Source organism: Populus trichocarpa, chromosome 4 (assembly GCF_000002775.5).
Source record: "Populus trichocarpa isolate Nisqually-1 chromosome 4, P.trichocarpa_v4.1, whole genome shotgun sequence".
Lineage (NCBI taxonomy): Eukaryota > Viridiplantae > Streptophyta > Magnoliopsida > Malpighiales > Salicaceae > Populus > Populus trichocarpa.
The window spans coordinates 22,773,393-22,828,794 of NC_037288.2; the positions used below are offsets into that span (position 1 = coordinate 22,773,393).

Here is a 55,402-nt window from a genome sequence, read left to right on the forward strand (position 1 = left end):
AAAAAATAATAATTTGTGGGGGACCTCCTGCTGGTTTGACTTTATGAAAGCATTTATGTATACCTTTTCCATTGAAAAACAACTCCTGCCTCCTTCCAGTGATCCCCACCCACCAGGCCATGAAACATGACGGCTATTAAAAGATATCACGCCGACGACTTTTGAAAGAACTGACATCATGGAGGCTATTAAGAGATATGATGCTGACGGCCTTTAAGAGAAACAGGCTTCTTTATACTCACTTTCTTAAGAAAACATGGAAGAAAAAAAGAGCAGACATTTATGAAGAAAAAGAAGCCATATCACAATATCAAATTATAGCTATTAAATTTACCTGGAGCAGGGTCTTATGACCATGTTTTAAACCTATACTAAACTCATAAACAAGGTAATATCTCTAGCATCATTTTCCAGTTATCCGATGACCGGCCTAAAATGAAAGACTAGAAACAAATGATGGCAAAACAGGAATCAGTGACCAAAATTGATAATTCATCCTGTGCTCTATATCTTTAAATCTTCAATGCAACACATCCATCTACTCACCCTGAAGCATGGTGAAGAACATTACCAGAACACACTCGGCTTAAACCTAACATATAAAATGAAGCTAACATTATCAGGCACAACTACACACTTCAGCATGCAGTGACGAGAAACTGAGATTCACGGATGGCATGAAGAAACTAGTTTTCATTTTCTTCTACTTTTTTCAGAGAACATTGTTTCTCTAGAAATAATGGTAACAACACATAATCCAAGCTTCTTCCAAATTTGTGACCAGATACAACTGACCTGTGTTCTTGGTATTACAGTTTGACTCCTTTATTATCCTTCACCATGAAGGCGGTTTTGTACTGTTATCATTTATCACCCTTGCTTTCCTTTTTCAAGAAAATAATTCATCACATTTTATATTCATCAAGAATGACTACTATACCATAAAGTAAATAATTATCATTACCCACAGAGATTGCTATCTTCTACGCAAAGCAGACGGTATGATGCTCTTGAATCTTTTCTTGAGAAAAGGAAGAAGAGCAGAACCGACAAGGGGCCAGGTTGTTACGATAGCAATGTAAGCAAGGAGCCAGATCGAATTTCTATTCAGTCGTAAAAGCTGATCCATTCGTCTTCTAACAGGAACATCCAAATCATTGAGATTCTGATCCAATGGCTGGTTGAGGTCAACTTTAGAATGGGTTTTCTCTGTCAAAAGATCACTTCTTTCTTCGTGCAAAATGGCATCTTCATCCTTCCTGATGTGGTCCACATCTTCATTGCATTCATCTTCAGCTATGAAATCTTCTTGACTGTTGCCAACAGCAGTCACCATGCCATCCTCCGAGACATTCACATAAGGTCCTTGATCAATTGAAGACTCCGGTGGAATGGACAAGCTAGGCCCTTCCACCTGAAAGACAACCAAACAAAGAAATTTCAACTTCCTGGAAACTGACAGTTAAACTAGAATAAGTTGTCCCCTTGCTATGCTTGCGTTGGAAGATTTAAATTCAGATATTCCCACCGCAAGACAAATATAACTGGTAACAGTTAATCGAATGACTGGACACTGGAAACAGCTGGTCTTTTAATCTCTTTGAGTTCCAAAAACATAATCTCTTTCCCAGGAATTTTAACCCACTCAAAAAAAAAAAAAAAAAGGTTTAAATTATTGCGAAAACATTTGGCTTTCACAGCCAAATAATGGAAATTTCTCCTCCATCTCATGTTTGAAAGGTGAATTTTAACAAGCAGAAGTAACATCAGGAAAATATATACTTCATACTTCCATGGGATCTGGCAATGTGCTCCACTGTGGTGCTAGAGTATGTGGTATGTCCTTGTCCATTTCTTTGTGTGTTAAAATGTGTGCATACTAATTTCTATCAACTGACTCCAAAAATCATTAGCGAACTATTTTGCACCTTCTTTCTTCTGTTGCTTAATGGGCTAGACTGCAAGACATCAAAGAATTCATCTACAGCTCTCACCCACCTGCAAGGAAATGAAGAAAACAATTCAATCCAAGTTTATCAAGAGACAAAATGAGAATCATACAGTAACTGCTGCTAAAGATGATGGACAACATTGTTGATTATCATCCAAGAAAAAGAATGTTAGCATGTGAGCTCCTAGATAATATCTAATGCAAACCCTTAATAGATGGTAAAAAATAATCACTCTTGACCTCCGCATAGGACTACAACAGACTCTGACATGCTCTTTTTTTTGCAGATGTCTATGCATGTTTGATAATGAAGAGTTGTCAAACATGCCAAAAGAGGAAGACAGTAGTTACCACATGCTATCTGCAGATATCCCCTCATAATAAGCAAGGTGTCCGCCATGCTGTGTGACAGCAAGGATAATATTTTCATTTGCCCTGTAAGGAATCAAACAGTTTAATGTTGCATAGATTGAAAACATTGTTGAACGCATGATATCATGAGCTTCAAAGTATAGTGGCGACAGCTAGACTTATTCCGGTTATGAAAATTTAGAATTCATACATTTGGTATGCTATTCACATACTGTTGATCATATCTAAATCTTTAACCATGCTTCATGTTGTGGCATTTTCAAACGTATTGTGTTAAGCATCATCTACCTGGTTCTTTCAGACTATGAGGGAATTTAAAATCCATCAATATCACCCTGATTCCTTATCAATTTCAACAGCAAGTGTTCTAATCACTCCATGGTTGATTGCTGCCCTATGTGACAACTCTAGGTGTGAAATAAAATGTTCACTAGGACACTCAGCTAACTGAGTAGAAGTCGGCAGCATTCAAAATCCCTTCATGTTATAACTAAAGCATTTTAGCTGTGGTGCAACATAAATTTTTGGAATATGGTATTTAAACAATTCTATATCTGAGCATGCACTAGTTAGTCAAAATAATTTTTGCTCCATGATAAATGTTTTGCCTCCATTTAATTGGAAAATGTGACTAGAACTTTTATACAGTGTCTGTGTGCCTACGAACAACCCCATTTATAGTTAGTAGAGGCCAAATTGGAGCGGTTTTAGGAAAGCCAACCAGTCAGGGCCTGCTGCAACAGAGATAGCGGAATAAAGAAATCCATGTTGAGCATTCAAGAATGTCATAAATAAAGAACAAATCACACACTCAAATGATCAGAGAGTGGGGAAAAGTAAAGAAGCTGATTCCCTACCTGCATTCATCCCATGGGATGGCCTCCCTTGTACAAACTGGATCATCCATGGCACTGATGCACAGAAGAGGCACTGATACATTTCCCACAAAATTCACACAACTAGAACGCCTGTAATATGCATCAACAGTCTGAGGAAAAGAACAGTGGTTTTAGTCAATCAAGAAAGGATGAGTCATTTTGGTGAAAATGAGGATCAATCAGCTTTCACCTCAAATTTTCCAAGAATGCGGGTTGCATAGTTGTCGAAGTCTCGAACAGAACGTGACTGTCACACAAAGGAAAAAAAACAGATTCTTTAAAAGCAAGGCATTTGCTTCACCAATACAATCCTCTGATTACGTTTTCATCTTTACATGTCAACATATCAATGGATTGTTAAGGAGTATGTACCAACCAAATGTATTTTGCTAAAAATAAGTAGAAGCATAATTTGCTTGTGATATATCTAAACCATCAATTTGGAAAGTGTTATATAGATATAGGCTCTTTCCACTTTCCAATGCAATCTCACTTCAAAAGAAATAATGCCAATAAGCAACTATTTTATGCAGTTTCATAATGTGATTTAATTGACACCATGATGATGAGCATGTTGAATGTGAAGAGCTACAATACAACATCTCATTAATCAGCATCCCTCTAAAGATGAATGCAGGGTAATCCAATATATCCCATAAATTAAACTAGGGGGAAATGCAGCACCTATGGCTTGGTTATATTGGATTTATAAGACAAAAATTGTTCATTTGCCCTTAAGTATCTTGTGCTTTGCTCCATTAGCAGTGTACTGACTGCTGAACTCCAATAGCAATATTAAAGTGGCATTTGGTACAAGGTTAAAAAATGAGAGGGAATTTGTACAAGAACACTAATTATATGAGGAATTGTTAAAGTGTAAAGTTAATATTCAAAGGTTGTTTGGTGTGTTAACAAATTATAGGGTAAATTGTTAGTAAGGAGAGAGAGAGAGAGAGTTTATATATATTTTTCTAATTCTCCTACATGTCTTAACTATTAAGTTTAGTAAATAGCATCTCATGTGTTGGCATGGATCTAAAACATAATGAGCTGAACAAAAAAAATTTGTAAGTCTGTGTTTACACTTATTGTATAGATTACTTTACATCTTATGCATGCACAAATATATACATACCTCTACAAGTAAAAAAGAAAAACTAGAAAACTATTACTTTACAAATATATAATTGCATCCCTTATGGTTTAAAATGGGCTTGCTTCTAAAAGCATATCGAATGATATTTTTACTACTCCAACAACCAACTTCATATATTCACTTAAGTAGAGGAGTTTAAGAAAGAAATAAAATGAAGGCACTCCCTCCATCCCACAAAGGATGTCCCAATTGACTATTCACACGTATTAAAAAATGAAAATAAATGTTGTGCCAGACCATCTATTTTTATTGCATTAACTACATTATCCTTCCAAATTAAATGCAGTTAAAGAAAAAGCATATGAATTTAATTTTTAAAGAGTCAAAGTATTTAAGTAACATAACCGATCCTTCAACATATTGAAAATAGACAATGCATTTTGGTAAGGAAATAAAGAGGTAAATAGCTCAATCTGTCCTTATATAATTGGACAAGTCTCCAATATATCCCTACATTTTTAATTGTGTCTACCACGTCATTGTATAATATTCAATTCTCCAATATGTCATTCGGTCAAGTTTTTCCACCCAAATTGACAAAATTACATTTTTTTCATTCTAAAGTTGTCCTTGAGTTATATAAGAATATAATAGAAAAGTTTCTTAAGATTGATCAAAATGTTTTAAGAAATAAAAAGTTTGAAAATTATTCAACCATTAAAATTTAAAAAACTAAAGATTTCAATCTTTTCTCAAACAACTAAAATTATATTCCTGTACAGCTCAAGGGTATTTTCAGAATGAAAAATATAATTATGTCAATTTGAATAGAAAAACTTGAGATAAAAATATATTGGAGAATTGGATATTATACAATGACATAATTGACACAATTAGAAACACAGGGATATATTGGAGACTTAATCAATTATATAAGGATATAATGAGTCATTTAACTGAAAATAAGGACGCTTTTTGAGGAACTGAGGGATTACCTTCTTTACACCATCCCAATCTGTAAGACGTGACAAGATAGACTCATGCCTGCATAACAATACAGTTAGATCTTTGGAAAACAAAAACCCTGGAAGTTCAAAAAATTAAAAACACAAGCTGAAATCATAATTTTGAAGTGATCAAGTGGAGTTCACACAGGATAACTAAGCAAAAGAAGGTTCAATTTCAGAAAAATTAGCAAAGCAGTGATGGAGACATACAGTTGTGCATAACCTTGTAGGCCAACTGTTAGCACTTTGTCATACAATTTCTGCACAAGTCTACGATTGATATATCTATCACATATCTGTAAAGCAACAATAGAGGGACTTTAAATAATTTTCAACAGTTAGTTCCATAAGTGGATTATTTAACAAAAACAAGGATTTTAATAATTTATTGACTTATAACTCAATAAGAAAGCAATTTACATAACTTCTGATTTAGTTGAACCTGTCCAGATTAGTACTAACTAAAGATCTTGACATGATCCCACCATCTTTTCTACAAATTTTCTTACACAATTCTCTTCTACTTTGCCTCCAAAGTATTTTGACTTTTATGAAGGAATTTCATAACCAGAGTTGATCTTTCCATTCAGAATAACATCCACTGGAGAATTATGCGTCTTTTCTTTTATGTATTGTATCAATAAAATAAAATCATGAAATTATAGATTCAAACAAGCTTGGAACAAGAACTTCCAAGTGAAAGACAACCAAGCATATAAAGGGAGAGATGATCAAAGAAATAGCTGGTCGCATCACATGGAATTCATATGGATGAACATTCAATAAGAACTATATGTAAAAACTATACAAATTCATATAAAAAACCACATAAATTTAATATAAACAACCAAGTTCGTTGGTCGAGCAAGCCCAAGGAAACCCAGTGCAATGAGACACTTCCTATTAGAACAAACTAATATCCATCAAATATCTACCGAGAGACTATCCTTAACGTTCATGATTTTGCAGTTCAATCTCTATTGCACAACCCATTTTCCATTTTACTGCGACAACTGCAAACTTTTTTTCTTTCTTTTTCTTTTTTTAATAGAACTATCATACTTCCTTTACAAAAAGAAACTGAGAAATTCCTTTACTGCGAACAAATTTTACAATCTTCCGAAGCACATGAGGCATGGGGAGCCATTGGCATGACAAGTTATTCCTTTTAGTACTCCACAATCAATGAAGATACCCAAGTTGTTCCTTTTATTCCCTCTCCTTTAATTTCTTCTCTTTTCTAGTTTATCCACTTGAAGGCAAGTGGTTCAGTTCAATGGGACAAATCCCATGCCATGCTGCAAAGCAAAAGTGAGTCATCAGACAGCAGCAACTTCACGTGAAATGCTGGTTGTTAGAACCTATCTGGTTACTTCCCAACATTGCTCTAGCAAAAGCAGCAACAGGTGTGGTCTCTTTTCTCTTCCACTGCCACCCTATATAGTCTTCTTCTCATTAATGACATACTCTTAAAATTCTACCTGTAAATTTTTTCTTTAACTAAAACCGCAAGTAAAGAAGAGCTAGATCTACATTCTCACTATACTAGTACTTCTAAAGGAACCCATTTATGAGGAAGTAATGGTTGTGCAATTTTCTCAGGAAAACAAAGCAAAAGAAAATGAAGATGTTTTCTCTCTCTGCGGAAGACATTTTAGTTTCTACCATTCACTTCAACATGTTGCTGAATATGGTTGTTGGAGCCCCACTACATCACCATCTACCTTTAACATTTTCTGGTCACATTACTGTCTTCATTGCTGGAACGAATAAAAATATATAAATTGCAATATCTTGCATCTTAAAAAATCAAGATGTGCCAATGAAACAAGGTACCTAATTTGGCATGGTAATAGATAAATACAAAAACTACAAAGATATACCTACTCCCATAACATGTAAATATAGATGAAGCACTCACCAAAAGGTCCCAAGGAGAGCAGACAGCCGCAGCTCCAACAAGAAGACAATTAACCCCATCTTCTCCAAGATATTTCACCTGGAACAATTAACGTTAACAACACATCACTTGGATTCAAAGTTCCAACTCTAAACAAAGCAATTTCTTGTATACACCCTTGTTCAATGTGCATCAAAAAGAATCCTACTAACTGTGTGATTTAGCTTAACAAATCCACCATAAATAAGTATGGTTAGAGTTTATCCTCCAAATTAGACAAATCAAACTCATTCAGAATTTGATACAGTCATAATCCATTTACCAATATCTACCAGGAAGCATTGGCATTATAAAACATGAAGCAAAATGGCCATGCGGCAGGTTAAAGATGAAATGTATAAAAATCTCATCAGGAAGGTAGTTTATTGAGATGATAATTTGATGTCTTTCAAGATAAAAAAATACACATACTACTTTGCAAGTAGGGAAAAAATAAAAGGAGAAGCATACCAAAATATTTGCCCCAATACTAGTTCCAACAGCATATAAAGGAGCTTCAGGATATTGACAATGAATATGATCAATGACCTTTCGTACATCCTCTGTCCACCCAGCATTGTAGAAGCAATCAGACTGACCATATATATTTATAACAAATGACCTTGTTAGTCAACGATTTATTGCAATAAGTACAGACCACGAGAGATGTCTGAACAAGCTTTGATGCAGCTCAAAACACACATGAAAGTTTGACATTTAAGAAAACATATTCAAAAGCAACCTAAAAAAGAAAAGCAGTCACAGTTATGCAAAGTTAAATATTCTCTGAATAACAAGATCCTCATTAAGCACATTATCTATTAACAAAATAACATATATAAAATCCCCTCTCAACAAAGAAAAGAGAAACCCATGGGTATACAAGTCTGTGAATGAGCAATTTCACATTCAGAATTGTCATAAAAAAAAGAAAAGAAAAGAGCTTCCTGCATCTTAGCAGTATATTTCTTTTATTCACTTGGATGAATCGAAAGAGAGGTTTCTTCTAAATTGCCTTCTTCTGTTCCAGTATTTTAACTTGTGACAACTAGCTTAAGAGAAAACTATTTAACAAAGTGAAGCCATTTGCATTTTCTTGAAAAGCTTTTGCTACTTCTTCTATTTGGCTTTTGATGATCTGTCCATGTGGGCATGTACCACAGCATGTCTGATGCTTTTTCATAAACTTGTGGTTATTTAACTCAGTTTCTGTTTCACTGAAACAAGGTTTTGTGAAGGAAAACCCTAGAGAGAGTCCCACCTCTAAAACAATTTTAAATCAAAACAATTTTCCTGTAACCTATAAGCTCTTGGTTGTAACCCAAAATCTATCATATGTAGGGACAGTAAAGTTGTAAAAAAAAGAGAGTGAGAGAGGAGGAAAGTTGAAGCCTAGGATCCAGTACTTTAACAACAACTAAAAGATATTCCAAGAATTTAACTGTGGAAAAAGAAAACCAAAAGAACAAACTTCACAAGATTTTCAATTTGGTTTAACTGATCTGTCAAATCCTTCAAAAATTCTAACATTTTTTTCTTCCTCACTAAATTTCAAAGTCAAGATACAATTAACCAGCCTGTACCGCTCTTCCGTATTTGTTGTTTTCTTCTTCAAAAACCTTGTTTGGATGATATCATACTAAATGCAATGACTTCTTAATGAATGCAAGCCCTTACGTATAATATTCATAAAGGGGAACAGAGAGAGAGAGAGAGAGAGAGAGAATGGTGATCCATGAAGAATGAAAAGGAAAAGTTGCTTTATGAGAAATCAAAAGCTTGCATATAATATTTGACACTCACAGTTATTGATATGCCTCCAAGTCCACGATGATTGCTCACAACAACATTCCAGCCATGCTTTGCCATCCTATCTACGAGATGCTTTACATACTGTTGCACCGTAAAATTACATTAGAAATTTAAAAAGGAGAAAGGAAAAAAACCCTACTGACCACAAGAAAAAAACAAACTCCTCAAAAGAGACACAACAATTAATGCAGCATGTCTATCACCAATATAACTGAAAAGGGCAGCATCAAAAAGGAATTTCATAAGTTACTTCTATTCAGCCAACTGAGGTCTTGCTTAGGGGATGAACGCAAGAAGTAAAGGAATCTCCAGCAGAAGGTACCAACTACATGAAAATGAAAAAAACTTCAATTTCAAAATGATAAAAAGGACTTACAGCAGAACCCGAGTCACTTGTTAAACCAGGAATCACGATCAAAATAGGAGTTTTATCATTTTCTCGAGTTGCATCATTTGTGCAGGAAGCACCTTTAACTGAAAAATTAAGAAGCAAAAATTAGATTTAAACAATACCAAACAACAAGTAAAGCAGCAAAAATATAAAACACACATGTTAAATTCAAGACATAAATCATTCCCCCCAAAAAAAAAAATGATACACACGACTCAAACCAAAGTTCAAAGTCACCGTTATCACAACTCGACCCAAAGTTAGCATCTTTTCAGAAAACAATATATTGGGAAACTCCAAGCAAGAGTGATCATAATGTGCAGTGGATAAAAGATGCACTCGACCTAGCAGTAATCCTAGCTTACTTCAGGTTACATAAGTTCGCCTCTACCATTCAACGAGAAAAAAAAAAATCAAACACCAAAGCCATTGCGAATTATTGCATCAAAAATTGAAAATTTAACCTAATCTAGTCAAAGATAGTTCATGTTTTCTTCAAGATTCAGATAGTTTCACATAAAATTTGTATTATACTAACCATCAGAAGACATTAGCCAGTCCAGAGCAATGGTACCGCCATCAGTAGCAAAAAACATGTGTCTGCAGAGTACAAAAAAATAAACGTATAAAATTAGGGTCTGCAGAAAAAAACAAAAGCAAGAGAGAAAAAAGAAAGAAAAAATAACCTTTTGTAGGTGACATGAGGAGATTTTGCAACAAGACTCAAGAAAGCTGTTTGGAGATGAGGACTTGATAGCCATGGAGTAGGCAAAAACCTTCCGTGGAGGATGCTGCACTTGGAAGCGACGGATTTGTAGAGTTGAGAGCTGGGATTATAGGTGAGCGACACAGGGTCGCCTCTGAAGGCGGTGAGTAAATCGGCGAGAAAGTGTATCTCAAGAAAATTGTAGAAAAAGACTAGAAATGCTAGGAAGAGGAGGAGGACGATGAATAGGAGGAGGAGGAGGAGTAGGAGATGATTCTGAGAGATTGAAAAAAGAGACAGAGATTTGACGAAGAGCTCGTCGTAGTCGTATGATGATGCTCTGTAATCTTCTTCCATTTCAAAGATTTTCGAGGTTGTGGAGGTTGGAGAAGAGTAGGTGGTTAAGACTTTGTAAGATGGAGTTAGTTATAAAGTTCGTCCCTGTAGTTTAATGAAACTAAATAATTAGTCTTGTAGTCTTAGAAATTATATATTTTATCTATTTATATTTTTTTTTCCTCTCCTCTCCTCTCCTCTCCTAAAAAACAAATATACGATTCCTACCCATACTTGTAATATATTAGAGATAGATGCATGAAAAAGAGAAAATTACATCTAAACCCAAAAAAAATTCCCTTCTTTTTAGTTTTTTTTCCTAATTTAACTTGATTTTATAAAATTATAAATAATAAATAATATTTGGAATTATGAATAAGTGAGATAATGTAGAATAAAATAACTATGAAAATCTTAATATAATGTGAGTTACAATAGTTAAGCGTAATGTTTTTTTTTTTAATTTTTCTGTCACTTGAATATTTTTATACTCAATTTAATATTTTTATATTAAATTAATTTAGAATTGAGTTTGATGTTTTATTTTGATTTATTTTATTTGAGTTTCTTGTAGTGTTAAAAATAAATTTTGATGTTGAGTTAATATTTAATTTTATTAATTCAAATTAATTAAAATTTTAGGAATTTAATTTTAAATTAAAATAAATATTTAACTTCTTTTGTTTCCAAGAAATTTTTTTTTCATAGCTTTCTGACTCAATCTTGATTGGAATCAGTATATTTATTATTATTTATTAATATAATTTTTAATTTATTTTATTAAATATATGAATAAACTTTTCAATTGGTATTCAAAGAAGAATTGATGGTGAAAAAATTGTTCATTTGATTTTTTTTTTCTCAGTACAATTTTTTTTAATTAATTTTATTCAATTTTCTCTGTTTAATTAGTCATTCGGCTTTCTCATCCTCTCTTGTCAATGCATATAAGTTTAAAGATTACTGTTTTCTTCTCTGGAAACCATCACTCACTAAACAAACAATCCTTCACCACTCCCGCTTCCCCAACACTTTGAACACAGCAGCATCAATTCCATTTTCTTCCATGAGAGATGATGATGTCTCTCTACAGCACCAAACTCCCACACCAACTCAACCAAGCCAGGACCTTCATAGCTGCCAGGATCAAATGGGCCTGTGACCCTTACCTAGACACAGCTGTTTCCAAAGAAAAAGACTTGAAACAAGTCATTTCTATCAAGAACCAACTAATTTCCTCTCCCTCCAAATCCCTCCCTCTTTCCTCTCTTTCCCTTCTAAAACCCTACTTCAACATCTCCACTACAGCCCTCAATTTCTTCCATAAGTACTCCACAGTTTTCTCTCAATTCCAGCCCTCCCCTTCCCTGCCCTTCCACATCAAACTCACCCCTCAAGCTATCTCACTTCACAAGGAGGAGCAACTCATTCTAAAGTCACAACCTTTACGTGATGACACCATAAAAAGGTTAGCTAAACTCTTAATGCTTTCCGGGGCAAAAAGATTGCCTTTGCATATTGTTGATAGGTTCAAGTATGATTTGGGTTTGCCTCATGATTATATTACTGCCCTTTTATCAGATTATCCTGAATATTTCAATGTCTGCGAGGATAAAGATTGTTTAACTAATAAAGACACGTTCTTTTTAGAGCTGGTTTCTTGGAAAGATGAGTTAGCTGTGTCTGAAATGGAGAAAAGAGTGTCACTTGAGGATTTGAGGAATGTTAAGAGAGGGGAGAGAATTGGGTTTCCTTTAAATTTCCCAAATGGGTTTGATTTAAAGAAGAAAGTGAGAGATTGGGTTTTCGAATGGCAAGGTTTGCCATACATATCGCCCTATGAAAATGCTTTTCATTTGAATCCCAATGGGGATCAAGCTGAGAAGTGGACTGTCACGGTTTTACATGAGTTGTTGTGGTTGTTAGTGTCAAAGAAGACGGAGAAAGAGAATGTGCTTCAATTGGGGGATTATTTGGGGTTTGGGAACAGGTTTAATAAGGCTTTGGTGCATCATCCAGGGATTTTTTATGTTTCCAATAAGATTAGGACACAGACTGTGGTGCTTAGAGAGGCTTATAGGAAGGGCTTCTTAATGCATAAGCATCTTCTAATGGGAATGAGGTTTAGGTATATTCGTCTTATGAGTAAAGCTAAGAAGAAGAGAAGAAAATCAGTTGGTGGTGTTTCACATTCTCAATTGCAAAGGCAGGTTTCATCTACCAAAAAAGGGATAGAAAGAAAAGCTAAATATAAAAGCAGGGAGGAAGAAGAAGAGAGATCAAATGACTCTTTAGAATCTGAATTTGAGGATGTGGGGTCTTCAGACTCCAACCTTGAGGATGCGAATAGTGATGGGACGATGAAGATGAAGATGTGAATTGGTGCAATGAGAATTGGTGTCTCACAAACAAGGAAGCAAGAGCTCGCCATCAAGATATTGAAATGATTCCTTGAAAGTGCCTTGTCGATTGCTACATTTGTTGGAGAAAATTCTAGGAAACAAGAATCTGGCAAGGGCATTGTCCAATAAGGCAAAACCTTTGGACCTGATAACAATAGGAAGATTATTGGTGATATCAGTGGTTGGAATCTGGTCGGTTGCTTACAGCTTATTGGGGGTTGGTTCCCTTCTTGTGTTTCTAATTGTTTTGATTTTGCTCATATATGCAACAGCACTACCTTGTAAATATTTTTCTGTTTTATTTCTCTGCCTACATAGACTATCTTTCCCTTTCAAATGCATATCAATAAAGGTACCAAAAGGAGGGTATCCACCTCCCGTACACTGGAAGTATAAAAAAAGAAGTCAAAAACTACCGATCTACTTACAACTTAGCTCTTCTCCTGGTACTGCATTTATTCCAACCCATAAGACGTTGAAGGAAAGATCTTTTAATCTAGAAATTGGAGTATCATCTCCTATATATGTGTTATCAGTATATTCTAATTTGATTGACTGACATTTTACATGCATACTCAGTTTGACATCATAATGAGTCAACCCAGTTTACAGTAGTGCGTTTTACAGGCATAATGCTCAGTTTAGTCGAATACCAAGTCATTTCATCTTTTATTGGTGGCTGTTTCTTTGCTCCAAATATGACATGGATTGAATGTTTGATGTGTCAGAGGCTTCTTCTCTTTGCGGTATTGTAGATCACTTGGGGTATGGTATTTATCCTCCAACTTCTTGTTAGTGATGTACAAGAAGCTAAAAACAGGAAACTAGAGCCAGAGGGGAAAACATTTCACTGTGAAATAAGACAAAAAACTTACTTTAACATGCTTGATTGCAACCCAAACTTAGCCTCTTTTTGTTTCACTGTTTGTTGACTTTTTCATTTGTGATTTCTTTTTCAATGAAAGGAGAGTCTGCTGCATCCTGCCTCAGCCTTTGCTAATTATTCATATGCATTTTCTATGAATGGAGTTTTAGCACTCCACATCTTGAAGTCATGATGTATGCCTTTGATGGGAGGCCGAGAACTGAAACATGACTTTGGTTACGGTTTTCCTCCCTGAAAAAATCTAACAGGTATTTGCTGAGAATTCCCTCTTTTCATTCCCAATAATTTTAGGTTTCACAGATAAGTGATCTTGCCATTTATTTTATCTTACTGTGGGAAGCTTGCTGCTACTAAGCATTACAGTAAGGACTGCTAATTGTTGCTTCAGGGTAGAGATATTTGAGGTTATCGAGTAGACATGTTGCCATGCCAGTTACCCTGAATTTCTCTGTTCATATGGCTGGCAATCATATTCTTAATAAAGGATTTAATTTCTTATCCCAACTGAAGCTGTTATCTTAACAGATAAGGTTCAGTTCTGTAGTATTTTTTGTGATGGCTAAACTTTTAAGAGTAGCAGCATTGAAGAAATAGAGAGAGCTGAGCCTTGCTAGTTCTCTCATCTGGTTCATTTCCTTTCTCAGAAGAATCTTCCTCCATTTGTATGGTCCATGCCTCTTTTACTGGATCCATTTCTTTTTCCAAGGGTCTGGACTCTGGTCATCATCACGGTATGTCCTCTGGCCTCGGGTGTCAAGTTCAGTAGGCTTCCCATAAGTAAAGTTCAATCTACTCGACACTTATAATTTTTTTAAATATTTTTTATTTAAAAATGTATTAAAATAAAATTATTTTATATTTTAAAAATTATTTTTAAAATCAACCTACGATATAAAAATATATATAAAAAATTATTAATAAAAAAATTATTCATAATTTTTGGAAAGGTAATTTTCACTGTATTTCCAAATATACTCCTTCACTTCCCCAAAAGGAAGGGTGACTTGTGTTCACGCCTTCCAAATTGGGTCTTTCCATTCCTTATTTTACTGTACATCAATCCTGCCCAACAAGCTGAAGTTCAAGCTCTTACACCCTCCCTCCTAAGAAAAGTTACTTAGTTTGGCTCTGATTGATTGCTTACCGGAAAGTAAATTATTTTTTAAAAGTAATTTTTCTTGGAAAATAAATTTTTATAAAGTAAATTATTTTGTGATGTTCGGTAATATCATAGAAAATAAGTTGGAAACACTTTTTAATATTTGGTTATGTCATGAAAAATAATCTGAAAAATAACTTATTAATGTTTTATTTTTTTTCAAGTTTATTAAAATAATAATAACAAATCTTACAAATTAAATGGTTGAATGAAAATGAATTGAAAAAAAAATCTAATTTTATAAATTATCTCAAATAAAATAAATAACAATCAAATTAATGGAGATCAAATCTAGTAGATAAAAAAAATTGAAAGATGATGAAATTAAAATAATAATAATTACAATTTCATAAATTATTTCAAATAAAATAAATAACAATAAAAAAAAATGAGGACTAAATTTAATAGATACAAAATGAAAAGTATATTAATAGCCTTGATTGATATACTGGGGGACATGTGCTTAAGAAAGTAGCAAGTTAACCAACGAGCTTGTCCGGAGTTCCTTCTGGAAAATAAGCTGAGAAGCCAAAGAAACTGTGACTTGCAGGCTGCTGGTTACATGATCTACCCAGACATTCTCCACTTATGTCGTGATGGCTCAATTATAGAGCTTTTACATGTGCATATGCTTGATTTTTTTTTTATTAATATGAATATTCAAATCAGTTTATGTACAGCTTAATTAATTTTTAAAATTAATAACTATATAAATTTTTAATCATCGTGAACTCAAACGGCTGACTTCTAACCCCCGATAGATTCTGAAAACGTGAAATCTTATGGTTGTTTGGACCATTATAATAGACCGTCAAGATGGTCGAGTGAAACAGGGGGGCTTTCCACGTGGCATCATCTTTTGGGTGCTACAGAAAGAGCAGAAAACCTTGATGTCGTTCTCTCTGTGCTGGACCTGGGACTTTCGGACAAGTAATAATAATCATATCAGGAGGCCTGGGATTTACGCGTCAACTTCTACAAGTGCCTTGTAATATTTGCGGTTATCAGATAAGTGAGATGACATTGTGCTTTCTTTCAGTTTCCTGACATAATTTCTTTCTAGATTCTGAGCATCACCGAAATTTAGCAGCATTGATTTTAGGCACATTGGGGTAGAGAATTGGGAAACTGAGTGAAGTGGGGCCATTGATACGTTCACTAAGCTATAGCTTAGGTTGCATTGAGTTAGTGTCCGAAAGAGAAGTTCCAGATATAAATGTGTCTGATTAAAAAATAAAAAAAATATTAAAAAATGTTTTCATTATAAATTGTACGGAGAGAATTTATATCTTATCAAAACAAGAAAGAAAGATGGAAAACATGCTTTTTTCTATTTTCATTATTTTTATATTTTTTATCTCGAGAAAATAACCAATAACATGGGACTTGACGAGTCAACCTAATAAACTCAGTCAAAACCTGAGTTAGACAAATTTTTTTTTCAAAACAATGTTATTTTAGATTAATTTATGTTAAAATGGGTTAATTCAACTAGCTCACGATCCAGGTCGAAATGAGATTTGATAACCATGACAAACTGTACTACAAAGAATTTATATCTTATCAAAACAAGAGGATTGAGAATATGTTTTTCTATTCTTATTATCTTTGTATTTTTTATCTCGAGATAATAACCGAAAACAGGAAAACTAGACGAGTTAATCTAATAGATTCAATCAAGAAATGAGATAAATAACTTTTTTTTAAATAATATTATTTTAAATTAATTTATATTAACTCAAGTTAATCCAACCTCACCATACATGTTGGAATAAGGTTTGATAACCATGACAACAAGAAGGATATTTTAGTTTTGTCTGATGGGCAGAAGTCGCTTTTAAGCATCATTTTTTTCCCCATGTTGAAAATGCAAATGATATTTCCAAGTCAGTCGATCATCAGAAAGTGATATCATCATCAACCACTGCATTTATGATGTAGGGTTCGCACTCAGAAATGAGTCCCCAAGTCATGGTCCTGCCGGCCGTCAGCAGCACCCTTTATTATTTGGCCCACATGACAACTAACATTAATATTGGGTTGCGATTTTCATTTCTGTAAACAGGATATGTCCTCCACCTCTTGTATCATGTCTGCCTCCATGGAGGTTTACTTCGGGTGGTGAGAGGATAAGTGCTCCACCTCTTGTATTATGTCTGCCTCCATGGAGGTTTACTTCGGGTGGTGAGAGGACAGTTCATTCACTCTCAGGTGTTAAATCCATTTCATCTCAACATGAATTTTGATTATAGTTATTAAACTCGAACTTGTATGGTGAATCAATTTGATTGCATGTTGATTCGGGATCTCACCCCAAATTATATTTATTTTCGAGTTGTTTTAAATATTGACTTGGAAAATCAATTTTTGAGTGATGTGAAAGATTAATTTAATAATTTAATTTATTAAATTAAATTGTCATCATACTATCGTCCCTCTCTCTCATTCTTTATTTATTTCAGATAAATATATCACTTGGACGAATACGCATCATGGTTCAATTGTTGTAATGATTAGAAATGCCATGTTCTAAAATATAAAATATTAGAAAGATAAATTGTTTCATATAAACATGGCATTTCTAATCATTACAACAATTGAACCATGATGCGTATTCGTCCAAGTGATATATTTATCTGAAATAAATAAAGAATGAGAGAGAGGGACGATAGTATGATGACAATTAATTTAATTTAATAAATTAAAATCGTGAATCCTCAATTCAATTTAAATGATGAAGTGGTTGAGGTGGTGGGATCGAGACGTGGATGAGATTCATCAAAATATATATATATATGGTAAATTATTTTGAACGCCTTATGATATAATATAATTTGTAACACTGCATATCTTATTTTAAAAAAAAAAATATTACACATTTGTTTTTCCTTCCCCACCTCTCGCACTCACAGTCACCCTTAAAATCATTATTTATTTTTATTTCTCACCAAAACACATATCCTTTTCATCCACCACTCTCACTCATTCTTTTTTCTATGCCTCTCATTTTTTTTTAATTTTAATATATTACCTCTTGTTTAAATCTCTACCACACTCTGTTTATCTTATCAATTACGTTTTTAATTTAAATGGATTGACTTCAAATTAATTAATTTTTTTCATCATTTAAATTAAAGATGTTGATGGTTTTAATTTTAGAAAACAAAAAAATTTATGACGGTGATAATTAATATCAGTATAAATTATTTAAAGATTATGATTACTGTTATTAATTCTTAATAATTTTTTATTTAGAAAAACTAATAATTTCATATTAATCTAAATTTTATTTTTATTTTTTTTATTGTCACATTTATTTTTCAAAACAATAAGAGGTGGACGACATGTCCTCTTAAAAAAAAAAAGTGAGGTGCGCGAGTCAATCTCTAGACCCTCGCATGCCTGGCTTCCTATGATGGGCCGGGAGCTAGGCTTGGCTGTTGCCGAGTTTTTCTTTTTTCTCTTTTTTTTTCTTGTTTTTGTTTTTTGACACTCCAGAAAGAATTTGAATTTTATTTTTTCAATTATTCTGTATCTAAAATGAAAATACCAATACTAATAATAATTTTTTTTCATGAAAAATTGATTGAAATGGTGTTTTATTATTAAAATGTTCAAATAGATTTTGAAAATGATTTTATTACATTTATGATTTGTTTAGCTTCCAATCATGCAAAATATGGACAAACATTTTTGATGTATTTTGTTAATTTACTTTAACAATAAAAAAAATATTTTAAAAAAATAAAAAAATAATTCAAATTAAAAATATTATGTTGGCTACGATAAACAAGAGACATGTTAATATAGAAATTTATCTTTATGAAAAAAAACATTCAAAATGGTTGTATTTTTTGGTTTAATGACAATACTAAAGAATTTTCAAAGATCTAAAATTTTCTTATATTTAAAAATAAAATTTAGCCCCCCTATAACATAAACATACAAACTAGTTCAAACTACCTATCAATGCTAATATATAAATTCAACTCAATCTTTAAAAAAGAAAGAGATTAAAAAATTACTATAATTTCTAAAAAATAGGTTAATCTCATATTTCCTTTAAATGCTTATTTATACATCATATAAAATCTTAAATAATAAAAAAATATGTTTTTTAAATTATCTCTAAGTTATTACACTTTATTTTGACCATAAAAACTCTAAAAATACTTCAAAATAGGTTATAAAGACTACTTTATATAAAAGGACTCGTAAAGTCTTTATTGTTCTTTTACAAATTGCTAATATTATTAAAAGCAAACTTCTTTAAACTATAATTAAAGGATTCGACAAAGTTCATAATATTCATTCCTATATTTTTAAATTGGACCTTAGTTATTTTTTTACAGGTAATTAACCTTAGTTATTGTCTTATGTTAGCTTTGGCTTATTTTTAGGGTAACAAATTTATACCTTTCGACAAACTCTACTAATAAAACCTTAATTTCTATTTTCGAACATCAATCTTCAACTCAATATTCTTTATTTTAATAAATTTTTAATTCAAAAATATTTTTAAGAAACATCACATAATAAATACATTCTCCAAAGAAAGCCAAGATACATGGAAGCTAGCACACATAGTTGATCATGAGCTGCGAGCTGCTTATTTCCATATCTTCTCGTAATGTTAATGTTTTTGTTTTTGTTTTAATTTTTTTTTTGAGCTGCTAAATAACTGTTTATTTTATTTTTTTCGTTTAAATTCTAAAATTAATCAAAACTAAAATATTTCTCATATGATTGTGAAGTCATCGATCTACCTAATTCCTCCGATTAGAGTTTTCCCTCACCAGATCATGATTTGTCAAGTTCCTGAGGCAAAAGAATTCTTCAATCCACTCGAAGCTCCCTCTCGCTGCCTGTAAAATTAATGCCAAGAATTAAGGGAGAAAGAAGACAAGAAGTCTTATCAAAATGATCAAGACCATCGGCAAGAACAGCCTGGGCAGCTGCTGATCAGTCTTTTCCTGCAGACTAGTCATCATAAATGGCAACACGCAATTTTGAAAAGTCAAAACCCTAAATCAAAGGTTTCACGTGGAAGTTAGGGTTTCAACTTTCATGGTGAAACTTGTCCACCCCCACCATGTGAATGTGTACAAGCTTACAGCTCAGCTCTTGAACATGTCCATACGTCTTAACAATAGAAGATGTTGCCTTCATATCTTTGATCATATCTCTGTGTGATCCATGTCAGATCCAATGGCTGAAAACCATTGTTATCTTTATAATATTGCATTTTGCCTATATATATATATGGGAATAATGGGATGTTGTAAGATTTTTCGAGCAGAGAGTTGAAAGGCAGGAAAAACACCAATAATATATATTGCAATGTTAAGGTCGCACATTCGCGTCTTTGCTGGTTGCGCAGAGATCTCACCTCCGCATCTTATCATGTGTAACCCAAGCATCTTGTTGTTGCACATATATATAAGACCTTCATGTGTTAATAAATTATGCTATTTTCACAAATAAATACTATCTTTATATATATATATATATATATATATATATATATATATATATATATATATAAAACTCTAACCGCAATACTATTTAAAAAAAAAAAAAACCATGCATTGCACGTAGTTGGAAACTTAAATTCATAGAGTAATCCTGGCAAAATAGTCGTAAATCACATCCAAGTTTGTTTGTTGGGTATAGCTAGCTAGCTCGGGGGTAATCATTACAAGCTAATTAAACCTAATAATGTTATTCTAAAGTTTACCAATTTTTATAATCGTACGTATAATAAATGCATCAACTACGTGCACACGCATTTTAAAATCTTAATTCCAATCAAGTAACCCTTTTCAAACTACATTACTTGTACAAAAGAACTGGTGAAAGAAATGTGATTCCCAGAAAATGAAAGGTGACATGTGTATTAAATGATTTCGCATGAACATGCTTGGACTTTCGAGACTAGAGAGCCTCCCGATTCCTTCTCCTTCCCTGCACTGAACCACATAATTAATACTTTTCTTCTACCAAAGTCTAGTCTAACATAGTACTCTACCTTTATATTTATTTTAATGTGGGGTTAACTAATCTTTGGATCCATCTTTTATCATGGTATCACGATCAGAAAGGGTTTTAAATTTGTTATTTTGGATAACCTGTTTTTCTTGAGATTTTTTTTTTGGATTCTATTGATGACGTTCTAAAATTTAAAATGTTTAAGAATAAAATCGATGTATTGAATAATTAGTTAATCTCTTAGTTAAAGTAATTTGATTCGTTCTCTTTAGCCAAGTTGTTTGATTCTCCTTCCCTGTACTGAACCGCATAATTAATACTTTTCCTTTACCAAGTCTAGTCTAACATAGTACTCTACCTTTATATTTATTTTAATGTGGGGCTAACTAGTCTTTGGATACATCTTTCATCATGGTATCACGATCGGAAAGGGTCTTGAATTTTTTTTTTGGATAACCCGTTTTTCTTGAGAGGCTTCCTTTTGGATTCTATTGGTGACGTTCTAAAATTAATTAAGATGTTTAGGAATAAAATTGATGTATTGAACAATCAGTTAATCTTTTAGTTCAAGTACTTTGATTCATTCTCTTTAGCCAAGTTGTCTGATGACTTGATATGAAAAACTTAGGTGGTTTGTAACTAATAGCTGGTGGTGTTTGATAAGTCAAGATGACTGGTAGCTAGTATTTGTAAAAAGATTCATTTTGATGGACATGGAGACTCTCGGATGCTTAAGTCAGTAACTTTATAAATAGAGAAAATACAATTATATTTTAGAGAGATAGACTGTAAAAATATGTATACTAAAAATGTTAAGAATAAAGAGATTGTAAACTTGGAGCTTGAAGGATTCATGGTGTAGTTATAACCCATGAGTCTTGTCTTTTTCTGGAGAGAAGAGGTTAAAGTGTTATTTCATCCTTGTAATATTTTGAATTGTATTATATTCAAAATAATAAGTATTGGATCAGTATAAAATACTAATAGACCCGCGTGGGGTCCTGAAAAAAATTTCAAAGGAGAGTTAGGCTTGGGTAAGGTGCTTCAGTTTATTAGAGGTGAAATAATTTTTATGTCAACGCTTATACCTAGAAAAATTTCTAGGGGGCAAAGGGGACAGACCCAAAAAACGGGGCCTATATTTAGAAAAAAAAAATTAAGGGGCGAAGGGGAAACCCATGAAGGAGAAGCCTATACTTAGAAAAATTTCTAAATGGTTAAGGGGACGGACCCATATCGATACCTATACTTAGAAAAAATTCTAAGAAGTAAAGGGGGCAAACCTATAAATAGTGGTGTTATTGCACCACAAAGACCAAGTTCATCATTTGAAGAGTGATCATATTATTACGTAAGAGGTATGTAACCTTCCTAGGATGATATGGGGCATGAGAGCCCCCCATTGAAGAGTGGTTAATGGAGTGTGGGAAATATGTAACATTTCTAGAATGACATGAGGTATGATAACTCTTAATTGGAGAAAGATTTCAACAAATAGTGGGAGGTTAATAGCCTCCCTGGCGATGGTATAGGGGCTTAAGAGGGTGATTTTGAAATCCCAACAAGAATTAACAATAAAATTTGATTAAGAGACTAACTTATGGTTCTTAAAGGCAAAAGGATTGATTTATTGAATTATAAAAAAAAAACACATAGCTAGACTAATAAAATATATTCTTTTCTTTATTGAAAGATCATCTTCAATTTGGAGTGTCGTGGTTGCCATACCTTGTTTTTTCCCTCCCATTAATTATAATGAAACAACTTGTTGATTTTAATTTTGAAATTTATTAATTTATTTTCTGCTAGGGGAAAGAAGACTATATTTAATTTTGTGGTTGCTGAGCAATGATTTGATTTTCGTAGTAGGTACGTAGTTGATTTTATTGGAATTTAATTAGACACGAAAATGATTGTGGACGAAATAACACATGCAAAGGCAGATAATTAATGAGTAGAAGTAAAATCGACAGCAACACTTTCACGTTTTATTTTATTTTATTTCTTATTATTTTTTATCATTGGGCCACGAAGTTCCAATGATTTTCCTTCACAATTCCCATCAAATATATACATATGATGACTCGGATGCTTACACATAAGAATAAATATGAATCGGTAAACTCTTCTCATCGATTACAATGACTCAGATCCATTTCAGCATCTTTAATTAATAAAATAAACAATAGTACAAGAATTTGAACCACCAAAAGAAAATAAAAGAAGGAATGATTACAACATTTTAAATTGATAGCATGGAATGCATGCATGGTAGGTTTCGGAAATAAGATTGAAACTGTATTTTTAAAAAATTTAGTTTTTTATGTTTTTAGATCGTTTTGATGTGTTGATATTAAAAATAAAAAAATATTATTTTGATACATTTCCAAACGAAAAACACTTTAAACCATAACCATTACCACACTCTCAAACACCCCGTTCATGTATCATTTGAGACAACAACATGAATTGCAATTAGATTTAGGGTATGTTTGTCATGTAAAATATTTTATGGGAAAATATTTTCTAGAAAATTCTTGTATTTGTTTCTTGTAAAATATTTTGAAGAAAAACTGATTAATAAAAAATATTTTATAGTTAATTTTTAAATTTAATTTATTTGTTGTAAAATATTTTATAATTTTACGCAAAACAGTGGATCTTAATATATGATAAACAACATTATAATTAAAAAACTTAAGTTATTAGATGAAATTTTAGAATTTTGAATATGCTATTTTTTTAATTGAAATATTTCAAATATAATAGGATTTAAATTACTATCACTTGATTAATAAAGTTTTAATATTTTATTACAAAATCATTTTAATTTAAAATTTAAAATTATTAAGTAAGATCCCATAAGGTGTGAGAATTGATCTTTGTCATGTAGTGATGCATGGGTTAAAATCTTGAGATTTTTTTTTTAATTTTATGAAACTCTAAATATTAAATTATATCGGGAGACAAGTAGAAATTAAATAATACAACATGAGTAGAATTTGTTAATATGTAGCTGGATCCATTCACACATAAGACTTGGAGTTTTGTGGCCAGCGATGTTATATTTTATTTTAATTAATATTTTTAAGAATTAACTTGGGATTGATTAATTTTTATGGCACTTCTCCACATTCTCCTAGCAAATGGCATATACTCCTGGCATTCTACATTTTAAAATTCCTAACACCAAACTAAATTTATTAATTATAACAGAAAAAAGTTGATGGATGAACATATCAAATGGCAGACACTAAAAAATATAATTGACTAATTTTTTTTATATATAGAAAGACATGATTGAAAAAACATATATTATATGAGAGTATATTGATAGGTTTTATTCAAAAATTAAAATTTTATGATAATTGAGTCGTTCTCAATTTTATATCTTATAAAATTATAATTTGTCTATATATATTTTGTTTATAACATTTGAAAAATATATAATGATGATTCTTGAAACTTCACTTAGTAATCTAAATTTTTGAATAAATTAGTATTTCTTCCTATTAAATAATTAATTTTAGAGCAAAAACAAAATCCCTATTTAACTGTGATAATTAAACATAAAAACTTTCAAGCAACATGATTGATTTTGTGTGTGTTTAGTAATGTAATGCAAAATATTTTTGCAAAGGTATTTTTTAGTTGAATATTTTTGATATCAGTATTAGAGAATAATATAAATCATAGTTTGAAACCTTATCTCGTAGCTTAAACTATTGGGTTGAGATGGTTTTTTGACACGATATTAGAACCTTAATGACCAAGCAGTCACGAGTTTAAATCTCACCATCCCTATTTATTTGATAAAAATTAAGTATAAGGTAGTATGAGCCTATGAAAATTTCAGTCTCAAAAGACTTTCACTTGATTAAGTGTGTTAGAGAATAACATAAATCATATCTTAAGATTTTACTTAATAGCTTAAGTTATTGGGTTGAGATGGTTTTTTAACAATCAGCATATCAAAATGATCTAAAAACACTAAAAAAAATTTAAACAAAAAAATTCATTTTTTTTTTCTGAAAACATTATTTTTGCCGCAAAAACAAACAAGGTCTCTATAACTTAACGAGTTTCTTACAACGCTGGTAAATCTTAGGGCTTGTTTGTTTGTTTTTGCGTTTTAAAAATATTTTTTTTAAAAAATATATTTTTTATTTTTTGTAGGAGAGGAGAGTTCATGCGTACAACAGGTACACAAATTAGTAACATGAAAGAATGCTAACAATGTGCTAATTTATAATGTCAAACTAATAATTAGCTGTCGGTAGGTGATTGGTAGTTTGTGGCGGATAAGATCATTTCCTCCGACTATTTTCCAACTAATAACAAATGGAAAACACGACACCTCTTTTCTTTTCTTCTTCGTCTTCTTTAGCTGTTGTCCCTTATAAATACACTGCTAATTTCTTCCCTACCATTACCCTATACTGACAACGTTACGCATCGCATTATCCAGAAGAAAACAAACAAGTTAATTTCGGCAGAGAGATCATGGGGAATATTGGAGAGATTCAGGAGGAAATAGAGAGGTGGGTTTCTCCTTCACCGGCCTTCCCACCTTCAACAGGAACAACATCCATGCCTCTAGCCTTAAACCATATCTCGTTTGTTTGCAAGTCTGTTGCTGAATCTGTCGGGTTCTACTATGATGTTTTGGGTTTTGTTCTCATCAAAAGACCTTCTTCCTTCAAATTTGAAGGAGCATGGTACGTATCCACACCCCTCTCTCTCTGTGTATCATCTTCTCTAGCTATATATGGCCTCTTTGTTCTCTAACTTCATAGGAAAATGGATCATGAAAGACAGATGCGAAAAACAATTTTACATACTAACTGTTATATATAGACTTGATCTTTCCTCCTCCTTAACTTATGTTTTCCACACAGTAAATTGAAATGGTTTATACTCTTGAGTCTAGACCAATGCTCCTATAAGAATATAATGCTAATTTACCATATTTACATTCAAAATTGAAATCTGTCCACCCATCTCTCTCTCTCTCTCTATATATATATATATATATATATTGATTAATGTATCCTAGATCAGAGATTGTTCACTATTACAATATCATCAACCTATAGTTGGTTTTTTTAAATATCCTTTTTGCCTCTTTCCTAAGAGAAAAAGGGAAATACTACCCTTTTTCTTACCATTTTACATACTAATACCGTGATTGGAATTATATTTTTCGTTTTAAAATATATTAATAATATTGTTTTTTTTTTTTTGATAATCATCGAGAGTATATTGAGAAGGCCATAAAGCTAATAGCCAAAAAAAAATACAAGAGATAAAAAAAAAAAACTGATCTACTACAGCAAACAACAAGAAGACTACCTAAGATTTCTTATTACACCATAATTTGATGTCATCAGAAGATCTTAAGAGGTCATTTCCTGTATAATTGAAGTTTGAATCTTGAGAATGCAACCAAATAGCAACCCGATAAAGGATGGTGGAGAAACAATCAAACAAGTTTATTGTTTTTTTTTAAAATTGATATTAACATTTCAAAAACCACCCCTCGAATTTATGTACATTAAAATAATGCTCAGTTATGATGAATAGCCTGAATTATTGACCCAAGCCTTAAGCATAATCATCACTCGTTACGATACAGATCAAAGTCTTGCATTAATGTCCCTGTTGAGCCTTCTTTTCTTTCTTTATTGATCATGGCAAAGTGGGGAGGCTGAGTGCCCCATGCCCTGTGCCATCGAACCCGGAACCTTCTGCCATAACCATAGAGGTGCTGGCAACCAGCTAATCAATTGATCCCTGGTGAACTTCTATGGTTCGCCCATGTTTTTTGTTATTATAAAAAGGATAAAGTATTTTTTTCCACTTTTAATCCTATATCTTCTCACAAAGTTCCAATTTGGTCCTTTACTATTAAGTAACTAGTGAAACTAACCCTTCCCTTTCTTGTTTTCAATCGTTTCTTCCTCTTAGATCTCCATGCATGTACATGTTATAGCACCTCACAAGAATTCTTAAAACCCTTTAGAAGTGAAAAGGTTACCTTGGAATTTCCTGGGACTTAAAAGGTTAATATGCTGTCTCTCTTGAATTGTTAGTCAACTTGGCCATCCTATCGGTTGACTCCGAGTTAATTCAAAACTGGTTTTGTATAAGAAAGCTCTAGATAAACGAGTTATTGAATTGATTTATTGAGATGGACATGTTTAATTCAAAACTAATTTTATATAAGAAAGTTCTAGATCAACAGGTCATTAAATTGATTCATCAAGCTAGGGCAGGTTTTATAACTACGATGAAGCCAATTATGCATCATGATGTATAAATTGATCTTAAAATGTTTTTATTAGTAAATAAAAGAAAAATTATATCGATGCATGTGGATCATCCATCATGCCTCAATCCCATTATTCATGTGCTTGCTAGCGTTTTGCAAGTAAGATTGATTGATGAACTTTTGGCATTGATGATAGTAATCAATGGCTTCTGTACCATAACTGGAAGAATTATAATAGTAATTAATGCCTGTTGTCTATTAATCAATGAACTAATTGAGTGGGTGCTTTACAGGTTGTTCAACTATGGTATAGGCATCCATCTGCTTGAATCAGACAAGGCCCCAGCAAAGAAGAGTAAGATCAATCCAAAAGACAACCACATTTCATTTCAATGCTCAGACATGAATCTTGTTATCAAGAAACTAGAGGAGAAGAACATTGAATATGTTACTGCAGTTGTTGAAGAAGGTGGCATCACAGTTGATCAGCTCTTCTTCCATGACCCTGATGGCCACATGGTGGAAATATGCAACTGTCAAAATCTTCCTGTTCTTCCACTCTCTGCATGCCCCATCAAGTTACCTAAGACCAACGGGAAGCTGGCATCATCAGTACCATCACTGTGTGGTAAGGTTCTTTCCAAGCAGATACTGCTGCTTAGATTTTAACTTCTCTCTTATACATTATCTGTTACGATCCTAACATTTACAGGAAAATCAATGGCAGGGAAGCAGAGTTGGGAGTTGCAATGCTTCGCGGAAGTCGCCTCTCTGATGATGGACAACTTGGTGGTGAACATGATGGATTTTTCAATATGAGGATCCAGGAAGAGTGGTGGATGCCAAGTTTTGGTTCTTCTGCAACTTGCTTGCAAAATTGTTTCATATACGTTTTGTAAAGAGAGGTTGAAATTAAAGCTTTGTAATGTAAGAAAAACGATTAGGATTTGAGGACGTTCTTGATTTCTATTAAATAACTCTTATATATATATAGTGCTCAGTTTGATCCACTGTTCATCCATGTGCTCCCTGCGCGTCTGTGTCTCTGTTTGTGTTGATCTTTTCTTGATCAGCAAAGTCCATTCATTAGATAGAAACACCAGACACAGCAAATTGGTGGGGTTTCAATGGCGATCAAAGAAAAGTTGTGGTTAGATAGGGTTAGGTTTCCTGACTTGGAAAACTTAAATCTCACATGGTTACTATGAAAACAAGCATGGTGAGTGGTGACTAATTCTAGGATAGGTGTAAACACTAATCATTTTTTTTTTCTTTTGAATTGGCTTGTTTTATGATTTATGAAATGCTGGGAAAAAATTAAGTTCAAGAAAAAGTTTGGTTGTGTATTATTGAATTGAGCTATATATATTTGAGCGAGATGTATTATGAAGAAGTAGTTAAGGTTAGGTATTAGAGTTTTAATTTAATTTGATTTTAATTAGTTTATAATCTATTGGTTTGATCTCCTATTCTTGTTCAATAATAAAAAAAAAACCCACTATCTATCTGCACTGTGTGGGTCTGTGTCTATGTGTATGTTAATTTGTTTTTTATAACAAGGTACATTCATTAGATGCTTCAACGTAATTCGGATTAATTTTTTAAAATATATAAAAAAATGTTAAAAGTGGAAACGGTTTTTTTAATGGATTATTAAACCTGATTTAATGAGTTAATCTTAAAACCCCGCAACCTATTTGCCTACCTCTAGTTTCTAACTAAATCGAGCGGGAGCTAACCCAGTCTAAATTGATTGATTTCATGGGTCCAAATACAATCTTGATGATCGGTAAAAACATGGTTTAATTTAAAAAAAAACTTCAAGATGACAATTGTTTTTTTTTTAATTTATTGAGACAATTACAGATTGGATCGATCTCAGTCCCCTAGTGACCCCTGTCATGAATTCCATTGAGTTTAATAACTCTTTTTTTAATTATATGATAAAAATATATAGTTGTAAAATTGAACACCAACCTAAAAATAAAAACTTATTTGAAACAATGATAATTCTATAGAAAACAAACAAAAATAAATCATGTAGTTTATTTCCAAATCAATCTAATATTGAAGGATGAAATAAAGATAAAAAATTAAACAAGTAGAATTTTTCAATGCGTTTTTTAATATTAAAAAAAATCATAAATGTAAATTAAAAAACTTATGCACACAACCAATTAAATAAATCATGAACTATTGTGTAAATAAATGAAAAAACAATTATTAACAATAAATAAAAAGGTAAGTTGAAAAATTGATAGACAAATCAAGATATTTAATATCGTAACACGAATGATTTAACTAGTTGTGTTTAATAAATTTGTTTATTAAAATAAATTTATAATGGAGATCGATACATGTATAAAATTTATTTAATAAAATAAAAAATACTATAGAAGGCATATATTAAGAAACATTATAAAAACAAATATTTCATCTAAATAAAATATATTTAAAAAATTACATGTGAGTCATGCTAACTTCTTTTTAAATGTGTTTTTTAAAAGAAATATGACGCATCGTTTGAGATCCAAAAATCCGACCATTATGGTGGTTGAAAAATAAGGTCCATGGTTTTTTCCATCTAAAAACCCATTTCAACTCATTTTTTGCCAAAAACACCTAGTGAACACCCTAAGAGCCTTATTAAACCAAACTAAGGCCTCCAAAAACATGAAAAACCAGCCCAAAACCCAAAACCAAAAATTTTTTCGGGCTCAAATATATTTATTTTAGGTGTTTTCACGGGAAAAAAAAAACATAATCTTAACCCCCTCATTATATGGAACCTTTTGACACAAAAATTGTACATTTTGGTAGTCTAAATCTTCTCCAATGATAACTTTCTCTCTCAAAATTAAAATCCGATGACCTCCTCTCTCTCTCCTCAACCAAAAAAAAACCAAACAAAAAAAAAAATAAAGTTTGGTATCAAATTTTTTTTAAAAAAAATTATAGGGATTAGATACCTAATTGCTTAAAAGATGAGGGATAAAAATAAAATTTTCAAATAAATTGCATACCTACTACCAATTTTACTCGTTTTTATCATTTTAGTCCATTTTCTTTCAATTCAACCTTCACTCATGTTGATATCATTAGCCTCCAAGTTACTGTTAGGCTAATCAAGTTCTTATTTAGAAGTTTCCTTTATATTTATCTTTCTAACATAACGAAATAATAATAATTCAAATATATATCTACAATATACCAAAATTATTTTGTATTCTCAATTTTTATTAGTTAAAATAAATTAAGGACAAATATTACCTGTTTAACGTGCTGATCTTGAACCTCTCGCGCCTTGAAATCTAACTAGAGCAATAACTTCTGTCATCAACCAAAATATTTTATTATCACCCTTTTTATATAGACCCACCCATACAACACATTACTCAATTATTTCCAAATAATTATCATAGTCATATGTTAAATATACCAATAACATTTATTATTTTATTTCCCATATTACAAACCGTTTTGACTACCCTTTACATAGAATTCTGAAAATTGTTTTCTCTCATTTGACACATCCCTTTCAATATAATTATTTACTACACATATATTTTATATGAGAAGTCCTAATCAATTTTAAACTCGTCCACTTATTTTCAATGACTAAATACCAAAGAAATCATGGATTTTTGTTGTTTTTCCTTCAAATCTTTACATGAATTCATAACTATAACCTTTCAATATAATTATTTACTACACATATATTTTATACAATAAGTCCTAATCAATTTTAAACTAACTCATTTATTTTCAATGGCTAAATGCCAAAGAAATCATGGATTTCTTGTTGTTTTTCCTTCAAATCTTTACATGAATTCATAACTATAAGGATTATAACAAACTTACATATCCTATAAATAACCAATTTGAAGAAAATATTACTCCCCTCTTTGGTACCCCTAAGCCAACACCAACACTAAAGAAAAGAGACACTAATTTTTTTCGTTAATTGCTTCAATTCTAACTTGTCCCAACAATGAAATATGCATTTTAACATGATTCCAATGTAAATTAAACAATCCAAGCAAAAATCTCTCAAATCCCTATTTTTTTCCATACATAAATATGTTAAAAAAATTCCAAAATAAACTATATACATTAATTGAACCACGACAAGAGTTTTTTACCTTTTAATATCAAGACTTAATGTGACCAAGAATGGAAGAATTGCTTGATTTTCTCCCCTCCTTCCCTTTTTTCTTGTTTCCCTCAAATTCCTCTTCTTCTCCTTTCTCCCAATTTGTATAAATACCCTTCCTAAAACTTTCAATTCTTCTTTTTACCTCTAAATGTACTTGTTTTTGTGAGATTCTATGGAAAAAATTGAAGAAAATCCCCCCTTCTTTTTTGTTTGCTTCCGACTGCACTTGGCTTCCTAAGGAAGCCGAGTGGCTATTTATATAATGAGGACTACATTACATACCTTTATAGTTTATTTCGAGAGTTTCTCTTTCATTTGATATTTCATTTTGATCTATTTCAATAACTAACAATACTAAAAAACTTAGTCATTAGAACCCATATTTTAAATTATTTAGCATCCCTTAATATTTATTTTACTTATTTTATTGTTATTTTTAGTGTCTTTACAATACATTTCTACTTTTTGTTCTTTATATGTCTTCTTCTAATCTCTTTTTTGTATGCCCCCCTTCTACAATTCTTGAAATACACCATGCTCGATCTAGTTTGTAAGTTTGGAGTTGCAGCTACCCAATTTCTTAGCTAATTCCCCGAATAATAACATTTCCACACCATCCTCGTAGGTCCATTTGGTCTGAAATTTATACCTTAGTTGACACTGCAAATCTTAGTATATTGTTTGATAATGCGGTATAAGTGTTTTCAAACTAAAAAACCATTAATTTGATGTATTTTTAATGATTTTTTAAATGTTTTTCATTGTTTTTGATATTATCATATAAAAATAATTCAAAATCATCTAAAAATGCTTTAATTTGATTGTGTTGTCCATTAACAAACAAAATATTAAGACAAGTAGATGCTTCCTCCACTCTTTATTTATAGGTGCTCTATCAATAAGCCACCTTACATTGTTCAGTCATGTTTAGCTATTACTTCATGTATGCCTATCTTTATGAAATCCTAGGTCCAGTAAGCAATCCTTATTGATAGTTTGAAAATAGAACATGTGAATTGGTGGGCTTATCTTTAAATTTCTCTTCTTAGAAGATTATGGCATTCAAATCCTTTGTGAAAAGTATGAGAAGGTATCTCTCAAATTGACACTTTTAAGTATAGTTATAAGAACCGGCTTGGGTCATGGGTTAATCTAATCCGTGGATCACAAGTTATAATTAAATGACTAATATGAAATTTACCCTAATATTTATATATTTGTTTTCTTGTATCAGAAGTTCAAAATCTTTAAAATAAATGTTTAGTTAGGGATTTAACAGTAAAAATGTGTAGTTAGGGATTAATAATACAAATATATATAGTTTATGGACATGTTAGAGCATGTCCAAGGCAAGATGCTATTTTGAAGTGCCAAAATGTTAATATGGCATTTTGAATAATATAAATATAATTTTTTTTATTATGTTTACTCCAATGAAAAAAAACTATTTGAAGAGCCAATTGTATTTGAAGAGGGAGAAAGAAGTGCTTTGTTTTTTCTTCAAGGAGTTTGAAGTCATTTTTTTCCACATATTTACATTTAATTGGTTTATTTTTTTAATGGCTCTACTTTGTTGGCTTTAGTTTTTTTGAGAAATATATAAGAATAATATTTTTAGGAAAAAAAAAACTATTTTGGCTATTCTTTTACCATTCATGTTGGAGCTGTTGATTGAGAAGGAAAAAAGCTAAAAGGATAGCTTCTTGAATTTGGCTTCTATTTTGCCTCTTGGGTGGTTGTGGAGATGCCTTTAGAGTTGTTTATGCAAATAATATTTTTTAAAATGATATTATAATTGAATGCAATTATAGTTTTTAATTTTAATTCAATTGATAAGTAAGTTGAATTCACATGTTTTTAAAAGAGATAGAATTTAATTATTTTTTTTATATTATCTTTATCGCTTTCATCTTATTCCTTCAAATGTCTCTAAAAAAAATGGTAAATGAGTATTTTTAGAAGCTATTTTAATATTATTTTTTCTCTTTAGTATAATAAATCGGAGGGGTCAGCTTTTGATTCACTTTTATATCATTTTTATTGAGTTCCATTTAGAATTCAATTCTTGAAACTCAAAATAATTACAAATATGAAATTTCATTAAATTTTTTAATTCAATTCAATTCAATTAGTTTCAAACATGTTATTAGAAATACTATTACTATGAACTTTTTTTTATTAATTTTTAGTGGATTTCACTTCATCCACTAAGTATTTATTTTGATTTAGAGGGTTGATCAAGTGATATGTCCACCCAAAACTTGGAGCAAATTAGGTTTGGTTTTGAATGAACTAGGGGCTGACAGTATCCTTAGCCCTGCAATAATTTTTTTTTCTAACCCCCTCAATAAATTCGATTTTTAGTCTTAAAAGTAAAAAAAAATCTCAAATTCCCCCCCTTAAAAAAAAAACTTTTCTCTAATCTGGCTCCCCAAAATAAAATTCCTAACTCCACCTTTGATTTTGAACATTGACTTGATAAAATTCGAGTTATCAGTTAAACTCTTGATTTTCTTTAAGGAAAAGTTATTTTTTTCCACATGGTTGCATTTAATTAGTTTATTTTTTATTAGTCCTACTTTGTTAGTTTTGATATTTTTAAGAAATATGTAAGAATAATATTTTCAGGAGCAAAAAACCATTTTGACTATTCTTTAACCATTCTTGTTGAAACTGCTAATTGAGAAGGAAACAAAGCTAAAAGTATAGTTTTTTGAATTTGGCTTCTCTTTTGCCTCTTGGGTTGGAGATGCCCTTGGGATTGTTTATGCAAATAAATATTTTTTAAAATAATATTTGAAATCAATTTTTTATTGTAATTAAATTTAATTATAGTATTCAATTTTAATTGAATTGATAAATAAATTGAATTCATATGTTTTTTAAAAAGATAGGATTTAATTTATTTTATTTTCTATAGCACTATTATTGTTTTCATCTTATTACTTCAAATATCTCTAAAAAAATGGTAAATGAGTATTTTAGAAAGCTATTTTTAATATTATTTTTTTCTCTCTATTATGATAAATCGGAGGGGTCAATCTTTAATTCACTTTTATAATATTTTTATTGAGTTTCATTTGAAATTTAATTCTCGACTCTCAAAATAATTACAAATATGAGATTTCATTAAAACTTTTTAATAATTCAATTCAAACTATTTCAAATATGCTATTAGAAATACTATTATACTCATGAACTTTTCTTTTATTAATATTCAGTGAATTCCACTTGATTTAAAAGGTTAATCCGGTGATATGTCCACCCAAAACCTGGAGCAAATTAGGTTTGGTTTTGAATGAACTAGGGGGCTGGTTCATGCACCATCCCCATCTATGAAACGTATCTGTTCTTGGCAATTACAATGGGATGTGTCCATACTGAAGGTGAAGCAGAACACACCTGCGGTGTATGGAACTACGAAAAAGATAGAAAGCTATTTCAAGTGTCCAAAACATGCACAATCGTGCTAAAATCAATGCTTGATAACTCATACATTGAACAAATCATGAGGAATTTTGCCTCAGAAAATGTTACATAACTCATTTTTCGAATTATCTTACAGTTGTAATCTATTTTCCGCGGCACCTACCACTGTCAGTTAGAAATTCTCAAGCCACAAGTAGCCATGCGCCCATTAGACAGCATAGAAGTGAGTTGTGGTGGGGTTGGTGTGTAAATGTATAGCAGAGAGGACTTGGCAGAAAGGCAGGGGAAAGCAACGTGCATGTATCCTTTCAGTCACCCAAGGAGATGACAACAAAAACATCAGCAAGGGACCATTTTCTTGGTTGCAACTTTTCAGGAGGGTTAATGATGGCGCGCTCGGCGTTTGCAAGGCGAAAACCAATCACGATTTCATTTCTTTGACGACCTCTAATCACTATCTCATAAAAAGGAATCTCTTCCTGATCAAACAGGTAAAATTCTGCTGGTTTAATGCACATCTCATTGCCCTGCAAATAGGAACAAGTTGTCAACTTGCAAAATCTCGAAGTTGGGTTTTGGGAGAAAAAGAGACGATTGCAGGGACAGATATCCATGCACTTATTTACTACGCAAGGCAAAGCTTAACAGGCATTAGATAAGATATGAAAGGTACCTCCTCCGCGAACAGTTCCTCAAGAACACGATTTATTTGCTTGTCTTCAGCTACCATTGCAAGTGCCATACTTACCAGCTCATTTGATAGCACATAATCACTGATTCTGGACACAGAGACAAGGTTTCTAGTCCTAGAGTCTAAGATTTCACTAATAATTATTGATTTGTCAGAAGCTTGTTGCATTTCACGGATCCATGAGCTGTGAGAATACCCAGAAACCCGTAAAGAAGTTGGCTTAACATCTCTGTAAGGGAGACGCGTTAACTGCATTCCATGAAGCAAAGAAGAGGCAGCTTTATCAGTAATCATTTATTCAAAACATGTACATGCTGCAAAATTGCTTTTACAAGTGAATTCAGGTTTTCTGATAACAAAAACAAGAATGGCAACACACATGCAATTTAAACCTTCTCTCTTCAATTCTACACGTCTGAAACTAATCTCCTCCAAGTCCTTTTACACTTCATCTCCCATTACTTAATCCTCTCCCTGCTGTAAATGTAGGCACATGCAAGACTAAGGGATTGAATTTTTTTCTTCTTCCAAACAATACAGGCAAGCAATATTAAGGCTAATGACTAATTATGTAACTAATCCATTTTGATCTGAAAAGGGAGGATGAATTCACAATCACAAGTTCTGTGAAATACTGAATATACCCTTGTGGGTTCTCTTCTCTTGTTATCAAATAAATAAAAAGAAAAGGAGCAGGATATTGTTCGTGCTAGGCTAGAGGAAAGCAGAAATGACTACGGGATAGTATGGCTTCTACTTCACTCAAACACTACCTATCATGCTTTGTTGCATCACAACTGTAACAACTACACATGCAAGTGTCATCATGGAACTTCTCAGAATTTTCCACATACAAAGTTCCATATAACTTTGTCAAACTGTTTCCCTCGAGTCCAAAGTAAACCTCCACTAATTGTTAAGCAAGAACAATAATGTACATCACCTGAGCACCATCCTCTAGTTTCTTGTTAATAAAACCATGTTCAAGAGATTCGAAATGTTTCATGTAAACTGATGCATTGACCTTGAAAGTTGGAAGACATAGATCTACTAGCAAAACCATGGTTTTTCCTTAAAGGCACAGGCAAATAAGAATAACTAGGAAAAAGAGAGGAGAGGTGGGGAGGCACTCAAATTGTTGGTTTAATCAGCAATCTCAAATCCATAAGAAGGACACTGCAATAGTAGTTACCTGTATCTCTCGAATAAGGAGGAGGGTGGCTAGAGATCTTGAGTCGGAATGCACAATGGAGTCTTCCAATGACTCATCTGCAAGAATTAATATCTGTCCATTTAGAGTTAGCAATCAGTAGTAGAATTGAGCTCATGGAAGAAAGTTATAAGGTTTTTTTGCATGTCAAGTATGCAAGATAGCAAGAAAATTTAACTGTGCAACTTCAAATGTGAATACGTAGCCAAAAATAGTTGTCGAGTCGTCCCATATTTATCAAGTAAGGAGAGTAAATATAATCTCTCAAACCAAAACAGGGAAAAAGAAGAAGAAAGAGCCCTTTTGTGATTAATATGGTGTAAGAACATCTCAACACACTAATATTTATTTCCCTGTTATTTTTCCCACTGGTAATCCTGCTAACCTTAACCGTTAGACGGATGTTGGATAATCCGACATTCCTTAATTCATACTGACTATGACAACATGGTATAGCATTGCATGACATACTGGCCTCTCCACTTGTCAGTTTCAACTTTTGGGTTCAGTATTCTACATGGCTTTAGATTTTGCCTCATAGTACTGTTGTCAATCGTGCTATTATACTTACACGAAGGGCAGCATTGATCAATCTCGCATGGACTAAATGAGGTGCATCAGTGTTAATGTAAGAAGGCTCCTCCATCAAATAGGTTGAGTCTCTGAATTAATTATCTAACAATACTCAGTGTGAAATCGAAGTAGGTCAAAGTATTTAGGATGTTGCAGGTGGATCGGTGCTAGGTGTTTTTAAGCGAAGTAGAAATTGTCAATTCAGTCAATTTGAAAATTGTATCCAGACGTTTGTTTCCTTTGGAGTTTCAACCATTACCAAGAACCTAATATCATGATTTATAGACATTTTACTACTTTGAGCAAGCCCTTAAAAAACCTACCTTTATATCCACAGGTAGTAGTCACCTTCAATCTCAGAGTGAGACTGAGAGATATATCAAATAAGGTAATGCAACTTACAGAATCAAAGGTCTCAAGAGGAAGACTCTCCAAATGCCGTTTAATGACAGCATTTCCCTCACGGTGGACGAGTGTTATGTTCTCTAATCCAGGAATATCAAGTCCCCCATCAGTAAGCTTTTTCTCTCTCTCTTTTTCTGGGACCTCATTGAACATCCACAGTTCTGAACCTGGAGCAAGTAATGCTTCCAGAACCTGGGAAAACAGGAATCAAGTTAGAGCTCGTGGCTAATTTTTCCTTTTGTTTCTTAGTCAATTACTCCAATTCGACCACCTTCAAATGCAAGGGGGAGGAGGTTAGGGCTACATTGTACCATTATCATGTCATCAATGTCACGTCGCCAGCCACAGAACAGTATCTTTTCTGGATATTTTGGAGGATCAATTATTTTCGGACAAGAACTCCAATGTATCTGGAAACAGAAATGGCATGTAAGATAGAAAATACATCTTAAATACATTTTTGTTTCACTAAGAATGTAGCAAGTGGTCTTTCTGTTTTTAAGTGGAAAAAAATTGATAAGCATATGTGATGAACTTGTCCGTCTGATTGATGTACAATTGTTCTGGTGTTTGTTCCTTTCTTTCTAAGGATATGATGAACTTTAGCCATATGATAGAAGGTATCAATAAGAGATTAATTTAGCAAAATTTTAAATTTGAAAATCATCAACGAGAATGCAACTTTCTGCTCACTGGGTGAGAAAAGAAGGATAACCTCTGGAAGAGGACCTGGAGCGTAGGTGTCATCATCCTCGGCTATAACAAGGACTTCATCTCCTTCTTTCAGAACATAGTTATCATCAGGATTTAAATTTATCTTTCCGCCTTCAGCCGCAACCTTAACTCCACAGGGAACTGCTTCAGGAAATGAAATGAGCACATCTTGAAAACGCAGACCATCCAATCGGGGCCACCTTTTGATGTAAAATTCTGCATTCTCAAACCCCAGTATATCTTCCCAGATCTGGCCAAAGAAAAAATTACTCTGAATTGTTGAAACAAAAAACAAGAGTAACTGGAAAGTTAGAATTGCATGGAGATTTAAAAGGGCATGGCACATGCACTGCATGACATGCATGACAATATAACACAACTGAAGCACCTTGTTCTATTGCCCAAAAAACAAAAAAAGAAACCGGTTTCTTGTTGCTGCTCTTGGTTGGTGGCTAGTTTCCATATGCTTTTCCTACTTGTCTGGTAATTTCTTGATTCGGGTTGCTTTCTGAGTTTCTCCAGAAAGTGGCATTTTGATTAGTATCCTGTGTGGTAGGTCATTTAGCCTGGATGTTGAAATTCTTCTAGTAGTGTTTTCACTTTTTTTGTTTCAGGGATTTGGGAGCCTTTGGTATGGTGTTGTGTGCTGGTCCTTCTTTGGCCTCTAGCCTTTTTGCTAATTGTTCTTTAATAAAACTCTTGCCTTTTATATAAAATAAAAAATAACAAAATAAAATTTTCTTCCTGAATTCATGAAAAGGTTAGTGAAAGCTCATCTGGGTAAAACCTGTGCAAGACCTGGTTGTAGAGCGCACTGAATCATCAAGCGTCCAATCACATCATGTGCAACAACAGTTTCAATGAGTTCCCCTCCAACAAGCTTCACCAGAGGTTCATTGTCAAGGTCACTCATCTCTACAACAACATGACCCTTCAAACCCTCTTTAACTCCTGTTAGGCTGAGAACAACTCTCAAGGCTCGCGCATCACTCTGGTAATGGAAATACAGAAGTATTTGTAATTATTGCAGAGAAGCTAAAAGTCCAGAAGTTGCAGAACAACATTGAGAACGAAAAGAACCTGATCTGCATTTTCATCAGATGCTAATACAATAATAGCACGTGCCTTCGATACTGAAACCTAAGAATATGAAAATGCAAAAATTAATCCACAACAAAAGACTTCTAAAGGAAAAAAGAAGAAGCAAAAATCACTTAAACATACTTTCTTTAAGTCAGCCAGGATAAGGGGACTGCCACTTCTGCATATAACAGAAGTTCCCATCAAGTCAAATTCGAGCTTTGCTATATCCATCTCCATTTCTTCCTTGTCTCTCTCTGCTAGTACAACTATAACACCGCCACCGACACTCTTGTTTGCTATTGCTAGTTGCTTCAAAAGTGAGCCCTACAACCAATACATCATCTTTAACACTTTAGTCTTAAAATGAGTTTGCATCATCATCATCATAAGATTTACATGGCCAACCTCTCATACCAGTATAAGAAGAGTTCAAAGAACACCTTAGCTTCTTACACTGTCATCCTAAGATTTACAAGGCTCAGTTTGTGGTTGGAAGCGAAACATCAATATAGATGGAAACCTTCCAAGACATGGAATAGATGCAGAAGCAAACATATAATAAAGAACCCATAGCAAAAAACCTCAACTTCTTGTCAAGCACTGAAATAAACTACAGCCAAATCGGTATTTAAGAACCAAGAAATTTACATATAAAAAAGGGACATAGCAGTCCTATTTTTCATGTTCTAAGTAACTTGAACAGCCAAAATCATGTGTAGTTCCTTCCTATTGAAAAAAACATATATCATCATGTTTAGTTCCCTGGAAAGCTAAGCACTTGCTTTTTACAAGTTCTTGATTTATGCACAAGTCACATTAGTTACTGAAAATGAAATGCAATGGAAACAGTGAATGATAGTTCAAAGTAACTTGTATGAATTACCAATTTGTCACTCCATCCAAGAATTAGTATATGGTTCTTTTCGATTACTTCGCTCTTTCCTTTCCGCAGCGAATCTACTTTTTCTGAGATAGCATCCGAGACAAGTCCAAGCATCATGCAAAATATTAGCATGCCTCCTGAACTTATGGAGACAGAAACGATTCTTGGGCCAGTGCCAACCCTGTCAGCATGATTTCCTGAATCAGCTACGAATGTCCATGAAAGCCAAAGAGCTTCGGCCAAGCTACCATCACTGACAGCATACAGTGCTAACCCACCGAATCCTATAAGAAAGATGGTCGCAACGAGCAGTGCAAGGAGCTTTGCATAAGGATAAACAGAGAAGCAGACATCCACCATATAAGCAATTCTCTTCTTCAGCGGAGCCTCCTCCTTGTTATTCATTGTCCTTTTGGAGAGTGTCTTTATTTGGGGAAAATAATCAAGATATTTGTACAGCACAAATGGCATGATGAGTGTGAACATGACAGTATAAAAAGCAACAGTCCTACTGTCAGCATTTCCGAAAGAAAACGAACTGTTGTCTTCAGCCTGCAAAACTTCCATGCTGTCATTACCAACACCAACTTTATTGCAACACACTGTACGGAGGTCAATATTCTCTTCCTGCAAGTAAAAGAGCCATAATTACGAACATATGAGCAGAAATCACACAGTCCTGTTTTCAGTCACCATGAACATTTTACGAGAATTTGTTTACTTTTTTCCCCATTTCCTAAACCATCCCTTTTCGAGAACCAGAATACCCAAGTCTTCTAGAATTTCACCTTTCCTTTTCTATTTCAGCAATTGAGCAAGCATATTCCAAATTGTTTAAGACAACAACAGATTTCAACAGAAAGAACCCATAACTCAACTTGTCAAGAGATGTACATAAAACATACCTCTAGTTTCGCGACTTCATTCCACAAGTAAATTGAACAAGAAACAGATACTATACAAGTGAAATTAAGCTGCAATAGAAGATTAGCAACGAAATTATCAGCAATGCAATATCAAAACAAAGCAAACTAAACCCAGAAAGGAATGCAATTCAACATATAAGCCAGAAATAGCAAGAAATCAAGTTGAAATATAAGTGCTCTCTAGCTATTTGGTTGCCTGAAAAAAAAAATTAACCAGAAACTTTTCCACTCATTTCCATTTTGAGAAACCACAATAACTACTATACAGAAAGAAAGAAAAAAAAAGGCAGTAATTAGTACCAAATAATAGATGAAAGAAGATTTGAGTCCCCTGCTTCTGTTGACACTAGACTGAGTCACCAAAACTTGAGTGGCAGTAGCAGCTGTTTTCACTTCCTTAATATTATTATTATTGTTATCTACCTTCAACAATTTCTCATCTTTCACTTTCCCCTGATCAGTATCATGACTAGCAGTAGTATAAGAGGCGGCAGCTCCGGTGTTGTGCTTCTCCTCCACCTCCACATCCGCCTTATTATTACCACGGCGACCCTTCACCGTGACCCGATTTCTAGCCACGTGGGGCCCAAGAAAAGAGGGGTACATCCAGTCCCTATCAACCGAGAAGTTTAAATTATCACTGGTAATATTACTACCACTAATATCAATGCTATTAGTACCACCATTAGCACTACTGTTGTTAAAGTTATTGTTTGAGGAGACTGAATCTTTGGAGAGACGGAGATCCGACGGTGGAGGGCGGAGGTGGTGATGATGGTGGTGGTGAATGGATGGCATTAGTGGCGGAGCAGCAGTCCGGCGAACAGAAGGAAACAGTGGGCCAGGAAAGCGAGTGTCATCCGATATTGATGATGATGTGCTTTTTATTTTCTTTAGAAGTGGTCTTTCAGTTGCCCTTCTTGTGTCGTCATTTGTAGCTGCTGCTGCTGCTGGTAGAGGTGACGGTGGTGGTGGTGGTGAGACTGAGTCTTTCTTTACTTTTGCCATTGATTCTTGAAAACTATACTGTGAGATGGAGAAAAATAAAGGGAGTTTTCTTGAATCCAAGTCCAACTAGAATAACAACTAATGTAGAGAAATCTAAACAGTTACAAGGTGGTTAACTGTTAATCATATAAAGTTTCTTTCCAAAAAATTGAAACGAGGATTTTTCAAAAAAAATCATATTTGTTATGATTAAAAATATTTAAATTATAATTATAAAATTTGACCCGGTGCAGTAGGATTTTCGATATTTAAATTATAGTTATAAAATTTAACTCGATAGGTTAATTAAATTATAGATTGATTTATTTTTTTATATTTTTTAAACAAAATGATGTGGTTTTAGTTTTTTCTTTTAAAAAAATTATTTCTTTCGAATACATATATCACACTAATTTACAAAATTTAATTTTAATTAACCTATAAACTAATTTAAAATGCTCATTATCATCAAATAAAAAATTACTAAAAAGAGAAGCACATTTCATATTTGACATATATTTAGAAGTGTTAGATTCTATAATTCTTTTTTTTTTTTTTTGATTTACGTGGGGTGTCCGGGCCAGCTTACACGCACCACGACTATTCCCCACGGCCCACTGGACACCCTGCAAGCCCAGGAGCAGGTAAGGCACCGTGGGGGTGACAGGCGTGCACATAGAGGGTCGAACCCGGGACGGGGGCAGAACAAGTCACACGATTGACCACAGCAGCTAGACCCTCAAGTGCTAGATTCTATAATTCTTAGTTGAATGATAAGTGGTTATCTTCCCATTATTTTATTTAGGTTTCAATTTAGAAATTGAAAAATGATTATATGAATTCATAATAATTTTTTAAAAAAAAAATTATTTTAATATATTTTTAAACAAAAAGCACTTTAAACCGCTACTTCTACCACAATCTCAAACACATTCCAAATAGTGTTTGAGGTTTGAAAAATATCAAATTAGTTATTTTTTTAGTGATTTTTGATGTGTTAATATTAAAAATTAAAAAATATATATATTAATATATTTTTAAATAAAAAAAATATTTTAAAAAGTATTTTCCATTACAATCACAAAGAAGCTAGCAAAGCGGGGTACATGTCACCGGAGAGAGGACACAGATGCAAGATGTAGAAGTTGGTGTACTGAGAGGGTGCTTGACAAGTGGGTGGTGGACCCGCCTTTTTATTTCCATTTCGATTGGCCCGTGAACACACAGTAGCACATGGAATGATTCTCTTTCAGTTTTTTCTGTTATCTTTTCAGACTTTATTCTCTTTTTATGTATAAACTATTCATTGAAAAGAGAAGTGTTTTTTTTTTTTGGTGGTGGGTCCATTCCAATTTTCAAAATGAGGAAATTTCCTCTTTTTTTTTTTTTTTAATTCCATCCACACTAACTTTCTTTTTGTTTTTAAACTCTACGTCGTTTAGGTCTTATTTATTTTTATATTTTAAATATATTTTAAAAAAAAATTAAAATTTTTTATTTTTTTTACTTCAAATTAATATATTTTTTAATATTTTTAGATTATTTTGACGTGTCAAAAATAATTTTTAAAAAATAAAAAATATTATTTTAATACATTTCTAATGATTATTTTCTATTCAATTTAATATAAAATTTAATTTAAATTAAATTTTAGATTAATAAGTAATTAAGTTGATCTATTATACTATATTTAGTTTAATAATACCACTTAGATAATCTTAAGAACATGTGATAAATATAATAAATTTTACTGGATTGTTAGTTCTAGGATTTAGAGTCTAAAAATTAAAATAAAAAACATTAACTATCAAACCAATAAAGAAATTTGATGATTGGTCAAGAAAATACAAGTGTGAGGCATGGGACGAAATTTCAGAGGCGGCGAACTCGAATTGAACGCACGCGGTGCCGCTGGTCTCCGTCAGCCTTGACTCGGCGAGCTACAAATTTTTTTCTTTCTTTCTTTTTGTTGGACATCACCAGACACGGAAATGGAGACTTTTTCAGGTGACGAAATTTCCAAATAATTGTCGTCTCCCAGCCCACACGCTAAACTAAATATTCATTTTTAAAAAAAAAAAAACTATTTGAGAATTTAGCAAAATAACAGTTTAAATTTTTAATTAATGAGTTGGCACAAATTATAACTTGGAGAGAGAAAAAAAATTCTCAAAAACATACCAAAGCTTCATTGCCATAAAAATAAATCTTAAAAAAACAAATTCGACAATATAAAAATAAATCAGCATCGATGACCATAGTGAACTATACAAGTTGCCTAAATTATAGTTATTGTTAATATAATGAAAATACCTCTAAATATCATACAAGTTTAAAGGTTGAGCGGCCTTATTTACTTATTAATAGTTATTTTATATTTTAGATTAATCTTTATTTTTTCATATTATAAAATTTATTGTGAACACTTGAAAATACTAACATGTGATATATATAGCATAACACGTATTAATATTTGGTGTTTATAATTAATCAATATCATTAGTTCTTATTTAAATATAATAAAGTTGTGATGAGGAACACATTTATTAAAGGAGACATAGACAGAAACATTTCAAGAAATAAAATACAGCATATGTAATTTATGATTTTTTGTTCATGAAATGTCATTACCCAACAAAAAAGGCATTATTCACAGATTTTTTTTGTACTACTATGCATTATCTAATTAATTTTTTTCAATCAAAGTCCACGCAGCCATATGATCTTTTAATTAATTTATTTTTGGGTTCACTTTTTTTTTTAAGGGAGTTTCATATGTTAATACTACTATTAAACCTGATTTGGCTCATCATTCTATTCAAAATTTCAATTAGGAGATTGATCAAAGTAGTTTTTAATTAAGATTTAAAAAAAATTAAAATGATTTTTTTAAAAAAAAATTCTTTTAAAAAAATAAAATTAATTTTTAATCAAGATGATTAGGTTCGATTCAATCAGGTCTATTGAGTCAACACCGATATGCTATTAGTTATACAACAAAGATACAAACTCAAGATAATTTTCTGGTTAACAATGAATAATCTCATGACCTTCCCATTAATTTCTATATATGTAAAAATTAAAATAATACAAGTGAATGTTCAACAACAATTAGTTTTTTTTTTTTAAGAATAATTAATAACAAAATAATCTAAGAAATATTACAAATTAAATTAAAGAGAATATCATATGATACAAATTAAGGACTAGCTGCAATTATTTGCCTTGCACGACGGGGTAGCCGATCCCATGCCTTCTGGTAGGGAAAACCACAAACAACAAGCTGCAGATGAGACCAACCCCAATTGGGACAATACTCAAAACCTCTTGAGTCTCATGTTTAGGCATAGGATAAAAGCAGCTCAAAACATTCTTCTCCCTCAGAGCCACAGAAATAAACACGAGCACTGATAAAACTGCGTGAACCACGTCGATGAACCCCATCTTGAACTTGCTCAGATCAACCAAGCCTGAAGCAGCAGGATCAGGGCAGTCAAACAGATACATCCCTTTAAAGCTTGCAAGACCATAGTAAACTCTTCCATCCGTTGGTGACCTGACGCTATCCGTGAAGGAAGCAAGAAAACAAGAAAGGGCGAGAAGAGCAAGGAGGATTAGAGTCATTGGGCGTGTGGCAGAATCACAAGCACCGTTGTTGGTAAAGAATGGGGTGAGAAGCTGGAAGGCCAAGAGGGTTCCTGTGGGAAGAAGGTTGGCTAGGTTGGCCGTGCTTGTTAGGGTTTGCGAGATTGCACGTTGAGATAAGGTGGGTGGTCTTGATGGGGATTTTGGAGTCTCAGGCTGCACATTGTTACTGTTATCGTTGCTGGTAGTCGAGCTAGAACTTTGTGTGGATACCTCAGGTATGGATAATTGCTTGGTGGATGTGGTTCGTGGCCTAAGAGACATGTTGCTGGGTTCTTTGGGTCGTCAAGCTCTCCGAGAGATTGTGAGGATATAGAGACCAGAAAGATATCTATGAAGCTGTTTTGAAGGATTTTGAAGATGGTTGAAGATAATTATGTGTGTATATATATAAATAAAATGGGGATTAGGTATGTTTAACTAATTACTTGGCCAGAAAGGTTGTTGATTTCCATGGAGTTTCCTCTTTGCTTTCCTGTTAGGCTCAAACTTTTTGACGACTTCAACGCCATGACCATGTGTAGACATGCATAATTTAGTCTCAATTTGTATGCGTGACGTTAAGCTATGAGGATTATTATTTAGTATAATTATCCATATGGTATAATTACAGAGTGTCAATGCCCTGGGCATTTGACATTGTCGTCATTTTGGCTGTGAGGACTTGCGTTTTCCGAACCTTCGAGTGCCTGAGTATGGAAAATGTCATGTGCCCAAATTTCTAGGGTTTGCTTGGACGTAATAGTCGGTGTATTGCTTTGCTCGTGGGTGACTTGCCCCATGTTGTAGGAGTTCTTCAATATCATATTGCAAACGAAACAAGTACACAATAAAATAATAAAAACAAAACCCTAAAAGAGTGGTGATTTCATGGTGTTTTGTTTTTCCTTTTTTTAGTCCTTTAATTTTTGGTGCTCATGTTATTAAACTTTTTTAATTTCTTAATTTTATCTTTTTATGTTGCATCAATAATTAGGGATTGAGCCTGATTACTTGTTTTCCATTATTAAATTGCGATTAACTTTACCGATAAACCAAGGGCTGCGACATTCGAGGCAAGCCTGATGCCTAACATGTAGGTGTCCCTGTCGGCCCTGAAGCTAAGCTCGGCACCGTCTTGTGAGCCATTGTACAGAATGGTGAGATGGCGCCCCTTAGTTTCAAGGACTGGAAGACTATGTCAGATGTGGCAGTTAATAAAGGTATCTCGAATGAACAAAAATTCAACCTTATCCTTCTTTGATTTTTAAAATTTCCCATTTCCTTTGTTCCTTCATGACTGTTTTCTTCTTTTGTGCTCTATAGACAAAATCTGACATTGATCCCCTTTGTAAAAATTGGGCGATGAAGTCCTTCGTTTCATAGTTTTAAAACCCGGACCGGCCTGGCGGGTTGACTCGGGACCCGGCCGACCCAGGCCTGGAACCGGTCCAGATCTAAGTAAAAACCTGCTTGGGAGTTGGCTCGGCGAAACCTGGTCAACCCGGAACCCGAGCGACCCGGGTAAACCTGGCTGAGACCCGACCCCTCTCTCTGTTTTTTTTAATATACATGGACATGAAACCATGTCATTTTGGACTCTCATTTTCTATTTCTACATTTTCTCAGAAACCAAACTAAGGATATTAAAGAGCAGAGGATTTCAAAGTAAATCAGAAAACCAATCATTTAATAAAAAGATATCTTCGCACCAACAGAAATAAATTGTAAAGCCCTTAAATTTCAATTCAAAAAAAATGAAAAGAAAAAAAAAATCATAATTTTAAACAAGCATGAAAAACATATAAAATCTCTTTCTGAGCATCAAAAACTCTGTTTCGAGAATTTTGTCGAGGCTTCCATTGGAGCTAGAGAGACAGAGGGATAGTGGGTGATTTGTGTTAAAATTTAACACATGTTAATGTATATGAGAGTGGAGTTAGAATATAAATAGAGGGATAGATATATGCCATGTTATGATAGGAAAAAAGATCTAAAAAAATAAATCAAATGTTGAAGTATGAAACTGAAAAAAAAAAGATCTAAAAAAATAAATGAATTTTTGCCTCGTGTTATACTGTAGGTCGGATATTTTTTTCTAACCTTTAAAAAATATATATATAAATTAAAGATGGTGACATGCTGAATGATATTGAACAATTAATTTAATTTAATTCTAAACAAATTTCTTTTAAAAGAAGCTAAATTTAACAAAGAATGACAAATAAAAAGACCTGAGATAATTTAGATCGTTTTTAAATTAGTGAAAAAATCTATATAAAGAAAAAAAATTGTGAAGTTCAATATCCAATTAAATTAAATGTTAGAGGATAAAATTAAAAAACTTGAGTTTTTTTTTTTAAAAAAAATAAACCCGAGCGAATCTCCTAAACCTGAGTTAATATCTTAAATTTATAACCCGTTAAATTCTAAACATAGAGTCAATCAAGAAGCTCAATTTAATATTGAAGGATGAAATTGAAAGAAAGAAATTGTCAATTTAAAAAAAAACTTGTCAGGGTAAAAAAAAAATAGCAACCAAAAGAGTGAGGATAAAATTTAATATGTAAATATAATGAAGAATGATGAAATCATAAAAAAAAATATCAAAAATAAAAAAAATAGCAATAAAAAAAATGAAAACCAAATATGAAATAAAAAAAATTGATGAATGATGAAATAAAAAAAAATCAATTTAATGAATTAATTTAAATAAAAAATAGCAATTAAAATAACATGGACAAGATCCTTAGGAAAAACACAAATTGAAGGTCAATTATGAAATGTTGCAAGACCATGCATAAAAATCAAGGAAGATAAATAAGAGAAAAAAGTCAACCGTCACCAAATCAAAAGGAATTCAAGTACATGTGCTACCTAAAAAAGTAGACTTCACTATGATAAATTGAAAAATACAAAGAAAGTCCATTTTTTCTCTTTGTTAGCCACTATTTGCGCCACCTGAAAATAGCGAGGTGACTCACTCGTTGGTGTGTTCCACAAACATGCCAACAAATTTTTTTTTTCTTTTCAATATTATTAATTAAATTACCAAATCATTCCATGACAACATGAATATTACAAAAGAAGAAAAACAATGTGAAATGACTAATATATCCTTAGAGCCGAGCCTAAAAGGTTTTTGGTTTCAAGGGCAATAGAGTGATGAAATTGTGCATTGTAAAATGAAATTTTAAAAATATTCCTAAACCAAATATATTTTTTTTTCTTTCAAAGGTGAGCAAGTTACTTAATTGGAAGAAAAATTGCAAAGAGAGATATTACTGAGCAATTCTAAAATGACAAATGAATCCTATAAATTGTTTTTTCTAGCCTCCAAAACTAGTTCATTGGTTTTTTCTGTTGAAGGATAAAACCATAATTTTACCATTATAATACACAATGAATCACAATATGTATATAGTATTTTCCCACACCAATATAGTATTTATAATAAAACACTATGTTTATCTCACATTACAGTCGTTACAACACAACATGGTAATCTCAAACATGCCGTTTATATGATTTATTAATGTAGACTTTAAGTATTTTTCAAGTTGGAAATCATTGAAAATTTGAAATTTGATAGTAAATTTCTTTTTAGAAACCTTATAAATTATAATTGTAAAACCTAACTTGAGATAAAAATTAAACATGGGTAAGAAAGGTTTACTTTCCAATTTTTTCTTATAAAAAATATTATCCTGATAAAAAATATATATATTTTAAAAAATTTATAGATTAAAGATGAAGTTTTGATCGGGTCGGGACCGGATCGTCCGGATTGATGGGTCAACTTAGATTTTTAATTGGATCATTTAAAAGTTTTTTCTTCTTTATTTTATTTTAATTTTGATCGGTCAAGACCCTGAATCTACCCGCTTGGTTAAGATTTTACAATTAGGTTATAAATACCAAAATCTTAGCCAAAAAGTTGTGAATTTTGCTAGCTTGAAGACCAAATACCATGAAACGTCTCGATCATTTACATTTAGGCTCCGTTTGTTTGCTGGAAAATAGTTTCTTTTTGGAAAGTGAATTTCGAGAAAGTGATTTTCGGGAAGTGAATTATTTTCTGATGTTTGGTAGTGTAATGGAAAATAAGTAGGAAAACATTTTCCAGTGTTTGGTTATGTCATGGAAAATGAGTTGGAAAAAAACTTGTTAATGTTTTATTTTTCTCAAGTTTATTAAAATAATAAGGAACAAATCTTACAAATTAAAAAGTTGAATGAGAATGAAATTGAAAAAAAAATATAATTTCATAAATTATCTCAAATAAAATAAATAATAATTAAAATAATACATATCAAATCTAAAAAATAAAAAAAATAAAAGATGAAGAAATTAAAATAATAATAATTAACATTTCATAAATTATTTCAAATAAAATAAGTAACAATCAAAAGAATGAGGATCAAATTTGATAGATAAAAAATTTCAATAAAAAAATGATAAGGGAAAGCAAATAACAATTATAAAAATGATGACCAAAGTTAATATAAAAATTAAATTTAAAGAGATGAAATTGAAAAATAAATATTCAAAACAAAATATTTATAGCAATCAATAGTTTGAGGACCAAATTCGATATAAGCAGCAAATAATATGACATTTCTAAATTTTTCACAACTTCCGGAAAATATTTTCCACCCAAATTTTTCAGGAAAACACTTTCCTGGAAACCAAGCCAAATTTTTCTTTGACTGGAAAGTATTTTATGTTGACCAACTTTTCTAATGACAAATAAATACAAGAAAGTTTGAAAAATAATTTCCCGAAAACTACTTTTCAGGAAATAAACATAGCCTTAGATGACAAAAAATAAATTTAGAAATTCTGAAAAAGTAAAGAAAAAGGAAAAAGAAAAGGAGGGCAGTTATAAGTTTGAGGGAGTGAATAGTAAAGAACATAGTGTGTCTGTTCTGACGTTTCTAAGTTTCTAACGTTGGCTTTCCACAAAAAGTGACACTTCTTTATCACTGCAGGCTGTGAAAGCAAAAACCGCTGCCACTAAAGCTGTTCGCTAATCTCTCTCTCTCTCTGTACTTTTAGCGACAAACAGACACACAGGCAATGTTTTTTCCGTTTCTAAACCCAAAATAAACCCCCCCATATTTTTTAAACCTTAGACACTCTCAATCTCAGACCAAAACCAAACTAGGTAATGTCTCTCCCTCTCTCTCTGTTTTTTTTTTTTTATTATTTAGAAATGATTTGATCTTGTAGTTTTGATTTTGATGAATAAATGAAATAGTTTTGATTTTTTTCTTCTTTAATTTTGTACCCTTTTATTACTGAATGTTTAAACTCTTTTCTTTAGGGTTTCTGTTTTTTATTGTTCTTGTGTAAGAGTAAAAATGTAATTTTTATTCTGTTTTGTGGGTTATTGAACTTAAATTTCTGATCATAATGTTGTTTTCTTATGTGGATTTTTTGGTAGTGTTAATTAGCAGCAGAGAAAGCTAAAGATTTTAAGTGGTGAAGTTGTTATTAATAAGTTTTTAAGCTTTGTGGAGTGAATTTTTAAGCTAAAAAAGGTTATCAATTTTTGTTGTGGTAATTAGTTTAGCATAGGTTTTGTTTGATTTTTGTAGTGTAAGAAGTTTGGGATAATGTTTTAGAATCTTTTGCAATCTCTTGCTTTTTTTTCCCGAAGAATGCTAACTTAGAGGATGTTATCTGGCAGGGAAAGAAAAATGGTGAGGAAGAAGAAGCGTGCTAACAAGAAAATCACAAAAGAGAAGCCCCTTGTTGTGACTAGTAATGAACAAGCGTTCTTGAACTTTGTTGACCAAAATGCCAAACAGAACACTGAATTTAATGAAGTCGACCAAAATGCTAGACAAAATTCTGGGTTTAATGAATTTTGTGTTGGTAAGTTTGGTGAAATTGATTCCGGTTCAGAGTCTAGCTCATCGGCATCATCTTCAAGTGGACATGATGGATCATTGCATGTTGACAGTGGTGATGAACCAGCACTTGATAGGGGAGTGCAAAAATCAGTTAAAAAGCGTGGCCGACCTCCTAAGAAAGGTAAAGTAATAAACAAAGCTATGGATGTGCAGGATAAGTCATCAAAGGGGTTGCATTCTACGTGTAGGAAAGGAAAACAAACAGACATGCCACCTCACGATCCTACATATAACAAGGAAGAATTGAAAGCTTGCTTTGCAGTATGTCTGACAATTTCTATGGTTAATGATTGTTTTTCATTTATTGACTTGTGTATAATAGGACTTTCTTCTTGTTAAGTTTAGACTCTAGGTAATGTGTCAATACTAAACTTATTGATTCTTTTGGTCTCTGTTGTTGGATTTGTCTTCAAGGTGATTAAGAAGATAATGGAAATGGATGAGGCCAAGTCTTTCAATTCCCCTGTGGATCCTGCTTCTCTGGGATTACATGTAAGTATGAATTGCTATTTAGTGTAATGCATAGGTTTGGATGGGTGTATACTCATTTAAACTGGCAGGATAGGAAACTGCTTGTGACCCCAAGTTCATGTGGAAGTACGAGTGCTGGATGTGGTAGCACTGCAGTGAGGGTACAGGTTACGTGTCCAGAACATCTATGGGTCAAGCGTGGGACCTTCAGGCACTAACTGAGAAATAAAAGGAATGGTCTCATTTCTAACATGTGTCCAGTTACCACTTTGCATTAATCCTTCTCTTAGTTGCATGGATAATCACTGAAGTAATTTGTGATGTTATATATGCAGCTGTCTGTTTCATTTTGACCTTGAACTTGGAAGGGCGAGGAATAATGGTTGGCGTGATGTTCTAATGGTGTTATTGTTTGCTAAATGAAACAATGCTGCCTAGGCTAGAGGAAATTATCGCTATTGAACCATGACCACAAGAAAAAAAATATGCTTTTGCAGTATCTTTTGCACTAACCGCTCATCTTTGACAACTTTGGGTCAAAAAACTCTAGTTTGCTACTTTTGAGCACAGAGAATTTGTTAGTGGTTTCCTTTATGTCTAGTCTATTATCTCCGTTCTTCAACTTTCTATAAAAATCCCATGGAGTGCGAAAGGTATTTCACCTTAATCATGATTTTGTTGTTGCAAAATGGATGTATGGTGATTCATAAAAATGACCTGTTACTTTTTAGGTAGTGTTCATGCTCATGCTGTCATGCACTACACTGGATATTTTATGTAAAAATAACACTATGCTGGATATTTTCTCATACTCAAATGCCTATATACCATGCAGACTTCTCTCTCTCTAATATTGGGGTTGGGGTTGTCTGATTGTGATCAGGATTACTTTGCTGTCGTAGATACACCAATGGATTTTGGAACCATATGTAAGAATCTTCAAAATGGTGTCAAGTACCTAAATGGTGAGGATGTATACAAGGATGTACAATATATCTGGGAGAATTGTCTCAAGTATAACAAGAAGGGTGACTATATCGTGTACCTTATGAAAAGAGTGAAGAAGAAGTTTATGAAATACTGGACGGCAGCTGGCTTGAAAAGTGAAATACTGACCAAAACTAGTGGTATGAGTTTCAAGGTTCTGCTTTTTTCTATGTTTCTTCTAGTGATTTTCATCACTTTGCTCATTGTAGCTAGTACACCTTTTATAGAATTTCCTGCTTATAATGGATAACCAACTGATTAGGATTTAGTGTTTTATTTTTACATGAATCTCCCAAAGCAACTCAGCCCCCCCCCCCCCCCCCCCCCCCCGTGCATCTTTGTTGGCTTATTAATATGTTTTTCTTTTCTTTTCATTTTTTGCAATCACCGAATACATTAGCCTTGAAGATTTCTTCTCATTATTGAGGTAGTGATTCTCAGCTATTATTATTTCTTTTTCCTAATAATCTCAGTCACAATCATTTGATTTTGTTCTTGTAGGACATTCTCACTTTGTGCTTTCAAATGACCATGCTATAAGGCTTAGCCAATGCGATGCTATGTCTGTGGTCAACCATGTGGTATGCGATCTCAAGCAGATGCAACAGAATGATTTTGGTATCATTCACACTCAGTCTCAGGTGCCCCTGCCAAGCTATAGCCAGCCTTATCAGTCACATCAGCCTCAATCTCAGGTGCCCTTATCAGGCTACAGCCTGCCTTGTCAGTTACATCAGCCTCAATATCAGGTGCCCTTACCATGCTATAGCCAGCATTATCAGTCACATCAACCTCAATCTCAGGTGCCCCTACCAGGCTATAGCCAGCCTTATCAGTTGCATCAGCCTCCAGGTACATGGAGCTTCGAAAACAAAAATAGATAATTGAAATGTACAAGTTTCATGCTGATGGCTGGTGTCTGTATCCATTCAAGGCACTGAATTTTTATTGCAACTGGGTCTAACGCTGGACTATTCAGAAATTTGATATCGTATCCTTTTTTGCACTTGCATCTAACATAATAATGCACTCATGCTTATTTTTATTTATCATCGATTGATTTAATTGTTGTAGGAAATCCTCACCTTTTGCCTTCTAATGATCATTCTAAGAGGCATAGCAAGGGTGACACTATTTCTATGGTGAGCCACGCAGTCAGCAGCCAGACAAGACCAGATAGTTTTGGCACCGTCCAAGCACTTTCTCAGGTGCCCCAATATCACCAGCCTTGTCAGCCACATCAGCCTCAGCTGAGCAATACCCAGCCACAGCTTTTCCAGTCACAAGCAGTTGCAGAAAGTAATTGTGCAGGTACATAGCCCTGTAAAAACAAAAATATACACAGGATAGATACAACTTTCATATGTTTAGCAGGTCTTTGGGACCCTATACTTCTCTTGCTACAGTTTCCTCTCTTTTTGGCTTATGTGATTTCAAATTTGTAGTTGTGTTAACACAATCATGCATGACTTCTTCGTAGACATTCTTATAATATAGCAATTTTATGAGGAAGACACAAAATCAATTCATGAACTTTTTTCATTATCATGGTATTTAGTTTTTTTATTATCATTATTATCAACTGTATTCATTTTGTAGGAAATTCTTACTTGGTGCTTTCCAATAATCAACTGTGAGGTATAATAAATGTGATATTATGTCTACAGGGAACCATATTGTTGGCAATCATATGCAGCAGGATAATTTTGGCACCAGCCAGTCCCGATCTCAGATGCCCCTCCCAGGCTTTAGGCAGCCTTGTCCATCGCATCAGCCTCAGCCAAGCACCGACTTACCACCGCAACTTTCCCATTCACAGGCTGGTGCAGACAGTAATAATTCAGGTACATTGCACCTGAAACAGAAGTAAATGTGAGATAGATGAAAATTCCATGCCTTATGGCAGGAATTGTTTGTGTTGCAGTTATTACAGAAGTAGATGTGAGGTGGATGAAAGTTTCATGCTTTATAGCCATTGCAAAATTGTCCACCTTTTCTTGAGAAATAAAACTTAGCTGGGTCATAAACTACCTTAATGACTCTAATTGATTATTGATAGTTAGATATCTCTATACATAAGAAAATATATTGATATCCACATGGCATTTAAGTTGATAAGAAATAAATTGATTATTGGTCAAATTTTCAATG

General features: G+C 32.7%; 6 protein-coding genes across 19 annotated transcripts in view; 3 read left to right on the top strand and 3 right to left on the bottom strand.

The window, feature by feature from the left end:
• Positions 1 to 673: 673 nt before the first annotated feature.
• LOC18098310 (embryogenesis-associated protein EMB8) lies at positions 674 to 10,555 on the bottom strand. Its single transcript, XM_024600107.2, has 13 exons — positions 10,133 to 10,555; positions 9,985 to 10,046; positions 9,432 to 9,529; positions 9,047 to 9,136; positions 7,715 to 7,837; positions 7,226 to 7,303; positions 5,515 to 5,600; positions 5,293 to 5,341; positions 3,392 to 3,448; positions 3,181 to 3,311; positions 2,303 to 2,386; positions 1,929 to 1,998; positions 674 to 1,414 (listed from the first exon to the last, which is right to left on the bottom strand). Exons 1-13 carry the CDS (start codon positions 10,507 to 10,509, stop codon positions 977 to 979), a joined length of 1,743 nt encoding a protein of 580 aa, XP_024455875.2. The 5' UTR covers positions 10,510 to 10,555; the 3' UTR covers positions 674 to 976.
• Positions 10,556 to 11,421: 866 nt separating this feature from the next.
• On the top strand, positions 11,422 to 13,191 carry LOC18098311 (protein WHAT'S THIS FACTOR 9, mitochondrial). The gene has a single exon (XM_006384964.3). It carries the CDS (start codon positions 11,562 to 11,564, stop codon positions 12,864 to 12,866), a length of 1,305 nt encoding a protein of 434 aa, XP_006385026.2. The 5' UTR covers positions 11,422 to 11,561; the 3' UTR covers positions 12,867 to 13,191.
• A 12,068-nt stretch (positions 13,192 to 25,259) lies between these two features.
• On the top strand, positions 25,260 to 28,204 carry LOC18098312 (glyoxylase I 4). 2 transcript variants are annotated; one of them, XM_024599058.2, is made up of 3 exons: positions 25,260 to 25,641; positions 27,488 to 27,822; positions 27,907 to 28,204. In XM_024599058.2, exons 1-3 carry the CDS (start codon positions 25,427 to 25,429, stop codon positions 28,011 to 28,013), a joined length of 657 nt encoding a protein of 218 aa, XP_024454826.2. In that variant the 5' UTR covers positions 25,260 to 25,426; the 3' UTR covers positions 28,014 to 28,204. The 2 variants fall into 2 exon arrangements, with proteins under 2 accessions (XP_024454826.2, XP_006385027.3); XM_006384965.3 differs by having other exon boundaries at positions 25,264 to 25,641; positions 27,922 to 28,204.
• A 6,592-nt stretch (positions 28,205 to 34,796) lies between these two features.
• On the bottom strand, positions 34,797 to 42,358 carry LOC18098313 (ion channel DMI1). Of its 5 annotated transcripts, none has more exons than XM_024598893.2 (12): positions 41,565 to 42,358; positions 41,244 to 41,312; positions 40,339 to 40,965; positions 39,597 to 39,779; positions 39,453 to 39,512; positions 39,160 to 39,363; positions 38,374 to 38,622; positions 37,970 to 38,068; positions 37,656 to 37,850; positions 36,663 to 36,755; positions 35,453 to 35,719; positions 34,797 to 35,306 (listed from the first exon to the last, which is right to left on the bottom strand). In XM_024598893.2, exons 1-12 carry the CDS (start codon positions 42,270 to 42,272, stop codon positions 35,088 to 35,090), a joined length of 2,973 nt encoding a protein of 990 aa, XP_024454661.2. In that variant the 5' UTR covers positions 42,273 to 42,358; the 3' UTR covers positions 34,797 to 35,087. The 5 variants fall into 5 exon arrangements, 3 of the variants coding, with proteins under 3 accessions (XP_024454661.2, XP_052307849.1, XP_024454662.2); XR_002981252.2 differs by lacking the exon at positions 34,797 to 35,306 and adding an exon at positions 35,863 to 35,947 and having other exon boundaries at positions 35,582 to 35,719; positions 36,663 to 36,739; XR_002981251.2 differs by lacking the exon at positions 34,797 to 35,306 and adding an exon at positions 35,863 to 35,947 and having other exon boundaries at positions 35,582 to 35,719.
• A 2,912-nt stretch (positions 42,359 to 45,270) lies between these two features.
• LOC18098314 (protein DMP3) lies at positions 45,271 to 46,270 on the bottom strand. Its single transcript, XM_006384967.3, has one exon. It carries the CDS (start codon positions 46,158 to 46,160, stop codon positions 45,468 to 45,470), a length of 693 nt encoding a protein of 230 aa, XP_006385029.2. The 5' UTR covers positions 46,161 to 46,270; the 3' UTR covers positions 45,271 to 45,467.
• Positions 46,271 to 50,803: 4,533 nt separating this feature from the next.
• The window catches only part of LOC18098315 (uncharacterized), a 10,180-nt gene continuing 5,581 nt past the window's right edge, over positions 50,804 to 55,402 (top strand). For 5 of the 9 annotated variants that reach the window (XR_002981486.2, XM_024599859.2, XM_024599861.2 and 2 more), the window contains exons 1-7: positions 50,804 to 51,042; positions 51,568 to 52,054; positions 52,208 to 52,285; positions 53,148 to 53,391; positions 53,753 to 54,103; positions 54,326 to 54,562; positions 54,919 to 55,095. Coding sequence is in view for 8 of the 9 variants with exons in the window: in XM_024599859.2 (XP_024455627.1) it covers positions 51,578 to 52,054; positions 52,208 to 52,285; positions 53,148 to 53,391; positions 53,753 to 54,103; positions 54,326 to 54,562; positions 54,919 to 55,095 (1,564 nt within the window). In the remaining variant the exon portion in view is untranslated. Of the gene's footprint in view, positions 51,043 to 51,318; positions 51,419 to 51,567; positions 52,055 to 52,207; positions 52,286 to 52,353; positions 53,392 to 53,752; positions 54,104 to 54,325; positions 54,563 to 54,918; positions 55,096 to 55,402 lie in introns of those variants that run through there. The other 4 variants (XM_024599860.2, XM_052452470.1, XM_052452471.1 and 1 more) reach the window with 4 other exon arrangements.

Bases quoted from the DNA above. Each gene is read 5' to 3' on its own strand.
- LOC18098313 (XM_024598893.2), bottom strand. From the start codon at position 42,272: ATGGCAAAAGTAAAGAAAGACTCAGTCTCACCACCACCACCACCGTCA. The intron at 40,966-41,243 runs GTATGTTTTATG...TTTTACTTGCAG, and splicing joins ATGAAGTCGCGAAACTAGAG to GAAGAGAATATTGACCTCCG. The intron at 39,513-39,596 runs GTATGTTTAAGT...TCATATTCTTAG, and splicing joins TCCTGGCTGACTTAAAGAAA to GTTTCAGTATCGAAGGCACG.
- LOC18098312 (XM_024599058.2), top strand. From the start codon at position 25,427: ATGGGGAATATTGGAGAGATTCAGGAGGAAATAGAGAGGTGGGTTTCT. The intron at 25,642-27,487 runs GTACGTATCCAC...GGTGCTTTACAG, and splicing joins TTCAAATTTGAAGGAGCATG to GTTGTTCAACTATGGTATAG. The intron at 27,823-27,906 runs GTAAGGTTCTTT...TAACATTTACAG, and splicing joins ATCAGTACCATCACTGTGTG to GAAAATCAATGGCAGGGAAG.
- LOC18098314 (XM_006384967.3), bottom strand. From the start codon at position 46,160: ATGTCTCTTAGGCCACGAACCACATCCACCAAGCAATTATCCATACCT.
- LOC18098310 (XM_024600107.2), bottom strand. From the start codon at position 10,509: ATGGAAGAAGATTACAGAGCATCATCATACGACTACGACGAGCTCTTC. The intron at 9,530-9,984 runs GTTAGTATAATA...TTAATTTTTCAG, and splicing joins CTGGCTAATGTCTTCTGATG to TTAAAGGTGCTTCCTGCACA. The intron at 3,312-3,391 runs GTGAAAGCTGAT...TCTTTTCCTCAG, and splicing joins GCATTCTTGGAAAATTTGAG to ACTGTTGATGCATATTACAG.
- LOC18098311 (XM_006384964.3), top strand. From the start codon at position 11,562: ATGATGATGTCTCTCTACAGCACCAAACTCCCACACCAACTCAACCAA.